Source organism: Aythya ferina (assembly GCF_964211825.1).
Source record: "Aythya ferina genome assembly, chromosome: 3".
In the NCBI taxonomy this organism is placed as follows: Eukaryota; Metazoa; Chordata; class Aves; order Anseriformes; family Anatidae; genus Aythya; species Aythya ferina.
The window spans coordinates 87,290,846-87,362,934 of record NC_140298.1 but is presented as its reverse complement, the minus strand read 5'-3'; the positions used below and the strand labels follow the sequence as shown (position 1 = coordinate 87,362,934).

The 72,089-nt window shown below is 39.0% G+C and overlaps 2 long non-coding RNA genes across 2 annotated transcripts; one reads left to right on the top strand and one right to left on the bottom strand.

Moving 5' to 3' along the window:
- Positions 1-4,753: 4,753 nt before the first annotated feature.
- Positions 4,754-8,157, bottom strand: LOC311434638. The gene is made up of 3 exons (XR_014691614.1): positions 7,952-8,157; positions 7,824-7,863; positions 4,754-5,161 (listed from the first exon to the last, which is right to left on the bottom strand). It is a non-coding gene; the product is annotated as an uncharacterized lncRNA (long non-coding RNA).
- A 7,495-nt stretch (positions 8,158-15,652) lies between these two features.
- LOC311435082 lies at positions 15,653-29,089 on the top strand. Its single transcript, XR_014691918.1, has 3 exons — positions 15,653-15,821; positions 28,555-28,648; positions 28,950-29,089. It is a non-coding gene; the product is annotated as an uncharacterized lncRNA (long non-coding RNA).
- The last annotated feature ends 43,000 nt before the right edge of the window (positions 29,090-72,089 follow it).

Here is a 72,089-nt window from a genome sequence, read left to right as displayed (position 1 = left end):
TATCCCTACTTGGTTCTAATTGCATTTTACCTCCACTCAGAATAATAAAAATATGACAATTTTTATCTTTAACATTAAATAATATTAAGACACTTGTAAGGCATAAGCTTGCCACTGTTCCATAATAAGCTTGCTCCATTTAAAATGGGATGTTACAGTGTTTAGAATTCCTTTCCCTGCCCCATCCACCATGTTTCCAATACACAGACCAACCACAGTCTAAAAGATTTTTATTATGAAATCAAGGAGAAGCAAACCAAAAAAATGGTGTGAATTCTTCATGAGGAAGCACAGTGCATGGTCTCAAAATAGTACTTCTTACTGAAGAAGTATGAGACCATTAACGGTGCAATATAAAGAAAACAAAGCCTAATGTTACCTATCCATCTGTTTCCTGATGTCTATTTTTTTCATTCTTTTTTTTCTTTCCCTTATAATGACTTTATTCCTCTACCCTTGCAATAACTAGGACCATGATAATGCTGTGCCATCTACACTTCATCTTTTGTCTGTCACCCAAATGCTTTCAGCTTTCTTTTTTGCATTTGGCAGCATCAGTGAGGTCTAAATTTCCTAGCAACACTGACTGATGTGATTCAGCCTTAAAAAAAAAATCATACATTATATTCTCTGTATTCATTTTGAGTATATATTTGTTTATCTTCTCCAGATTAATTTTCAGTATATATTTGTTGAAGATCTGAAGTCAAGAACTATATGGATGTAAATGATCAGCTTGATTTTTTCCTTATCTTCCTGAACTGCTCACCTTGCCTGATGCAAATCACTTGCCTCCTCCTGCTTCCTACTTTTCTACACAGGGCATTGCAATCTGCTAATGTCTACCTCCCTCATGGTGTGAATGCAAATAAAGTTTAAACTGCTTGATACTTTATTTAGGCATTGACATGAAGCAGGTTTATCTTATTAAGATCAATATGGCAAACTACTGGTGGCTGAGATCTCACAGTGTCCAGATGCAGTTAGTCCCAGTTCTCAGGTGGGTACCATTTCCTACATCCTTGAAAGAGTAAGGCTTTGAGGAAAGTGAGGGTTTTACAATGGGTGTGTTGAGTCCCTTTACTCAGTGTAAAGATGGGGCAGAACTGGTTGCAATAACAATCTAGATGGAGAAAAGGATGAGTGGGGTTGCAAATTGCTCCTATATTACATGAGCAAGATGATCATGTATAGGAGAAAGGAATAACAGCATGGGAGAACTGGAAGCATGAGGAAGTAAGATGGCTTTCACAACATAAAGTGTATATACTCTCTCAAACTCAAAAAGAAATGAAGACTTCTAGATTAGCAGCCTTCTGACAGATGGTGGGACAGGTCTGGCTTGCAGGAGGTTTGTGGTGGCCCTTTTCCCCAGAGGCAGTGGAAAACAAGTTGTGTGAACTGCAAACAAAGCCAAATGCCACCTTGTGCTCCCCAAGCAGTGCAGGGTGACAAGAAGAGGGGCTAGATCAATGTGTAGGTCAGTACTGACTCCGTGCTGCTGGCAGCAAAACCGCCTCTTCAAGCTGATGTGGCATGACCTGTTTTACAGGTTGGAAAACATATTCCATGTATTCAAGATGCATTTAATTGGCCTGAACGTGAATCTCTTGCTCTGCATCACGTGCAGTCTACGTGCAATGTGGATCACTCCGTGAAGGATGTCAAGGAACAGGACACACGAGCATAAACAAGCCCAGCAAGAGTCAACAAAGTCAAGCTGCAGTGGAAAAAGGCAAACAACAGACTCTGATGTATAAACAAGAGTACATCTTGGGAGAAGCATGACGCCCTTCCACTTCTTAGCTACTGGGAACGCCATGGCCTCGTTTTGTTTAGGTCTGTAAGAGGAGATCAGTGGTCTGGCTGGTGAGCTCCCAGGGCAGACAACAAGGACTGTCTGGAACATGGGGAGGTTAAATGAATTAGGGTTGCTTGGAGCCCTTGGAGGCAGGGCTGTGGGATAAGATGTTTCTTGATCAGCTATGTCTAACTATGTCAAGAACTCTTGAAGTGTTGAGGGGAATGATTTTTGTGCTGTTGTCATGAGAGGTAAGATTAGAAGCAGACAAGTCAACTACAGCAAATAAGTTTCAGTGTAAATGTCAGGGAGAACATCCCGAACAGGACAGACCGTGGGACAGGCTGCTGTGGGAGGCAAGATGGCTGAAAAACTGCTTGGAAATCATGGGAGTTACAGTGAGGTTATGTGGTGTAAATGAGAACTGAGCCTCTGATTCCCTCCATAAGTCAATGCTGGTCCTAAAAATCATAGCAGGACCACTGTGACAACAGACTTCTGCTTTACAAAAGTACTCACAGAATTTGCAGGGTGATATGCTTGTTTTTGGAAAATGCCTCATTGGAAAGTATAGGATCTGACTTCCTATGAGAAAGGGCATCAGATACAATGATCTGAACTTCTGAGTTTTTGAGTGGGTGCCTACACCTGGTAGATGTGAGCAGGCACCCTAACTGCAGATCTAAGCATAGATGAGGTACCATTTTCTCAGGTTGCTCCTATGGTGAAGCCAAATCATATAATAGATTTTATATGTTCCAAAGCTCATTATCATTAAAAGGTTTAAATGATGTCTTTGTGACTGTGCTGCTTACAGCTGTGCTGTTGGACTACCTCATGCAGATTCAGCTTTACAGAGTACGAGCAAGCTACCCAGGGAGTGTTTTCATTAGTAGCTACAACTCTGTGCCAAGCTTTGTCTTTCATATCAGATTTCTGCTGAGCTTTCCTGCTTCTCCACCATTTTCTTCCCCAAGGATATAATCAGAGGTTACAAAACCAGAAAAATGATACTGAATGTGCAGCAGGCACATAATAATGCACAGAGAAAGCAAGATTGTGATAACCGAGATAACCAGGACACTTTTGATTTCTAGTTATGTGTTTCTATGAAAGCAGAGCTCATTTTTGCTTGTCCAAACAGATGTTGAACAAATGAACTATTTATCACTGAGTAAATTGTTTGCTGAAGGCGGGCTGTTAGGCAGAAGTACAGCTCTACACCCAGTACCTTTACAATCTATCTATAGATTAAGCTGGTATCGTCCCAATACCTCCAATACTTGCTGTACTTATAGCTTTGTCATGTTTTGACTACTATACCTGGCTCTACAAGGGCATTGGGCGTGCAGGACTAGGAGAGTGCACAACACCCCAAGAGGTTGTGCTGAAGATTAAACTTTGATGGGGCCAACTGCAACAGACTACTGCAAAGCATCCAACAATAACACCTCCCAAACAGGTGATGTGGTGTCTACTTAATCTATAATCTAGGTAGGGGACACTCGCTGCAGGCTGTGACTGTTACCAGTGATAGCTGACAACTGTTGGCCTGATTATTTGGAACAGAAACACCCACTGTTCTTTGGGAAGCTGACATAGCTGCAAGATGGAGGTTGATGACATGGATAATAAATAGGGGATTTCTGTAGTCCTTGGTAAGAAGACTTGTTACCTCCACACAGGCATCTTGGAGAGAGAAAGAGCAAGGATATATGGATGTCTCCACATCTTTAAACTTTCAGCTCTTGAAATTTTTTTGGCTCTGCTACATCTCTTCAAATAACCCATTAACAGTTATAGAAGGAGGTCTATTTGGGATGTTCAGAAACACCGCATGCTGCTAGTCACTGCTTTAAGTGACTGTGAGAATGACAGAGACTATACCTGGTACTCCACGTGTTTGTTGAGCAGAAATACAACCCAGCCTTCCCTGCAGGATTACGTGGAAACAGTGGTAAGTGTAGGGAGAGTTACCAGTTTTGCATACCCACATCTGTATGTCTTGAATGAAAGCACAGCAGTTTGTTATTTTGTGTTCTACAGCTTGCAGCTGCGTGTATAAACACTTTACATTTGAAATCCTCCCAGATCTGTGCGGGTGATGTGAAATCCCCAATGATGTAGGTCATATATCCTGGCAGGGGTTCAACTCAGCATCTCCAAATGAGTGTTGATGAGGTATGCAGACTCATCAGATGCTGTCTGTATTTCCATTCTTCTGGGGTGCAGATGCCCATGAAAGAAGACATGGTGCTGGGCCAGAGCAAGTACTAGAACTGCTGCCCTTGAGCCATTTTAGCTTTACCATCTGGGAAACAATCGATTGCATCCATTTAAAAAAAAAACAAGTCCTGCATTATTAGTTTCTTATTTATTTATTTATTTATTTACCCCTTGGCAAAAACAGTGATTTAAAAATTAGCAAAAACTGGTGCATGCCATGCTGTGCTTAGAGCCAGGTGTGGAATTTTCTCTGGGGGCCACCGATGGCTTTTGGCTGAGGCACCTTCCCAATGTGAGGATGCAATGCTCAGCTGCCAACTGCACATACTTTGACTAGTTAGGCCATCTTCAAGCACTCATGAGGAATACTTTAGAATCAGAAATGGAGATGAATTTCCATTCTTGCTTTCTGAAAATCCCAGAGTCCTAGAGAGCTGTAAATAATCTGTTCCTTTCAAAATGCACTCACTGCTTTCTGGTGAGCTAATTGTGATTGTAATAGCTTACTGGTAGGTTCAAACTGGAAAAAACATTACCAATAGTCAAAATGAAAAAAAAATCTACAGATACAGTATGGATGTAACTTGGGTAATGCCTAGAGAGCCTGGCAGGTCTGAGAACCAGATTACACTTTTTTTTTTTTTTTTATATCCTCTTTTTCCTTGTGCCAAAAAAACAAGAGTGTAACTCTAGTCCTACTCTTCAGCAAGCTGTATTGGACTTTATCTGTTTTTATTAGAGTGGTCAGTTTTTGTGCAAGTCTTTCCATACATAAAATTAAGTGCAGAAAATAAAGGAGGTAGAAAGATCAAATGACTGTGCTGTTACATTATTTTTTCTTTTATTACTTCCAGCAGAGTATATAAAGCCTATGTACTATCATGTTTTATGAGGGAGGCAGATGCTCAAATGGAGAGGTTCATATATAATTTGTGATCGAAAATCCCACTTTTTTAGTTTTCTTGGGAAATGCCACTAGTTTAGAGAAAACTCACATTCAGTCACAATTCGTTTTCACTGATGGTTCCCAAACAGAGTTCCTATTGCAGAGTCCCAAAGCCACAGGAATGTATCAAGTTTCCTTTCAAGCTTCCAGATGATCTACAAGCATTTCAGTAAGCCCTGGGTAGACTCCTGATACAAAAGTAGATAAATTAAATCCCTTTATAAATGAAAGAACTTGCAGTCCCGTACCCAAAGATCTTTTTAATGGGATTTTATTTAAATATAATTATAGAAAGAATTTATTGCTTTTATAAAAGTTTATCAGGTAAAGCAATACAGATACACTTGCTAAAAGGTTTTGCAAACAAAGATTTTCAGAAGTTCAAAAAGCAGTTTAGTCCCCAGCTGCCATGAGCAGCAAATTCCCATTTTGAAAAATCTCCTGTAACTGATTGTAACTGATGCACTGATTTTCTAAACAGATTTTCTGAAACTAGATTCTGCTTCACATCAACCCTCTAGACAGCCTCTCAGGTGCTAAACTAAGGGGATATGGTGTGCAGCTTCAGCTGAGTGTAATGTAACTGAAAACTTGTCAACTGAAAATGTTCTGGTTAGATCATTAAACTGCTTCATGTTGTGTTTTCCTTAGGGTATGTGAAACTTCACGCATACACACAATATCCAATTTTAAATGGTTAATGGAGAAGCAGCTGTCAATTCAGCATGCTCAGGTAAGTCAGGACTTGGTGTACACTGAACCACTACTGCTAAATGGGACAACTGCAGTGTCCTTCTCAGTGGCCACAGCTCATCTGTGCCAGGCATTATACCAATATGGAGCAAAAAGTTCCTACTACAGAAGGCTCACATGAAACAAGGAGGGCACAAAAAAGTGCAGAGAGATGAAGGAGCATAAGAAAACAGTGAGACAACAACAAAGCAGCAGGAACGTGAATCTCAATTGATAGCATGTGTCTGTTAGAGTCCAGGTGTAGATGAGAACATGGGACCAGGTGTTCTCATCTCCTCTTTGTATCTCTTTAATGCTACCAAATATTAACAGGCATTAGCTTACTATAACTGTGTATTAAAATTGTGATTATGCTACTTTGCATGATTTGTACATTAAAGACATATAAAGATCATTAAGATTGCTTTGAGTAGGACCCTTAGTGTCATAATGTGTTTTAAGGTTCAGAGGAAGAACGATGATGACTTGAGTCAGATAGAAACTTTAGGATAATTGCAAATTTGAGGGTGACAGATTGCTACTTGGTTAAAAATATGAAAAAAATAATAAAAAACAACAAACAACCAAAAAAAACCACACACACACACAAAAACAAAAAACAAAACAAAACAAACAAACAAAAAAAAAAAAACGAAAAACAAACACACACACACAAAAACCCAGCCTTTCTTTGTTTTTATTACTCCCCCATGTAATTAGCTATTCTGGAAATATCATTAAAATGGCTTAAAAAGAAATGTTAGCCATAAGAGAAGTTTAATCATTGCATTCAGTTTTCTCTGTGGAAAATCATAGGTTTTAAATGTAATTGAATGTAAGAGTTCTGCAGATGTAATTGTTGTGCCTTTTAAAAGAAAAAATTAAATAGATGTGACACTCTCCTAATTAGCTCATCTTCCTCTTGCACACCGACTCACCTCTGTGTACAGAACTGGTGAGTGAAAAAATCACACAAGAAAATGAGAAATGAAAGAAATTTAAAATAATAATAAAAAATCTGTCTTCGTTTTATGTTCAGCAAATACTGCGTTTATAAATAGAATGGCTGACCACTGTATTCTGGCACTGCCTTGCCATGCAGAAGGTAATTCAGAAACTGAGGAGGTCCAGAAGAACGATGAGGGTGGTGAGATTATATAGAGAGGATTCCAGACCCAGCAACTTTGGAAAATTTGAATCAAACTTGAACTTCATTAAAGTTTCTGAGTTTCTTTCCTGAATTTTGGAAATATCAATGCTGTACAATTTCTCCCACGGCTTAATGCTTTATTTTTTGCAGCCTTGGGGAGAGATGCTAAATCAGTTTGATTCAGAGTTAGCTCTAGAGAGCAACTTCATCTCAGGCACAGATGCTGCTGAGTACTGTAATAAAGCCAACAGTTTTGCGCCTCTGAGAGACTGACCTCATTGCAAAGGCTTAAGATGCAAGGCATTTTAAGTGCTGGGAAAATCGTTGTCAGCCAACTGTATTGGGAAATATTTGTGTCTGAGTGAAGGGTAGCACACATTCTTGTGTAGATGAAGAAAGATGTATGTTCATCTGGCTGTACTTCAGAGCACTGTATGTACTTCTCTGTATCTAGTATATGATATGGACAAATGTCTGGAACTGGCAGATACTATTTTTTGTTAAACATTTGGTGCTACCTACAATCATTTCATGTGTTATTACAAACCCAGGGATGTAATAGAAGGTCTGATAAAAGCTGGACATCTGTTTGCAAGGGTCAAATTTTGAAACAACAGGAAAACAAACAAGAAGTAGATGCAAGTTTCCTGATGTAAATACTCAGAAGACATGTTTTACCTGCGAAACTGAGGCAGAAGCACAAAGGTCTTCTGAGAGCTCTGTTTTGAGGGTTCAAGATGGCTCAAGTTGCTAATTTGGCCCAAGGTTTGTTATTGTGTATTGGGATAAAAGAAGGAATATTGATCATCTTGGTGTAATTCCAGAAGATTCCTGCAGAAATTTATTAGAATTTCCTGTTTTTCTCTTTCTCTTCCTTTCAGTTTTGATGCTGAATGTGAACTTTCAAACCAAAATATTCTTGAAAGATTTCTATTCTGAGAATGTTTCACAAAAAGTGTATTACATACCTTTGCAGTGTCATCATCTATTTATGGCAATGATTTCATTCTGTAAAAATTGTAATTCACTATAAAGTTAGAGAAAATACCATAAAACATTGCTGGAATTGCAGAAAAAAATGCTAAGTCTAACTCACCTACCAGAAGCTTGAGCATTTCAGTAAGTTGACATTCAAATTTGATTAACATATTCCGGATTCACTGAATTGTGATAGTTTTCCTCAAATGATCTTCCTGACTTCATTTAATAAAATTAAATTCAAGAATTATTTAATCTTTGATGTTTCAGAGACTTGATGGGAGGTGGGTGGGACACTTGCATTTCTCCAAACGCTTTTGTTAATATTGGAAAAAATAATATTTGAAGATTTTGTCACGGTATAGTGTAGGGCAGTCCAGTTATGGTAGTGTCTATTGCTTAACAACCTCAAAGAAATCAAGTGCAATAGTGTATCAAAGTCATAAAAAGACTGGAGAATGTGGCATTAAAATTCAAACACAGCTTTGGATTCTAATGAGAGGCAATATGAAGATAGTTGCTTCAGAAAAACAAACAAACAAACAAAAAACAAACAAACAAAAAAACCTCCCAAGGAGAAACAGCTGGTTTTGACCTACTATGTGTTTATCAGTTCATGACATTCCATTTTCATGGCCCCAAACTCATAAAACAATGAATAATATCTTTAATACTAACACATTAAAGCATTTTTTTCAATAGGCAACTCCAGTTAGACTACTGATGAACTGTATGTTAGACATTGGTTTCAATTCCTTTGTTGTATCAACACCACATAATACCATGATCTGCTTTCCCAAGAGTGTGAATGAGGTAGTGTTAAATTAGTTTGTAGCCCAAGTTAGTTGCCAGTCCCTGAACAACAAAACGTTTCCATTCATGTTACGAATCATATGGATCACATTTCGGGAAAAAACCCTATGGATTAAGCTAAAGAATTAGAGCTCCAAACTGTATTTCTTTGGGCAAAGAAGATTTTCTCACCAATTCCTGCAATATGAACATACTTAATATGTGCTGAAACTGTGCTTGGCACTGTGTATACTGTCTTGTAAAACAGTCCCTCCCTTCAGCTGTCTATAGACTGAAAAACAGACCAGGAAAAGGCTAATTATTGAGAAAGCAGACAGCAAAAGAAATTCAAATACATTAGAAAAAACTTAGCTGCAAGTCTTGAAATGAATGACAAGTACTTCATTTCAAGAGTTTCTATATCTATTGAGTCGTTACATAGAACTGAAAAAGTGAGTTTGTAGACTGGTGTTATGGCATTTCTTTCTTCCTTTCTGAACTCATCTGAAGTCTCAACCCTCACCTTGAAAAAGCGTCTTTACCTCAGAAGATATTGAATGACTGTGCCTATTATTTTTTTTTTCTCAAATTTTTAAAGAATGCCTGGCAATAAAACTTGTTTAACACATTTAGTGGTCCCAGGGAGCCAAGTATCAGACCTCCTGCCTTTGCCATTCAATGTGAAGAATGATGTGTTCTCCAGATGACAGTAGATCAAATTGTCATGGTACTTAGAGATTCACCCAGAGGTGCTGAGCAGCCTTAAATCCCAGGCATATCAAAAGAGTTTAGGAGCACTCAGGAACTTTGGAGGCTTCTAGATGTGTCACTGGCATAGTGCGTGCTTGGACTGATGAGCTCTGTTCACAGGTTTAGTTCTGTTCTGGGGCAGTAAGACCTGACATCTAGCTCATGAATCATAGCTTTTCCTTGCCTCCTGGGCAAAGTGCTGACATTTAAAATTCCAGAACAATAAAAAAATTGGTCTTTTAGTAAAATAAAATAAAAATTAGTGTTTTCAGCTTGCAGGGTCAACGATGTGTTCTTCACTGAATTGGTCATGTTCCAATGCAACCTGAGGCTGCCAGGAGAAAACACTGGCCTGGAAGTCTGTTAAGGAACCAAAAGGGGTGACTTTTTTGTCTCCCTCATTGCCCTTAATTGATTAAGTGTTGGTAGACATACCCTGAAATATTTTCAAAACTGAAAGTTTACAAAGTTTGCATTGTGAGCCAGAGGGTGGGTGACAGTATTTTGGCCTACCACCTATCCCCATGAAAATCTCATACAGATCAAGTTAAGTAGCCTGAACTGCAGGAGAGCAGTCAACCTCTGCATGTCACCATAATGAAGCTGCTACTGCCATCTAACCTGGACTAACCTCTAGAAAACATGGATGTAAGTAAGGTAGAAGGAACAGAATACCTAATTTATTTTCTGTGGAAATAACAAAATTTAGGACATTGGAACAGACCCTGAGGTGAGAACCTACTACATACACAGTGGTACACAGTTTTATGAAACCTACAAGCCCTCTGATGGAAAGTTCATGGCTATTGGTGCTTCTGAGCATCAATTCTATGAGCAGTCAATAAGGAGTAAGTAGTTTGGAGTTGTTTCACATCAGTTAAGCATGATTGAGTGAGTTCTTTAATACTTTATGATGCTTCATGACATTAGTTATGTCAATTTCTTTGTAAAAGCCAAACACTTCCTGAAACCAGTTGGGTAGTATGGTAGCAGTTCAATTGATTTTCTTCTTCTAGTAGTTGATTTCTTTGGTTTTTAACCCTTCTTCATCTTACATTCAGATACTACACTTAAATTAGAAATTTTATCCTGAAATTATGGTAGTGGTAGTCTGTGACGTGGCTTAAACACTAATCAACTATTTTTTGAAATAATTTTATTCAGAAAAATGTGAATATGCTTTAAAAGGAAGATAATTTTTTTTTTTTTTATTATTGCAAAGAAAATTGCAAGCAATTTCAGTTATCTCTGCTATAAAATTTTTAAAGACACTTGAAATTATTTTAGAAATGTTCATGGGACATAGATCTTACTATTTCCTGATGAACTTTTTATAAAAACAAAGCTTTCCATCTATCTTTTTCCAGTAATTCCCATCACAGAATTAGAGTGTGTTGTGCGTGTGTGTGTGTTCAGCTACGGATAAGATTTTTTTATATTTGACTAAATACTTTTAGAATATAACTATAAAATAAGATTTGTCTGCTTGAAAAATTAGAACGGGTCATGCTACTTGTTATTATAAGAAGGATACAAAACTATTAGAGAGTGTCCAGGAGGGCTACGAAGATTGTGAAGGGTTTGGAGAGCAAGACCTGAGTAGCAGCTGAGGTCCCTTGGTTTGCTCAGCCCCGAGCAGAGCAGGCTGAGGGGAGGCCTCATGGCGGCCTGCAGCTCCCTCACGAGGGGAGCGGAGGGGCAGGCGCTGAGCTCTGCTCTCTGGGGACAGCGACAGGACCCGAGGGAAAGGCATGGAGCTGGGACAGGGGAGGGTCAGGCTGGGGGTTAGGGAAAGGTTCTGCACCCAGAGGGTGGTTGGGCACTGGGACAGGCTCCCTAGGGCAGCGGTCACAGCACTGAGCCTGGCAGAGTTCAAGAGGCATTTACACAATGTTCTCAGACATATGGTCTGATTATTGGGTGGTCCTGTGAAGAGCCAGGAGTTGGACTTGATGATCCTTGTGGGTCCCTTCCAACTCTGGATATTCTATGATTCTTTCCTTATAGACATTTTCCCACCCAGATCTTTGCCTACTCAACAGCTGTTCTCTGCCAGGCTTTTCCATATCTCGTCCCATCTTGTAGCAGCTTCCTCTTGGGGTTGCCCTGAGGACACCTGTGCAGATTTCCTTCTCCTTTTCCTCTGCCTAATTTTTATTGCCTTCAGTGTTGAGGCTTCTGCTTCCTAATCTCTATAACCATCTAGAAATTACCTCTGCTAGGAAATTTTTTTTTTTCCTTAAAGGAATGTGTTCTTAAAAATAAAACTAAACTTTCAGGGTAGACTCAAGAAATGAGTAATATTTTGGCGCACCACCAGAGGTTCATATTCTCTCCTTCTCTTCTTTCTGTTCAGTTCCATTAGGTAGATTTTCAACTCATTTTAAAACATAATTGGAAATCATATCTTTATTTGCCTTTTTCACTCCCCCCCGCAAACAAACTAACAAAAACCAAAACAACAACAAAAAAACACCAACAATTCATCTTGCTACTCTGGAAATATGAAGTACTCCAAACAAATTATTATGGGTAACCAGTGCTTTGACCATTGCCCTTATTTTCACTATATTCTCTCAGCCATAGCTTTTGACTTCCTCAGTTTATGCCTCCTGTGGTAAAGACAACAGAATCCTTGCATTATGCAGTAGACACCTGAAATAATCCTGTGTTTTCCTTCCCTTCTTCTATGTACAGCAACTGAGCTCAGTTTATCCTATTCATATTTAAAGGTTTTGGAAACTATAGACAATAAAGTTATTTTTCCATTGTCTGGCTGGTTTTCATTGTTTTTGTTTGCTTGTTTGTTTTGTTTTTTCTCTCCCCCCCCCCACCCCTTTTTATTTTTCTTAAGAAAAGGACCAAATGGTTACTGTGCTGTCACCAGCATCTGCTGCTCAGTTGCTTAATCACCAACTTGAAAAGCCTCCTGGATTCTTCTCTTTCCCAGCACTTGCTTGTCAGCTATACATAGCTTTTTTCTCCAAGCTAATCAGCTTGGAGAACCCATGAGGATGACAAGTGTTAGTCCATTTCCAAGGAAGAAATAATAAGAACAATTAAACCTTCTCACCTGGTGGCTTCCGGGGCTAGTTGAAGTCACAAAGGAGACTTCTAGGCAGGTTTCTAGCAGTGCAGTTGAACCTGCAGTTGAACCTGCAGCTTCGGCTGCTCTTGGTTGGAGGGAGGAGGAGGTGACAGCCTGGTGCATGTCTGGCTGGGAAGGGGCACATGGAGCTTTGTGCCAGTGTGAAGGCTCACTGAGATCCTGCTGAAGCCAAGAAAATGCTGGCGACACAGCCGCAGAGGATTTCCAGATCATGACCTGAGGCCTGAATTAACCCAGGCAGATGCATCAGATGATCCCATCTGGTTGTTGATTAGCGCCCTCCAAGAACAGTCTGGGAGTCTGCTTTATTTGCCCTCCTTTAGTCTCTGTTGGAAAATTCCACTGCATCCACGTTTTTCTGATTATTAGAAACCTTCTCCTAATATATAGCCTAAAATTATCATTCATGCTTCCAGACTGGAACACTAATGTGTTGTTGGGCTGCAAAAAACAGCCAGAAGAGACACTTCCCAAGAGGAGGTTATCACTAACTGAACCGTGTATTTCACTAGCTTTTAAAATGCGTCTTGGATGCTTATTTTTTTCTAAACAGTTAAATAACGCTGTATGTTGTGACCACTTTTCTTCTTTTGATATGCAACCCAAAATGAATCTTCTCAGGATGCCACTTTATCCCATCTCTTTATCTCAATACTATTACTGGATGAACGAATTTCAATGCACTTTCTGTGGGACAGCTACTTTTGCGGCCATGGGAGCATGCTGACTACTGAAAGTGTCTCAGAGACAAAGACACACGTGTTACACGGAGACTCTATCAGTTGCATTTTAGCTTTAGAGAAAACTGGGGTAATAAGTGAGCTGCAGCATAGTTCAGGTAGCTTGGAGAGATTCAGTGAGCCTACCTGAATTATGATTGTCTCATTTGTTGCCATGCTGGTGGAGGTATAAGCAATGAAGGCAGTTTGATAGGAACCCCATGGAATTAAAAGGAAGGACTTTTTCCACAAGGATCCTTCAGCAGTGTCATTCCCCACTGTAGCCCAGGATGAGTAAGGAGGAACTTCAGGGCAGTCAGTGTGTCCTGCAACTGTTAAAAAGGATCTGAAGTAAGTTGTCCTGTTTGCTCTTCACCTGTTGTGCATGCCTTTCTGTTTGACTCATTTTCCTTTTCCTCAGTCTGATGTAATTTTTACAGATGAGACATAAATGGAAAGATTCCAGCAGAACTCTAGTAGCTTTTTCCATTGACATAATGCTTTATGCTTTTAGAACTATTTCAAGTAAATATGATAGTTAATAGAGATAGTCAACAAATTAGTAACATAAGGCACTTTTGGAGGATGAGCAAAGACCACCCAGCATATCACATATTTCTTCTACACACATATATTCCCTGCCTTATTCTAGCCAGTTGCTACACAAACAGCTCTAATATTACAGTCCTGTTTTATCAATTATGTCTAGATTTGCCACAATCATAATTAAAAAGCGCACTATATGCTTGACCAAAGAATCACAGAGCATCCCAGAAAGAATAGAAAAGAGGGCTCATAGTAGCTGATTATTATTTCTATTTCTTCCATGACCACTTGTCATACCTGACGTATTTTTCTAACCAGTTCTTAAAAGTTTCACAGTAGCCATTGTGCTTCTTCAGTCTCATAGCTAAAGCAACATCAGAATTAAATAACCAATCCTTACCACTCATATTCCCTAACAGATAGAGTTCTTATTCCTTGAGATTCCCATCCTGTGCCCCTCTTGAAACCAATGAAGGGATGACAGTTCAAACTGGGGATAGGTTTTAACGTTCCTGGGTAAAAATTTCTCATTCCTGGGTAAAAATATCTCTGGAATGTTTAATTCCACAAATTCTGCGGGCACAAATGAGAGCTGAAAATTCTTACCTGGGCATTAAACATCATTGCAATGTATTTTTTTTTTTTTTCTTTCTAACTACAATAGCAGCCAGAGAAGAAACCTTTCTTTTCAAAAGTCTTGAGAATCTACTCCTCCTTTTCTTTCATGCATGACTTTTCATTTATGTAGATGCTCATAAAACATAGCCCTTCCAATGCTCTGGCACCTTTGGCAGACTTTGAAGTATAGAAAGGCGATCATTTTGCATTTCCTTGAGCTTAGCCGCAAAACACAGCAAGACCAGAAGGAAGGAAATGAGTTCAACCCTCTGCCATCCGCAGGGCTTATGTCCTTCTGTCGCCCACCCACCTCCTCGCAGGAGGGGAACATGATTCCCTCTCAGAGACAAATGACTGCATGTGGCTCCGGGTGAAAATAATTTCCAAGACATTGAGCCCTAATAAAGAATTTCCAGCTCTGCCTCTGCTCTTAGGACAGTGAGGCTCAGCAGCAGCACATTGCTAAGACAGCCTGGTGGGCTGCCTCGGGGAAAGGAGGACATCTCTTAGGGAAGACCTGACTTTCTGAGACTGGTTTTAAAAACTGGGCCTGACAGACAGCCTGTTGGCAGTGCAAATCCACAGAGAGCCCACATTTGGTGTGTTAGTGGAGGGAAATGCCTTGTCAGACGTGGGGGGCCGAGTTGATTAGCTGCAGTCTCCAAACAGATCTTAACTACAGCCCTGTGTCAGCACAGCTCAGTCACCTAATCTCCAGCTGATGCAGGCTCAAGAGGTGGTTGCAAAATTCATATCCAAAAGAAATGGGCACAATCCTTCAGCAATCCAGTAAGTGGAAAAAAAGCAACCTTTGCTATAGTGCTTGCTAATCTTCGTCTGGGAGCTGGGATGCTAACCAGACACCCCGATTACAAAACCAAACAGGAAAGGCCGGCACACACCTGTCAGGAAACAAGCAGAAAGCCTGGCTCTTCCCATTGCTGGATGCCACCAGCCAGTACTGCCCGACTGGAGCCAGCTCTGCTGTGACCCAAAATGCTACATAATGCAACTGACAGCTTTGGGCAAGCTGAGACAGCAAATATAACAGTCTGTGCTAGGGTATTGTTCTCTCAACATCCCACTGCCCACACTGCTGCAGCCTGGAGGCCTTCAGAGTTGTGGATATTCCACACACCTGAAACTAATGATGAAAAGACAACATCTAAGGCCCTTTTATGAGAATCCCACCTTCATCAAGAGGACAGTGCAGTGGGAGGGGGAGGTAAATGGTTTTCCTTTCTCCCATATCTGCAGAGGAGTAGAGATGAGGAGCAGAAGTAAAAGGAACAAATGAGGGACCCCTTGTTCCTTCTTAAGAAAGAAATATTTAGGCTCCTATCTTCAGAGATCTGGGTTATGATTCCTGTGTGGATGGATAAGAATGGCAAAAATCAAGGCATAATACCAGAGGAGATGGAAAAGGAACAGAAGGCCCTGTCCTGGAAGCACTGGTGAGATTTGTTGTTTTCCCACTCAGTGCTGTTTGTTTTTTTGTTTTTGATGCTCCTGTGCTGAGGTACCTAGCTTGCATCACGCATTGTGTAGTGATGTCTAGTACCTAGACCTGGTGAGACGCAGAGCGTCCAAGACCCTTTCTGGACTTGGTCTTAAAGTGTATCAAGTTCATGTCTGATGTGTATGGGTACACTGCCTTGCTTGGGACCCAATGCCATCTGCAGTCCATGCCATCAATAAGAAATCAATGCTAGGCTGGTTCCAGTCAATGGAACCCACAGCCCAGGCCATCCTCAGTCCTCCGAGTGACAGGTCTGCCTTCAGGCAGGGCTGGCAGATGTGAGTTCTGAGCTCTCCGTGTCTTTGCCACTCAGGGTACAACTCAAAATGATAGCTGAACCTGATGAAGCCCCCTGAGGCTGGGTCTAAGCCTGCTGCAGCCTTCAGAGCCCATGGGACTGGAGCTGGCTGTTCCACAACCACGTGCCAGGGGCTGGTGCTGGCCTGTGTCCCTCCAAGCTTCATCCTCTGGAATATTGGCCCAGGGAAGTGCTGTGCAGAAGATGAAGCACATCTGCTTAGCCTGCATTTTTAATCAGGAGGGATTGTTTTCCATGGTGAGGGCTGTGTGCGTGCAGGCAAAGGAGATGTCCGTCTGGGTTGGAAGAAGTAGGTGCCTGATTTCACAGCTTGGAGATACATATATATATATATATATATATATATATATATATATATATATATATATTAAATCAGTATTTAGGTGCACTTCAGGCAAAAAAAAAAAAACAAACAATGCAAATCCTGTAATTTCTTTTTCTGCTTTTTTTTTTTTTTTTTTTTTTTTATATATATAAATATCTCCGGACAGGGACCCTATCTGTAGCATTTTACAGTTATGGAGGACGGAGCAACCGTTCAAAAACTGGCATTATGTTCCCTTGATTTCCCATCTATTCCCATGTGGATTTAGAGAGGAACTGCACCAGACACAGCATTTGGCAGACTTTGGTCATTATTTTTTTTTCCTTCTGTTTTTCTTTCTGTTTGATCCTGGTGAGGCCGGTGTTGAGGAATTTGCCACCAGTGAAAGGGCCGCTGAGCTTTCAGGGAAGATGAGACCGTGAATGTTTTGTGTTTCTCCTGGATGAGAAAGCAAACAGCATCCACAGTAGCCTTATTTAACCTATGCACTACCCCTCAGACAGCCTGAAATCAGGCCTGCCGAGATGGCAAAACAGTGCTGCTCTGAGTCTGCAAAAATAATTAGGATATTCCGCTGCTGCAGGGACTGGGTCCAAGCGAAGACAATCTGCCTTTGAACGCAATCAAACATGAGCTTCTGCTCCAGAGGCTGGGGGGAAATGCCAGGAGGACAATTTGAGTGCTAGTGGGATGTCTGGTGACCCTGGGGCCAGGCAGTGTGCCAGGCTGCACTGACCCACTCAGTCACCACCACCGCCTCCGTCCCTGAAAATGCCAGGGCATTTTGAGGTTTCTCACTGGGACTTTTGGTTTTCTAGTATTTAAAACATGCCTAAACTGTTATCTTGGCTACTGTTACCAATGTTAATAACAATTTCTAAGGAATATAATCATTTACCTTGAATTATTACAACAAATTAGCAATGGGAAAATGGTAATGTTCCAGTATCATCATATTTGTTTATTGTTTAAAACACATTAGGACAGATCCTGTCAGTTTCTTTCTTGGGTTGAAGAAAAGAAAGTTTACAAATACTGTGGCTGAGCAGCTGCTAGACCTCTTGTCAGTATCTGTCCAAGCTTGGATCTAACAGCTTTTCACTGTCAAGGTGAAATTCTCAGCTGCAACAGTGCTGGAAATTTGCTCCTCGTTCATTTTTTTCTCTAGGTCCAGGAATGAAATAACATTATAAAAAATGCATCTAAACAAGCCTGGAAAAATATTTGCTGTCGTACAGAAAGAAGGAGACAAGAACGCTTGCAAACCACAACAATTTCTGTGCATATGTAATCAAATCATATTTGATTGGCAATGTATGTATTTCCTCCAGGCTCATTCCTCTACAGCAGCTGAAGTACCGCATCGTTACAGTATAATGCTTGTGTGCTTTTTTTCCTGACACAGGTCTTGTTTGTTCTCTTCTCTAAATCAGGGAGCAGGGACTCTTACTCATGATTTATTGTCCCAGCTACTCTTAAAAAACGCAGGCTTACAGTCAGATCACTTTGCTGAGTTAAATTATTGGTTGAATAAATCTGAAGAATGAAAGAAACTTGAGTGAAAAATCTTACCAATATTTCAGTGTCCTATCTGAATAAAGCTCAGACTTTGTGAATAGCTGAGTCCATAGAGCACATATTTCACAACCCTGGCATTAAATATATTATTTCCTTGAAGCAGAGATTCTGATGAAGCAGAAGCAATTGGATTGCTTATAAACAAGTTAGGAGCCACCACCACAGCTGGGTATCATTGCCGGTTGCATTTCCATGGTGTCTAAGGTATTTGCTACCTTGCCAGTCATTTAGGAATGAGTATTTTTACTTTGTTCTTCTGTCAAGCCCCAAGCACCAGCCCAGTAGATTGAGCTAAAAGATATCTGGCAGTCAGCTACCTATAGTTCCCATTTTATTGCTGAGGATGGAGACAAGAAGGGCTTTCCTGCCATCCCTTGATGAATACTCTCCCATGGCTTCTTGCAGACCTCCTGGCCCCTTACCTTGCTGCCCTGGTGACTCCTCTCTTGATCCCTCATGTTATAACATAGCAACATACTTGCAAGAAAGCAACAAACCCCAAACCACTCCTGTTTGCAGATGTCAGGGAAGCCGGGCCAGCATCCAGCAGGCAATGACCAAGTGTTAACAAGCTTATAATTTGCAGAAGCCCTCTGATGTCTCTGAGAGGGAGGCCGGTGCTTCCCACCCCCACGCCCCACTGGGAGGGTTTCTGGATTAGTTTTTGGATTAGTCACATTGGAGGTGTCAGAAGAGCAGAACAAAGGGAAGAGCTCACTTTGATTATGAAAGGATGGTGCCTAAAGACATCACTTGGAAAGAAACCCATCACCTTGAGAGGCAGAGAGCACCAGAGACTTTAATCTCCATGTGTTTCGCTTGGGCCACAATGCAGACATCACAGAGAGGGTTACTGCAGGAAGGGCCAGCTGCTGATAAATGAGCTTCATAGCAAGGGCTTCTTCCTGGGGATAAAGCTTGACCCTGTTCTAGTGCCTGGGCTGGCAGTTGTGCCCTTGGCCCAAGACTAGAAGTCATTATCCATGACTAGCTGTGGGTGTAAACAACTTGTAGAATGGTGATTCCTCTGTACTCTGTTTTCCTGACCTGTCAGAGCAGCAAGGAGGATTTACACAGAACAACAATGGATGTTTCACAGGGATAGAAATCAGGGACGTGGCTTCTTGGAAAATTTCAGCATGAAACTGAAAAAAGAAAATTAAAATTTCCTCCAAAGAAAAAAGAGGAAAAGTGCAGATTATGTTTCAGCCAGCAATGTCAAATGGTGGGGGGAATTGCTTCAAGAAGGCAAGTGATGAAAGAATTGTGGTTTTCTATGAAAAAGGAAAGAGAAAAATTTCCAAGAAAAATTTTTCCCAGTAAAAAATGTACTTTTCCATTAAAAATGAGGAAAAAGATTAGATCAGACAATTCCTCCCTAGTCTTGGTTAGGCCTAGTATTCCTGAGAGGACCTTATCCACTAGGTGTCAGTCTATTGCCATACAATAAAAACAAATGAACCAGAAAAGTCATCAGGAGTTTTTTCAGGATGAGAATATTTCCACTGAACTGTCTCCTGTTAAAAATGTTGCCAATAACTCCTTAATTTCTATAAAATTCCTCAGCTTTAGATTTCCAGAGTTTTTCAAAGTGATTGCAACACATTCCATGTACTATGCCAGCCAGATATTTTTCCACTACCACATCTAACCCCCAACTGACCTTTGGTTCACCAGATCTTTAAACAGTTTTAAGCATGTCTGAAGCATACAAGAAGGTTATAGAAGCCCCTCCAGCCCCCCAGTTCAGTTCACGTTCTTATTGCTTTTCTAGTGACAGAGGAACAAACCCTTATTTTATTGAGCTATGAGTGCACAGCAAAAATTTCTTTCTCAATATTTTATACAGCCAAAGTAAACATCTTTCTCCCTCAGAACTACACATAAAGACAAATGGGTTGTATTCCATGAGGTATGGCATTTAAAAATTATCTATGATTCTCCTGCTCTCAGCAATCATTCTTTTTGCAGCACCTGCAGGTGTTGCAGGCAAATGCCAAAAATAAGACATTGTAGATAATGCCTACTGAAAAGGGTGTTCTTCCCATTGCACTTGTGGCAAATGCTGTGATGTTGTAAATTGCTTACATTGACTTTCATTCCTGGATTGACTTCTGTGGAATTTATGGCATTTATATCACAAGAAAATGTGGCCAATGATTTCTAAACTTTGTGGTCTGGGTGGTAGGCTATTTAAGCATATAATGCTGCTCATGTCTGCATCAGCATTGTTTGTGCCTGCTTCACTGTTGCTTGTCTTCCGAGAAAAATTAGTAAGATTTACCTCTGACAGTAAATGCAATGGGAATAATTACTTAGACCCCAGCTCAGAATGGTACTCTCTTTCCTAACTGCAAAACCAAATTTTTTTGGGAGACTTGTTCACATATTTCTCGTACTGAATTAGAAGCTGAATTTTCAAAAGATAAAAACTCTCTTCCACATGCATATATGGTAATAGAAACATGGACAGTTCAGATTTTCTGTGTTTGGCAAGTCAACTTTTCTTAATAGCACACAGAAGCAACTGGCTAATATTTGAATTACAAAATCTGCTTGAACATCCAGGTTCAAGCCTTTTCCTGATGTCTTGATGCTCAGTTGAGACTCCTCCATGGACAGAAGAAATTTTTTGTGTTAAGAAATATTATAAAATGTTTCTGGAAAAGTCTTTTTTTTTTTTTTTTTTAAACAAACAAACAAACAAACAATTAATATGTACCCAATATTTGCAGCTGAATTTCATAGGCTTGCATAACTCTAGTATGCTTTTATAATGGATTATGAGGAAAAAGATTCTTCCCTTTGAATTTTCAAAAGTAACAATATGCTTATCAGATTTGTGTTTGCAGACTGAACAAACCAAGATAGAAATAAACAGACCAGTCCATCATAAAACTTCAAAGCCTCACCTTCCTTATAGAAAACATGAGTGAAAAATGAGAAATGTACCTATTTGTATTAAATAACTATTTGTATTAAATATCTTCCTGTTTGCTGGGTGGTGGATGTCAAGCCATGCTTCACACTAATGGTCTCTGAAGAGACCAAAGGACAGTTTTGGGTGGCTATTGGACTTATGCTGGTAATGAATAGAATGTATTTGATTACAAATATCTTCCTTATTTATAAATATCTTCACCTTATCTTCCCCCAACAGGTCTCTATGACTCAGCTGTAGAAATTAAGCTTTTTGATTGCCAAGAGAAGTGGTTGGCATAACAAAGAGATGTAAAAAGGTAGATAGTAAATTGAGTATCTTGGTGTTAACTGGAGTTCAGTGCCAAGAAAATTGTCAGTAACGTGTCCTAAGAAGCTGTACACACATAACTTGCTCAAAAGAAGCCTAAAAAAATGAGGAACAAAAGTCTGTGAGAAAGCACTAGCAAAATACATGTTCTGACTTACGAGCAATATTTCCAGCCACATTTGGCTTTCATTTACAAGTCGTGCTTTCCACATGGGGTCTGTCTCACAGGTGTAGTGTGTTCCAGACAGCAGAGATCAAACAAAATTGAATAAATCTGCCTATTGAGACTTAACATATGATGTATGCTGGAAGATATGAGACAACACCTTTGGTCCTCTGTAGTTATTCATACATTGGAACATACTGGTATTTAAAGAGGTTCACTGGAAAACAGTTGTTTAATTTGCTTTAACCTAACACCTACCTTCAAACCATTGGTGGCATTTTCTGTGCAATTGCTCCAGTTTATACGACCCCTCAGGTGGGGCTTTGTTTTGCAGCTTGTCCAGGGCCATTAGACTGGCTGTTGGTGACAGTAATTTCTCCCAGGCCTTTGGGAACACGCAATAAACAAGCAGTTAAAACAACAGGAGAGGCAACCCAACCCTGCTCCTTTCCTGCACTGTTTCACTCTTGCATGAGCCCTGGCTTAGAGGGTCAACAAAACTCCTCTCACAAAATTGTCAAGGTCCCTCTAGTACTGGGAAATTAATGGTGCTTTTGGCTTCAACGTTTGTTGAACATGCTGCAAAACCCTTTTTTTAGCTAGCCAACGGGGTTAGACTTTGCTTGTGAAATCATCTGGGAGCAGACTTTTTCAATACAAATACTTTGAACTCTTCCATTGACAAAAAATGGATTGGCCAAATGCATTCTTCTAAGTAACTTTCTTTTAGATTTGGCTTCGGGGCTAAGCAGTACTAAAAAGATTACTTCCAGAGGTGCTTGACAGACTAATGCTGCAAACGGCTCCTGTCCGAGGTTAGAGAAATCCCATGTACCTGTAAGCAGACACTGTGATACTGCGGGCAGTAAAGACAGAAAAGAGAGGCGGGGGAGTGGAGTGGAACATTTTATGCAAAAGCTGTAATGCTCTGCTAAGATATTAATTACAAAACAACAACAACAAAACAAACAAACAAACAAACAAACAAAACAAAAAAAACCCACAACCCTTTGAATCAATTTACTGACAAAAGGAAGTAAAAGTATCAGGATAGATATTTAAGAATGAAACAAGTTTATCTGCCAGTATGATCTGCCTTTAGATAGTTGGAAAGGAACATGAAAGGGTCTGACTAGCAGTAACCTTTTGTTGAAATCAGGCTGAGAGGGAAAGCTATTGTGTCTGAACATCAAAGATATGTAAGAGATGCAAGACAAAGTAGAGATATTTTACAAACATTGTTCTTGCCCTAAGCAATATTTGGCAGACTAAATGAGATTCTTCTTGAAGATGTGAATTTAAGCTATCTTTCAGATCCAAAATATGGCCTGAAATGAGATTATATTACTGATTCCTCATATTAATTATATTCAATAAGGATATATTATCATTTGATAATAGTCTGGTGCAACAAAGAGTTTGAGGATGAGTTTTCTGCTGCCAGGGCAATGTTTAGCAAGGTTGTTTTTTATGAACAATAACCCAGGAAACAGTATTCCTCCTGAGATTTTTCAGAATGGGAGACTGTGACACAAATTCTAAGAATGTCACAAAAAATAAATGAGTAGGTTTTCTTGGCAATCCTCTGTTGCTCTTATATGGGCCAAAATTCCTCATTATTGGCAGCCTCAGGGCAAACTGGTGCAAGTCAGGGTTGCTGGGACAGTGCAAGGAAGTTTCGATAATGACTACTTGCACTGTGTCAAGTTCTCATCATTGCTTATTCATTTCTCACTTTCCAAAATATTAAAGACAACATTTTTTCCTATTTGGATGGCAAAGTCTATTTGAGTTAATTAAATCAGAGGTGAACGGGACACCAAGTGATATCACAGACTGTGTCAGTTGTGTCTTTTATGCAGGGGACTTTCCCAGTACAGTCTGCTTGGAACATGGAAGAGAATTGAAAATGCTGGCGCTTCCCCCCTCATTTTTGGCACGTGGGATGAGTAAGGCCTTTCCAAATGTGCCATCTTTGTCAGGACAGGTGTGGCAGCTGCTCGCAAGCCTGACTAGGTAGGTCAGAGAAAAGCAGCCTTAGGGTTCAGACAAACAACAAAATTGGTGGAGTTTGACAAGTTATTGCATGTCAGCTGAGCCACAATAATTCTGTGGGTGTGCTTGAAGTATGTCCCAGATCTAAGTTATTACAGTTCAGCTTAACCCTATTTCACTACAGGCTAAGATAACTGCAGCATCTGAATTAATACTTCTTCAGCACTTCAGAACAAGTTTGAAGTTCTTCAATACTTTGCAGGGAGAGTTATAATACAAAGTCAATGGGAATTTTGCATTATGATTATAACTATGATATCATATGGTTATGAAACATACCTTCCACTGTTCAAGACTAAATAGAATGTCAAATTTCACCATCAGAATATTTCTACCTTAATTTGCCCAGAGAATTTAGCAACCCAGTTTTCACCCCTAAGCAGTCCTCTCCAATTCTGCTTGGTGTAGTTGCTTTCCTCTCTCATACCTGCATATAACATTGCTTATCCAACCTTCAGATTTGATTATTTGAGGAAGGACAACAGCTGGTAAATAACTGAGATAAAGGTTTTTGTAGCAGGGATGTTATCTGATGCAAAGGTTTGTTTCACAAAGGCTATTAAGAAGGATGAGTTTGATTGCTTTGTACAAGGATAGCAGGGTATGATCCCTTTAAACTTAAATTTGCTCTGCTTTTGTTGGTTTGTATTTAGTAACAGCTTTTTCTTGTCAGGTGCTTACATTTCAAAGTCACATTATTTAGTACATCTTATTGTATAAGAATTGAAAACTACATCACATAGGGAGATGCACAGTTTTGCAAAACTGAAATTTGATTTTCTTGCTGTTAAGGCACATAATGCAGTTATTTCAACCATCTGTGATCACATTTTTTTTTTTTTCATATAGTTATTCATCAGCAAGTGGATAGCACTTGCTATGCTATGCTAAGCCATTTTCATTAAGAATAGCAAAGTTAAAGTTTTAGGCTTTCATAGCATGACTTCATGAGAATCCAGTGAGGTCAAAACATAGTAAGCAGCTAGCTGATTCCCTGAGGTAACATTGATGGAGAGGAAACTGAACTGCCCACATGCATAAGACAGCTTTCTGCAGATTTTCCATTAAATGTTCTGTCAATTTGCTGAAGTTTTCTTTACTTGTTGAAAGCAGCCAAACTAATGTTACAGCAAAGAAGAATTAGTTAGGGGTGAGAGAGTAATACCCTAGGAGTTTCCTTTGGATTTAGGAGTTTCTCCTTGACTTTTTTTTTTTTTTTTTTTTTTTTCCAATTTCCCAGCCAACCACGAGATAAACTGATACCTGCTTTAGTGCTATATGCAGTGTTGTAATGTCCTGCAATACCAAGAGATTTTATTATTACTACTGTTATTTTTTAAATGCTGAAGAACTCTTCTGATGTTCTATCTTTTTGTTTTTAATCTGTATTCTAAATATTGCTGGAGGAATGAAGCTAGCTTAGAGGATGGTTGCTACTGGTGTAAATACAAAACATGAAAAAAAGAGAGAGAATGGGTAGGTATGTCTGAAAACACAGAAAGGAAATATTGGAATATGCGCAGCAGTTATTTATAAAGTATACTTTAAATTCTAGTCACTTGGGGATGCTCTTGAGTTGTATTTCAGCTTTGGAACAGATAACTGGCAGAAGGGAATATATTACTTAATTGTTCTTCCAGTTTCACTCCTCTCTCAGCTGAATTCTGAATTTCAGATAGTGTCCCATCATACATCTCTCCTGGGTCTCTCCTGCATAGACTCAGTGAACAAAGATAGACTCACTGTGAGTTCTTCTGTGCCAGAAATGATCAACTCTGGAGGTGGGATTCATCTCACTGTTTCCAGCCATCTAAAAATATCCACTGAAAATTAGTTGTTCAGACTCTCTTCATTGTTGCTAGACAGAGGCCCTTTCAGAGAGTATTTTATCTCAACCCACTCTAAACCAGGTAGCCTTCTATTCTTTGACCACTAGAGTATTTTATACTGAATTCACAGTTTTTTTTTTTTTTTTTTTTTTTTTTTTTTTTTTTTTTTTTGTGCCCCTAAGTCCCTTTTCAGTTTTCTGGCCATGTGGGCTAATCCAGCTCCATGTTGCATGTATGGTACAACAAAGCCAGGATCTACCTAAGATACTGGTAGAGAGGATATCTCCTCACCTGGAGTACTGTGTCCAGTTCTGGGCTCCCCAATACAAAAAAGACAAGGATTTTCTGGAAAGAGTTCAGTGGAGGGCCATAAAGATGATACGGGGCCTGGAGCCTCTTTCTTCTGAGGAAAGGCTGAGAGACCTGGGTCTGTTCAGCCTGGAGAAAAGAAGACTGAGAGGGGATCTTATCAAAGTTTATAAATACCTCAAGTGTGGGAGACAGAGGGATTTGGCGAACCTCTTTTCAGTGGTTGGTGGGGACAGGACAAGGGGCAATGGCCATGAAAATGGAGCACAGGAAGTTCCGCACCAACATGTGAAAGAACTTCTTCACTGTGAGGGTGACGGAGCACTGGAACAGGCTGCCCAGGGAGGTTGTGGAGTCTCCTTCTCTGGAGATATTTAAGGCCCATCTGGACGCCTACCTGGGCAACCTCCTCTAGTGAACCTGCTTTGGCAGGGGGGTTGGACCCTATGATCTCTGGAGGTCCCTTCCAACCCCTACAATGATGTGATTCTGTGATCCTTTCAAAACAAGAATGAAGAATATGACCAAATGTTCAGAGATTTATGCAGTATCTCAGCTGTAACAGGAATCTAAGGAGCTAAGCCATATCTTGAAACTATGATAAAAATGGCTCTGTCAGATCTGCCCTCAGGCTTCCAAGGCTTCACTTCACACTAGGCATCCGTGGCTGTTCCAAGTAAATACATTTTCTGAAATGATAACTGCTAAGATCTGTTCCAACACATTGCTGCTCACCTGAAATGGTTAAAAATAAATTATTGTATTGATTAAAAAATCTAGTCATTTCTATGTAGTATGCAAGGTTAGGGAATCCAGTCACATTTTATTTTTCAGCATATAGACCCAGCATATTTCAGCATATTTTTTTTTTTTTTTTTTTTTTTTCCGGATGGGTATGATCTTCAGTACCTTGACTCTTTGGATGAAGCAAATATATTTGTGAAGAATAAACACTTACATGTGCTATTTATGTTACATGTTTTAACAGTGTGTAACAGAGGAAGCTACCTTTGTGATGCCAGAAAATATGCCTTCAATAAATTGTGTTTATAAGAAAATAGCTACAAGTTACACAACTGATGATTTTGTATTTATGGGAACTCAGTGGGAGGCTAGTGACTTTTAAACCAGACTCAAATATGGAGGTCTTTTTGTTGGCAGTGTCCTGTCCTTGCAAAATGTATGCTTGAAAGATGCAATTTGGACCTTACTTGTTTTTTGGCCTCATGGTCTGACTAATCAGACAGCCCTAGGATTGGCAGAAGTTGAATCAGCACCAGTTTTCCTTAAATTCTGAGTATGTTCATGCACCTTTTGTCTAGGCATGATTTCTCAGAGTTTGTTCTTGTTCAACAACAATTTGAATGTGAGTCAGCAGACCCTGTCTGAACCAATTGCTGCAGTTATACTGCTGTAAGATTCTCAAGTAAATGGCTTTGAAAAATTTTATTATCTGCTGGGAGCAGTGTAAATATTGTTAAGCAAAGTCAATTAATGTCAAACATTATTTTCACACTGTCTTATCCTGAGGGCTTGTTAAACTTGGTGGATTGCATGGGGTTGTAAGGGAAACAGAGGGCAGTAATGAAGTCAAAAACGTTGAAAATGTTGTTTTTTGACCTCTTCAACTGCTTCTGAGGAATTTTGATCTTACAGGCAAAAAAGGTAGTCTGAGGGCAACTTGTGAACTTGCCAAATCCTGTGTCTCAGTGTTGATGGCTGAGCCACTCCTGTCATTGAACTGTCACTGAGGCTAATCTGAGCCCTTTTTAAAAAATTATTTTTTATTTTTTATTTGCAGTCTGCTGTGTGTTGATTAGTATCACTGGCACATAATGCCACTCTGATATTTTCCGTTCCTAGGGCCTGCAGGCTCCTCTATGGCTTATGTCGAATAGGTTGTCCTGTCATTGAAATGAAAGGGCCATGGCAGTTTTATCCCTCATTTTAGGCAAAGAAAGGAAAATGATGAATCCAGCTAGAAATGTTCCTAAGCTTTCAAAAACAAAATGCGTATGGGTCTGAGTCTTCAGTCTGTGTACTCCTTGTATGGAAAGAAATAATTAATTGCTGAATCAGTGAATTCCTCTCCAGCATATTTCTCAAGCTCTATAAAAGATTCTGATGCATTGAATGAGACGTCTGTGTCAGAGTTGAAGAAATGCTTACTCCTATGTTGTCTCAATCTTTTTTTTTTTTTTTCTTCTTTATTTTTCAAGAACAAAACATTATTGGTAGACATCTCCCTAATATCTATAAAACATTCTATTGCTTTTTCTGAATGACCACAGAAAAATGTCTAAATTTGTGTGTTTACTGAATGTTGTATGAAATATATGAATGTGAAATGTTAGTCATATGAAAAATATTATTTTTATAAAACAAGGAAGAACATATGTTTCCTATTTGATGCAAAATGCAGTTTCTGTCTCAAAGAGACAGAAAACATTGAATTCCATACAACAGAAGAAACTATAATCCAGTAGAGTTTTAAGAATCAAAATCTATGCCAGTCACTGAAGGTGTTTTCCACTCTTTCCTCCACCTGTTTTTTTTTTTTTTCATTCACTTTGGAAGAAGAGCTTTATGTCAAGACTTGATTAGTAACTGAATGTGAGTGGAGTTTTATAACTAACACATTTGAATATTCAGTATTAGCCATGTCTGATGGAATGTATGTCTTTCAAAATTAAATGTCTGTTTTTGCAATAGTTACTCCATTTATTCAGAGGATTCTCCATTTTAAATTTAGTTTATGATGCTAATGACAGTGCAAGTGATGATTTTAGTAAACTCAGAATGCAAGATTATTTGTAGATCTTATGTTTTTTTTCTAGGCTAAATGCTACAAATACACATCTTTTTAACTGTGTTCAAAACTACAGTGTGGATTGATGTGAAGTCGCAATTTTATTTAACTGATGTATCCAGGTAGGACAGACCCTGATGAAAGATCATTGAAAAGCTGGACTTTCCTAAACTCGAATGATTACCAATGAATGTCATGGGAAGTTCTGAAAATTCGTATTGCAGAAAACTTTTTTTTTTTTTTTTTTTTTTTTTGAGTCAAATTTGGGATAGGTATAGTGGGAATTAATTGGTAAAATAATTTTTTACAACTTCCAGCTTATCATTATCTTCTGGAGAACCATATAGCACATAGAAGTATTGAATGCCTAATGAGCTGGAGAGTATCTAAGTGAGCTTTGGTACTCTTACCTTTCTTTTACAGACTTCTCCAGTGATCTGGGAATCAGACTGCCTGGATTTGAATCTGTTTGCTTATTGAATCTGGGCATAATCCCCATGTGCAAAAATGGAGGGTCACTGGGGCTATGGCTAAACTGGGGAGCTCAGGGTACTTCATAGCTACCAGAGGTAGGCAAATATCACTCATAGTTCAACCCCGTCTTAGGACAAGATATACAAGAAGGCTATCACTTCTTCACTGTTTTTCATTGGAATTGGTGGCTTGGTAGGTAGCTGTGGATGATTGGGGACCAGAATTGTAAGACATTGAGAAGGGCTAAATATGCTAGGACTGGAGCCCAGAAAACCCAGTTCTATACTCAAATAAATGAATAAAATTGCATTATTTGTTTGAACTGTTACTTATAGTTGTTAGTAACAGATCTGTTAATTAGTGTGAAATAAAATGTGTAATTCTGTGGCAAGTCAAGAGTTACTGGTGCTTCTGCTAGAAACTATTGCTGCAGGAATAGAAACCAGATAAAGTTTGTAGTTGCCTATGCTTCAATTTCCATCTCCTTCTTTCATACACTGTGATGTCTTAGAGCCAGCTGGGTCCAGTGAAACTACAAAGCTGCTGTACAAGGAGGATTGCCTGGGAAAGCAGCATGAAATACTGGCTCAAAAACAGATGTTTCAAAGGTATCGAGGGCAGGCAGTAAGGAAATAAAGGCCTTGAAAAGCTAACTGTCAAGAACAAAGGTGTTTCTGGGTGTTTCTACCCAGCTGAGGGAGATCTGATCTGAGAGCTTCAGCCAACTTGGCCATGCAACCCCACACTGCATTGGGTCACTTTGCCCCACGGCCCCCACACTGGAGCATCAGGACACAGTGCCCCAGCTGCAGTGCTGTGGGCTCAGATATTTCAGTGAGACCAACCGTGTCTTCACAGTCACTGTGTGGATGATGTTGAATGTAAACTCGCATAATTAGTGGGTCATTTTAACCTTTTTTTTTTTTTTTTTTTTTTTTTTTTTTTTTTTCTGTAGATCTTCTGCCTAACTGAGCTTCTCTGCAGTGGAATATGCCTACACAAGTGCACAACAGTATTCTTACTGAGTCGCATCATATTTTTTTAAAGTCGGTTCTTCATTTTGTGCAGATAAATCAGAATTTCCATTCAACCTACCCCATCCTTGACTTCAGTTTTCTTGTGCCTTCCCAATTCTTTCCCACTCCAGCACCACTTTGAGTTACAGAGGCATTGCTCACTTTGTCATTGAGATCATACAGGGAACATCTGTATTTCCAGCAGAGAGAGATTTCTCTGAAATGCCCCCTGAGATTTCCAACTAGGCAATTAATCATTGATAATTAAGCAGATTTACATGAAAAAATTAAGCATGCCAATGAATGATCGTAGTATCATGAGTCTACCACTTGTGCTGTTTATAGCCTGTCAAAACTATGACAGTCGTGATTTTGGTCCAAGCCAACTAACACTTTAAATGTTTGAGCATGGGTGAGGTTGATGTGGACCAGGAACCACTTACGCTAGGCAATAAGCACCTTAGATGTGGCCAGAATGTTATGAAGGGGAAGGAAGTCAAGCAATGTGGACATAGAATGGCCTCTGCCAAACAGTGGGTCTAAGCATAGCTGAGTTCACATGTAGATCTGAATTGTCTGGGTACAGATTTTGCATAGCAGTTGCAGTACTTATTTACAGTATGTTCTTTCTGTATTTATTTTTAGGTTATTTATGAAAATATGATGTAGAACAGTGCCATGAAGTGTGTGAATGTTAAGATACACACCATTGACTGCATTCTGTCTATCTATAAGGCCCAAATTCCTTTTGTAGGAGAAAATTAAGTAGATTTGCAGAACACTATTGACTGTGATTCATCTCCTAGCTATTTTCTTAATATTTTCAAATAACATGTTTTACTCTGCTAATACTGAACCGAGGTTAGGCTGACTGACCTCTAATCCTCTGACTCCCATTTGATGAAGGCAACCATTGATTTGTCCTTTGCAAGCCTTCTGGCACCTCAGCTATCCTCCATGACCTCTTCAAAATGACAGCTTTGAAATGACATCAGAGTAAATGTCACCAAACCAAATGTTATCTCTGCTCCTTCATCTGCTATTTTCCTGTCCTAGACTGGATTCTTGTTCTCCTCTCACTAACAGTAGCAATGTCATTCCTTTGATCTTCTCAGTGTTTCTGTAAGCTTTCTTTTTCCACCAAGCAGGGAACCATTTCTTGAAAGGTCTCCAGATACCACCTTGAAATGATACACAGTTTTTTAAGTATTCTGTTGAGCAGCAGAAAAATTAAGGCATTCATAGGTTTATGATCTCAGAATAAAATCTGCATTTTAGTAGTTGCTATGTGTGATACATACAAGAAAAAGTGGGAATGAGTAATGTCAAAATGTTAAAGCCTGTTTTGTTTGCCACAGTGATTCTTTTACCTTTAGGAGCAGTTACACTGTTTTATTTAGATAGAAAAGAATGGACTATGCATGCACACATGGTAAAGTGTACAGAAGACCACTTTATCATTTGTCAAAACCTGTGCTGAATAATTTGAGACAGTGTTATCCAGATTTTGTTTTTTTTGAGGAGTGATATGAGTGACTAACTTGGTAATGGAATTGGCAGAGACTATGTTGGCTAAGTGCTTGGACTAAGAGCTTTGATGTAATAAAGCTGCGCTTTCAAGGCCTTTTCTGCAGGGTTTTGGACAGCCAGGAGATCTAGCGATTACTGTTCCATTATATCAGTCCCAGTGGGTATTGCATGCTGATCCCCACCAAGTCAGTCAAGTGAGTTAACTTCCAAGAACTTATAATTTAGCTAAAACTTTATTTTTATTTTTTTTTTCTTTCCCCTTTTTCACTCTAGATTAGATTTTTTAATTAGTCTTGCATGGATTTAAAAATTCCATGTATTTCATGTTTATTTCTGGCAGGAATGTGAATGTGCATCTGAGTCTTAATGGAAGTGGAAAAGCCACTTTAATCTCATCTGTATCAATTTCCTTATGATTGAAACCTTTTGTTTTTTATATGGACTCTAGCTAAGAGCATTCTTAATAATATGGTTACTGGTAGAATCATTACAGAATTTTATCTGTCAGAAGCATAGCTTGCCCACTGAGACATGATGTATTCATCATCTGTTCTCATGTGTAGAACATTTTTAATTATAGTCTGACATTTCCTAAGTGTTCTGACCCAATATTCTGAAATGGCACATTTTTGGTAGAATTAGAATACTATCATTACAAAATAACTAACCAAATTTTCTAACAAAATCCAGTGGTTTCTCTTGGACATTGAATATCTAAAAATTGTTGTTATGATACTGATGCTTCCACTCTACCAGTATAGCATTTAGGAATTTACTGACTTCTGTTTTTAAAATATAATCTTTAAAAAAAAAAAAAAAGTAAAAGATTTTATCAAAAGCTTTGTCAGTATTGTAGAAGATTGATCTCTCAGAGTAGGATTTGTTTGAGTTACAGATACCTAAATCCATAAATTTATGTGCCTCTACGTGTACTAGGAGTTTCTGTTATGGAGTCAATGGAGCTTGGAGACTAAGCACTAAGACCTTATTTTGATTGCATAAATATCAAGTGTCCACTGCTGCATGAGGTGCCTTGTGGTATATGAGAAACCCACATAGCAAGTCCATGGGACAACACGGCTATGGAAGACTTGGGTCCTTGTAGAGTGGCAGATTAATGCAAAGCAGGATGCTCTCCCTGACATTATACAAAAGGCAGTAAGTGCCTAAATAAAGGCAAATTAATTAGGACCTTGATATTTATTTTGGAGCATGATGAAGAGCTCTGCAGGCTCCACTGTCTGAGCTGACCAGAACACTGCTGTCTGTGGAAAGCTTACACAGCTGGCTCACATGTGGATGCATATATGTAGACATCTGAATTTAGGTATTTGAATCTGGAGCCAAATTCCACTGTGGTGCAGGAACTAAGAGCCTGAGAACAACTTTGGATATTATACATTTGAAATCCTTGTAGATGTAACAAAGAAAAACAATTACATGTTTAGAAAAAATAATTTCTATGAATTTCATGGAATGCTCTTAGGTAAGTGTTTTTTTAAAAAATGGTCTTACATCTTCTATACTACTCTTATTTTCTTCAGTTGCTAGAAATATTTTCTCTTACCTAACAGAACCACTTTTGACTTTTATAAATTGATGTTTTGCTGTAGATAACATTTGGGCTCCCACATATTAGCCAAAACTGTGGTTAATAGAAATGGGTTAAATATTTCTTGGGATGCACTCTTGAGAGGGATTTCATTCTTCTCTTTGCGTGGAAAGGCACATATCCTTTAGCCTTTGTATTACTAAAACAGCCCTGTCAAAGGTGTCTAAAAATTTCTTTGTCAGTTTTACATTCTCAGCTTTCTTTGTTGACAAAGTTCCAGAAAAGACAGCTAAGGACAGAATTATGGAATAATTGTATGGTAGGGAAGGCTAAGAGTTTTCCAGTCCAGTTGCGTAAAAGCTTTGGAGGGCACATAAATGGTTTCAGATGCATTAAGAAACCAATGTAGATTTTTTCAAGACTGTCAACAAAATTGTCTGGAAGTAATGCTGTTCCATTCCTCATCATGCACAAGATAGGAAAATGAGCCTGCTATTGAGGCCTAATTCTCAAATCTACCCAAGGCAAGTTTTATGAGCGAGCAGCAAAGAGTATCTAACTGCATTGTGGGTGAATATTTCTCCTTATGCAGGGGACTTTGCTGTTAGAAAGACTGCTGGATCACTCTCCTGTTTCCAGTGCCAGCTCCCTTGTTACTCAAGGAAATGGAAAGTAGCAGTCCTCACTTGTGCTGGCGCCCAGGGGATGTCATCACAAAACTGCTGCAGGCTATTCTCTGACTGCTCTTCTGCTTGAGGAGGGTTTGACCAGCATGAGCTAAAGACGTATAAACATGAAGGCTAAGGCAATCTGTTTGTTACTAGTGGGACAACACCGAATGAAACACTTGAAGAAAGTTCAGCACGGGGGTTCTTTATACTATGACCTGCATTCACATTATACATTTCTATATTGATGGCTCAACATTGCTACATATTAGTCATCTAAACTGATTACAAATCTTATCTAGCTTGGCTTTAGCCTCAGAATGGTAATTCTGTTTTAGCTTTGCAGCTGATGTCATGACACATAGCTGGACTGAAGAAAGTTAAAAAACAAACAAACAAACAACAACAACAACAACAACAACAACAAAAACAAAAACAGAAAAACAGAAAATCAGTAATGCTGGACTTATTTTCTGATGTAGGCTTGGTTCAAACAGCTTTCAAGATTTTTCACGTTTCAGTAAAGTGAAAGTTGGGAAAACTTTCAAAAAAGTGAAGTTTGATAGCATTAGTGTCAATAAAACAGTATTGCCAAAAGAAGGAACTTTTAACAGGGATTCTGTTCTTCATTGTGAAACCTGCTCTAGTGGAAGCAGGTTGGAACTAGATGATTTTTAAGTTTCCTTCCAATCCAAACCATTCTATGAAACCATTCTATAAAACTGCAGCTTTATATTACAGATTTTTCTTTCTTGTGCCTTAAGCTGTTCACTTGTTTTCTGTCTCCACTTAAATCTTGCAAATTTGCTGTGTAAGTGGTCTGTTTTTCTACCTCATAGTATTTAGAGACACTTTTTTTTCAGATACTCTCCTATGTTACATCATGCTGTCACTTTCAAGTTATCTTTTGTTACAGGTATATCACTTCACTTCTACTTTCATGTACTTCTATTACATTACCACAGACAACCTTGGAAAAGCTACGCTGTTGAGAGGTTAGACCATCCAGTTGTGAGATGTCCTGATTGCACCATGTAATTTTTAAGGATATGTACTGGAGATTGTCCATGTCCATGGTACTTTGTGAAAAATTTACAAAATTTTGTTGAGGGTAACCCTGACCCATTGTGTCACATCATGTTAGTGAACCTTGATTTCTTAATGAAAAGATTCTTCTGTCTTCATTGACAGGTAAAATCCAATAGCACTGGCTTCATGCACATGGCCAAAGTCATGCTGCTATAGGACAAAACAACTTTTCATTTTGAGTACTAGTGTCAGATTGCTTAGCTTACATTCTTAGTCAAACTGATACAGTTTCAGTAGGCTGGCAGTACCTTAGCAAATTAACTGAAGAGCGAACTTGATCAGTACTGGAATTTAAATGTTCTACATGAAGATGTTCAACAACATTCAGTGTTGACCCAATCCCATTACCACTGTGAAGAATGGTAATGCTTCAAAGACTTAGGTTAGAAAGGAATACAGCATATTTTGCAAAATGTGAAAGAGTTCCAATATTTATTAGCATTTCTCTACTTTACTATCTTTGACTTTTTTTTTTTTTTTTTTTTTTTTAGTATCATAAGCTAGAAAATATTGATTTTGACATGTGATGTCATTTATAGGAGAATCAGCATTTCTGAATTACAACTGAAACTGCAGTTGCGGAAGGAATCTGGTGTCCTGTCTCTGATGGACACAAAATCCAGATTTAAAGTTCATAAAAGATCCGTAAAGTGTCTGGTATAAAATTATTTAAAAGTAATTTTATAGAACTGTTGTTTAAGCATTAAAAGGTTGTTAAATTTGTTGTTGAAAGACAGAGGGATGTAAACTGTTCTCTGTGTATTTAATGGTAATTCCAGGACAATTAAAATGCACTAAGCTTAATTCCCGTACTTTAAAACTGTTTGCATGAAATTGCTGTCTGTGTACGTGTGTGAGTTCAGAATATGCAAGTGATAGCTTGGGGAGAATAAGTACGCCTGGGTTAGCTTGGACACCATTTCCACTCCAAAGTTTTAATCAAATGAAAATAAGTAGAAGTTTAATCAAAAACCCACATATTAAGCAGTAAAACATAGTAGTTCTAGGCCTGTGTAACAAACCACATGCGAAAGCGATGATTACAATCTTGCTGTTCTTCTTTTGGGCTCTCTTGGATTTATACTATGTGTGCTACCAAAGTAAGTCTGTTTTCCATTTTTTTCCTCAGCAGAACAAAAGTCTTATAATTGCTGCTTGCCTCCACATGAGCCATAGTGTTTTATTTTGCTCTGTGGGCATACTTTCTGTGCTGCAGTCTAGCTCTGTTTCAGTGCAATGTTTAGGTTCATAAATACTCAGGGCTGTCTCTGTCAGGACAATGCAGGACTCTCCTCCAGCCCCTGCTGTGCAGCATGCTGGCTCACAAAGGTGACACAGCAAATCTCAATGAGTTCATTATGTGTGATAGCTAAAAACACTTCTGTACATGATTTATTTATAGATTATAACTGATAGAGGCTGGACTGTGTAATGGAGTAGATTACTTGGTCTCTTGTAAACAATTTCCTAATTCTTAAGGCATTAAAGAATTACTGGTTGTAACCCCACAGATTGGCACCATTTCAGCCATGTTGGTCAACTCATAAAGTTGACAGTTTCCAGGGACAGTGAAAGCAGCACCTTCAATTTTTCAGCATTTCCCCCAGAAAGGCTATGAATCGCTTCATTATGAATCACTGAGCTGATGCCAAGTAAAGATAGACCAGAGCTCTCTTCTACCAAAGATCCTAAAGGCTTGCTTGGGACCCTGTAATTCTGTCCCCTCACAGACTTGGCAGCATTCAGATTGATCTGTCTCAGTTGTACAGGGTGGGATAGTGAGATAACTCACCACACAATTCACTCATCCGACAAATTGAATTTAGCTCTTTCAGAGGTTATCTAACATCTGTGTTAGAGAAGTTCACAGCAGTTCTCCTTTGAAGAAAAGAGAAACTTCCCAGCTCCAGAGTGAGTTGAGGGGCCACGTCTAAATCTCGAATGGCAGAGATGGGAGCTGAGGGCAGGGAAGTCCTGCAGTGTTGGTGGGAGCTTGAGCATGAGGAGCATGCCTCCAGCTAGGCTTTGTTAATAGGGTCACTAATGTGCTAGAAAGAAGAGGCCACCTCTTGGTTGGCAAAAGATAGAGCTCTGACAACTTGGTTGTGGGATACATGCATGAGGGGCAGGAGGGCTGCCCGCATTTCTCTTGCTACCAACTAAGTGTCCTAGCTATTTTGGGATAGTCTTCCATACAGAACTCCCTCCTACACATGAGTGTTGGGAGGGGTTCACTTGTTCCTGGGCTCCACTCCACCTCCACTAAAGCCTGGCTCATTAATCCCTCTTGGGGAAGCTTATCAACCTGTGGTGCATCAAAAGGTATTTTTATGCTATCCCTTTCTCTGTTGGTAACATAAACATATGCACTATAATTTAGATTTCTGATTAGAAACATTACCCTGTGATGCATATAGCCATCATGTTGATTACACTGTAGTTGCACCGTGTAGCTATTAGTTGTGTCTCAGTAGGATATGTTTTGGCATGGTAAAGTCTACACATATGCACACACAAAAACCCCCAAAACCTCTGAATTTTCTAATTTTCAAGATTATTATTCAATTTCTTCAGGAACCTAAAAATTTCGAGTGTGTTAAACAGGAAAGCAATAACATATGAAAATTTCCAACTGATTTTTTGTCTGAAAAACTGACCCTTCTGTTGTTGGGCAACAACAGAAGACTTAAACATTTGTCTTTAACTGAAGGACTGCATTTCACTCGGTTAGACAGATGTAAATCCATAGTAGCCTCAAATCCAGGAACTCATTTTCAGCATGTATAAATGTAAAGTCTAGAGAATTTGGTTTTGTCTCTTGAACAGAAATATTATATTAATTAAAAAAAAAAAAAAACACACTAATTTTTTTATCATGATTAAAATTTCTATCCACTGGAAAAAATAATAATTAGAACAAGACTCACATGACTTTTATTTCATGATTAATAATAGGGAAGAAGGCAAAAGCAGTTTGCACTTGGTCAAAAGAAAACATGAACTTTCCACAGCTTTTATACTGTACTCTAGTTACTTGTTTTCATAGCTGTGCACATACCGATCTTACCTACAGCAAACTAGTGAAACGAAAACTGATTTTCACACTCTATCATGATTAAAAAAACAAAAAATGAACAAACCAAAACCCACAACCCAAGCTCTATTGTTTGCTTTATTTAAACATTGCATCTGCCATGTTAAGTGACTATGATAAAATTGCTATTGAAATAAATTTCCCAGTAGGTCTTATAGAAATAGATGCTTTATTTATTCACAAGGAGAAGTTAAAAGCTTGGGGGAATCACTATTATCATTGTTTGAAAAAAATGTGTTTATTTCTATTCCTGAACAAGGAAGGGAATAAATCTCTCTAATATGTTTTAAATGTAGAAAAATCTCTTCAGCTGTGTTTTGCTTATGCCATCTCTTCTAGACTTGCTCTGTACAGAACAGGTGGTTTGAAAGACAGGAGTTCATAAACTGGCACATAAAAGATGCTGTATCACAGGCAAGATCTCCATTTAGCAGTTCTTTGTTTTTATATTTATCAGATTATTCTGGAAGAGACTTTAAGAGGTTATTTAATCTCTCTTCTTGGCTAACCTCATGCTCACGGAGATCAGTGTCATTCTTGACTCAGGTGAATTTCACCTGTTCTTACATCTTCAGAGACAGAGCTTCCCTGACTGTAGAGGTAATCCAGTTCAACACTTTTAAACTCCTAGATTGATTTCATAATTTATATCTCTTTTCTGCAGTTTCCTAGAAATGACATCTTTTCCTGTTCACAGCAGAGAGCAGTTTGTTTCTTTATTGTCTGCAGCAGACTTATGTATATGAAGACTGTTACCATGTCTCCCCTCCAGACTAAATATCTTCAAGTTCTTTAGTTTGGTGGTGTGTCTTCTGAAAAAAAAAATAATATAAAAATAAATATATATATATATATTTCACTTCATAGTGTTTTGCAGATCTTCTCTGGAATCTATCAATTTGTTTGAATGAAATGCCCCAAATTGCACTAGACTGTGACTAGAACAAAATGCATTTAGGTATAGTCAATTTTAGCTGGCAACAAAATGGGAGAAAAACATATATATATATTTTGTATTTTCAATGAGGATTTCCCTAATACATGGTTTAACAAGATTCTTTTTCTCTGTTTCATATTAAATTCTCCCTTTCAGACAATAAAAATCAGTTCACATCTTGGAGACTATAGTTGAGTAATCAAAAAAAAATAATTGCATGATTTCAAGATTAAGATAAACAAGCTGGAGGCGATCTGGCAATATGATAAAAGACTGGTTTAATTGGGAGAAATGGCCAAAAAGATAACAAGGGAAACCCAAATAAGAGTAAATACAGATGAAAACTATAGTAATGGAGTTTTTGTTAACTCTTTTGCTAGAATTGTCCTTAGATACAATATAGATATATTTGAAAATGTTTTCCAGAAAACATAATAGAAAAGTCTTTATAAATAGCTGACCACTTTAGAATTCTAATTTCACAGTTACTCCATATTATTTTTATCTAAGAATGAGGTTATATTGCATAATTAACTTTTTACTGTCACATGTTTCTGAGGAAATCATTAAACACTACAGAGTCTAGAGGAAAATATGCATAATACTAAGCTTTACTTATTCCAGTTACCAAATTGAGAAATACCTATCCATTCCTAGACAGTTCTTGGGCAATCAGCCTTCCCCTTAATTTTCATGGATGATAGATCTATTCCAAAAATCCATGTGGGTGAGGGCACTCCATAGTCTGGAAGAGCAGGCTGACGCCATCCTGCTCTTTTACTTTCATATCTGATACCTGTTCCTTTGTATTCATCATCTGGAGATCACTTCTACTTGATCAGAGATCCCTCCTCCCACCATTTTTAAGAGCTTCCATGTGCCACTCTGCTGTGTCTTATGTCAGGGTGGACTCTCCTCTGCCAAGCACTGACTTGTTGTTGTGTTAGAGGACATTTTTGCAGTCATATGGGAACACGAGAATCAATAAAGAAAGGGAATTCTCTGGCTGCTGAGGCTGATCACCTGCATATCATAGACAGACTGTCCCGGTGTGTCTGTAGAAAGTCTATTCACCACACTGCAAGCTAACAAAACCCACCTTCCAACATCCTCCAGTATTGTCAATATTGGATAGTTGAAGCCAAAAGTGAGATGAGCCATAAATGAGTCTTTAAACTCTTCTAGCCAGGAGTGTTGGCACATCCAAACTCACATCAGTGTACCCTCCCCAAACTTTTATTTTGCACAGAGAGGCAGCCTGGCTGTGTAGGCTGAAAGAGAGCTGTGAAAGACTGCGACTACTTTCCCTGTTTGGAGGCTTGGAAGATCTGGACCTCAGAGTGTGATCACACTCATTATAAATGTAGCCTGTACTATAGGATTATATAGAATGTGATTTATTTTATGAACCCTTCAGTCAGTATGTTTGCTGTAATTCTTGAGAACAGCAGTGGTCAGAAATCGCAAGAATTACTTCACTAAGGGGTTCTGTTGAGATCAGGGATTACAGTAAAAGAAGATCTGTACTCTATTTTGATTTTGCCGTTGCATCAGATAAATGACTGCTGTAACTGCTCTGGTGGTTGTTTACTCAGCAAATGAACTTCATTCCGATTCACTTTATTGTACTTCATGATTTATTTGCTTAGCGTTGTTTACAGTGTGACTAAGCTGACCAAAGCTTTACCAAGCTTGCATTGAGAATGCTGTGAAGAAAGCCAAAGTGGTCGGTCTGTCTCCCATGGACAGGGAATATTCCACTGTGGCAAGCCACTAGCAACTTGATACATACACAGGGGGAAAAAAAGAGATACTCAAAACTGATGACCTTATAAAACCACAGTGTTTAACCTGCACTTTTTATTTTCTCAAAATAAACCTGGTATTCACAGACTACAATCTGTTCTTTTTAGAGCTTCCTCCCACCCCCACATTGTATTTATATTGTCTGAGCATGCTCCCAGGTCCAGGATGCCTCCATATCTTTTACAACTCTGAACTTCTCTATGCCATTATGTTTTTGTCCTGTCTAAGCACAGGCCTTGATCATACAAGCCTTCCAGTCAGCTGTATGCAGCAAGCAATGCAGGACTGAATTCTTTAGGCTCTTCTATTTTCCAAGTTCATGCCCTAATGCAATTGACTTTTCCAGCCTACTCTAATATGTGAGCAGAGCCAGTCTGTACCAATCAGGAAGGGATGTGTGCACTCTTAAAGCCAGTTACAGCAATACGCAGTGCCACATTTCACTCCAGTCATCTGGAAAAGTAGCCACCTCTCTCCCACCAAGCCATCACTGTCTAAAGTGACCAGAATAAATGCTTGGAGATGGCATTTTCAAGTTTTAAGCAGAATTTTGTGCTGCTGTTGGCTTAATTACGGCCATAGGTGCTTCTGTTAGGCTGGAGAATGTTTGTCACATAATTTGCTTTGAGTATGGGCGTGTCTGTGCTCTTTTGACTTTTCACTCATTAAAGTTTCATTTTGCTGTCCTGATAAACACAGAGCAACTTGGAGCTGATGAGGGAACATGACCTGCAAGAGAAAACACAACAAGTTTACTGGCAAGGCATTTTTATGTGGAACAGTCTGGATGAATTTGGTGGCTGTTTAGAGAGCTGAGCCAGTGTTGGAACCAGAGGACAGGGGCATGTATGCATCCAGCATTGACCTTGAATCAAAACAAGTGAGGAAGAATGAAGAATGGATGGGATGTACATGCTGTGGAGCTGCATTCTTATGGGTCTCATTCGTCTGGACAGCCTGGTTGACCGAATGCTGACCTATGGCCACCTTTGTGATGATCAATGCTGTTGTTTGCACACATTGTGTGCAAATTGTGTTTTTAAAGCTCTGTATGCTCTATCTTTATTTAACATTATGCTTTCACCTGGTACTATTTATCTGTGTATAATACACTTGTATTGTATTTAGTCTGTTTATTTATTTAATTATTTTAAAGAATGGTTGCTGTATGAGAACCTGGCCAGGCAAATCTGGTTTATTTTATAAATACAACCTTTCCTTTAATTCACTATTCATTCACATTGTTGATTTAATATGGTTTGCTTTCCAAATCAAACGGCAGAAACTGAATTAAAAATAACAGAAATCTTGACAGGTTTCCCCTCATCTTATGACCCTTTGATACATTAGCATTATACTCCCCAGAGGGGTGTTATGTTTTCCATGTTTGTCTTCAACAATGCAAGTTACTCACTGTCTTGTCTTACTTATGGACTAAATGGCACTAGGTAGCACTATGATCAGAATTATTTTAATGGTAAATGAAATCAGAGCAGGCTCTAGAAAATATGTGAATAATTTTGCTGTTAGGATTGATGGTAATCAAAAATTTTCTGATTTTTCTGTTATTCTGTCCATTATTTCATATGTTTCTGATGCTGTTTTTAGAATTTCAATGACCACAGCTCTAACTGCACTGGATAAATTATACACATAAAGTTTCCACATTGTGCATATGGCAGATGTGAAAAAACTTTGATTTTGGAGAGGGCAAAATGAATGCTATGAATTTGTAGAAATTTTATTATTGAATCATTGTGTTAAGCTTAAGAAATGTGCTAATAAATTGCTCAAAAAAGGAAGTGTTCACATCAGTACCTGGGACTCATTGGAACAAATTTGCTAAATTGCATCTCTTGCTGTTGTTAACATGTTCTTAGTTTGTCATGTGTACAGAACAATCCCACATCGAATTTGGCCTGTAACTTATTTATCCACATTAATGTTAATGTGTGTATATGTAGAGCTACATAGTCTTTGTCTACAGCTATTTCTGGAAGGAGATAACTGTCCCCTGTGCTAAAACTGAAAGAACAATGTATGTATGTCTTTCTACAGCAGAAGATTGTTAGTGCTGTATTTCAGCTTCCTTGCTTTTTTCAGTATGGTATGATATTGTAATACTCAAAAATATTCCTGTATATTTTACATTCTAGCTCATAAATCACCTTTGATTGTTACCCAAACATTTCCTAATAAGGATGCATAATTTTGGATTAAAATTGTCCAATGATGTTTTGGGCTTGTATCAGCAATGCTAAACTGTTACAACAGAAACTGCATTTCAGATATCATTCTCAGTAAGGCAAAGGTAATTTCTATTACTTGCATGTAGACCTTCTACTAATGTGATTCATGTATAGAAAATAAACAGCTGGATGTGCTCAATATTATAAACCTGTTTCTCTGAGAGCTACTTATTTTTCTCCTAGTGTGTGCTGTTTTGTGTAGCCCAAGTAACTGAAAAGATAGTGGAAAGTTTGTGAACAGAAGCACCTGTTCCCTGAGACTCAGGTGTTACTCATTTGCATGGACAATCTGTGAATCCTTGAAAGAAATACAGCAGTGAAATGCTGCACTTCTTTTAACTAAGAAAGCTATATAAAATTCAGGGACTGTATAAAAATGTTCTGGTCATCTCCAGCTCGCTGTACAATACCTCATTTAATATGGGAAGCCTCTAAACACAAAAAAAGGGGATTGGTATGCTTTTGTATCCAGGAACAAGAACCAGCAGAAAGGAACCAGACATTGCAACCTGGACCCTTAGTGTCTGGCACCTTAGTAGAGATGGCCTGATGTTGTTGGTTATGCTGGTGTTTGTGATGGCAGAGCATCCTCCAATGCTGACAGCAACCCAGCCCCTCTCAGGCTACTCCTGTGTGAGCTTTTCTGGCCAAGCAGGCACTAGCTCTGCTTCAGTCTCAGTGAATGGGAGGTGGCTGTTGTGTCTGGTCAACCTGGAGCACAGGCAGGTCCAGACCACAGGCACTTGTGGTGCAGATAAACCATTCATTTCACTGTCCTTAAAAAATCACACATATGATTATGCTAAGTGGAAGGGGAGACTTCAGGCTGAAGGAACTGGGAAGTTGAAGCTCACTGTCTGTACCCAGTGTGGATTTAGCATATGATGGACAACTGAACTGCCAACTGCCAACACTCTCAAGACCAGTTTTATCTTCCATTCCAAGTGTAAACATTTGAACATGTACTAAAAGGTCCAGCTGAAACACTTGGCACTTTGAGAAGGAGAGTTCAAGGATGCCTGATAAACATGTTGGCAGCCCAAGCTCTTGCTCAGGCAGTTTGGATGCACCATGTTCAATGCAAAATTACTGCAGTCCAGTATATCAGTAAGTGCTCTGTGGGTCAGTCTTCCTGGTAGGTGTGCCTGGTAGATGTTTCTGATGCTGGAGCCAGAATACGGATGAGTTTCAGGCATCACTGAGGTTGGTAGATATAAGCCTTAGCTTCACAAGACAGACATGACCTCAGGATGCTCAAGTATCAGGGATTCTAAAAAAATTTGGGGTGTGGGAAAAAAAAGAAATACAGAAGAAATCCAAGTTACTTCTGAGAAGCTACTATGAAATGTAAATCCATGTCTTTCTTGTCTCCTTATTGATCATTAGTAAATTTGTATTTTGGAGATGAAAGATGAATAGAAATGTACTTAATTTTCCAGTGTCTAAATGTCTGTTTGTCTGTACTTCAAATTCAGCACAAAAATGAGTAGCTATGGCAATTTCTATTACAAAGCACATGAGTTTTGTGTCATAATAACATTCCCTTTCATTCAGTATCCAGTCTTTGCCAGAGGCCAATGATAGGTGCTAGAGAGAATAAATACATGAAGTGGACGATGACATTTCTCAGAATAATCTGGTCTCCAAAAGTGTACAACTTCTCCAATTAAGGCAATTTAATAGTCCCTGAAATAGTTCTCTTATGAATGTGTGCAATTGCTTTTAGGTTTTCAACGTTCTGTTGAAATGAGTTCTAGAGGTTAAGTGGATATTGTGTAAAGAATACCTCTTTTTGTTCACTCAAAACTTGTTATTTGCTGATTTCCTATGACAGCCCTCATTTCCCGTATTGTGGGAGAGTTCAGAGGCCAAGTGCTGGAACAGCAAAGAAGTTTTAGACTCAGGACCCCTTATGCAGTCTAAATAAAAGCCTAGTTATATGCCTTTGCCAAATGTGAGAACATGTAAACATAAAGATTTTTGAATCCAGGACCTAGTTTTTGCATTTTCTATCAATTTCTAAGTAAAACAATCCCCAAAGCACATCTTGGGATGGCTCCCATGAGCTGCTCTGAGGAGCTGTGTTGGGTGGTCATCCTTGTCCTGATCTCCCACCACCATCAGAGGAACTTCAGAGTGCAGAACTCATGCAGGATAGCCAATGCAAACCTGTCCTATGGGTTGGAGATAATTTCCCTCAAAGCATTTGAAATAACAGACACAGCTGGTGATCATTTTCTTTTCCAAACAAACATTACAACCCGATCTGGCTCTTCTGATACTTTACAAATGCATTTTCTTCAAAAATTCATCCAAAGTAATGTGTTAGAGAAGATCTTAAAAGCACTATGACTAAAAGGGCTGTAGGGAAACAAAATGAACTGATTAGACATTTTTTTGTAGTTTGATAATTTGGCAACTCTTATTCTCATATTTTTGGTACATCTAAAGCTAAAGTATTCATTACTCTATAAATAGCTCGTCAGCTAAAGAAGCAGAGTGACAGACATACATTATTTGGTTGCCCTGATAAGATGTGCTCTATTCTTACTCCTACAGGGTATTGTTCCGTACACATAGCTTTTGAGGGACGGTCTAATGACTGCCTCTGTTTATTTATTCATCTCAGGATCCTTCAGACATCAACAACTACAAGCAGCAGTTGCACGTATTGAGCGCTGCTCTGTACAAATGCAGTTGATCAAAGAATCACACAGAATAACAGCATGGCTGAGGTTGGAAGGGACCTCTGAAGATCATCTAGTCCAATGCCCCTGCTGATCAGGATCACCTACAGCATGTTGCACAGGATGGTATCCAGGTGGGTTTTGAACATCTCCAGAGAAGAAGACTCCACAGCCTCTCTGGGCAACCTGTCCCAGTGCTCTGTCACACTCACAGTAAAAGAATTGCCCCCTCATATTGAGCCGGAACCTCCTGTGCTTCAGTTTGTGCCTGTTGCCTCTCATCCTGTCGCTGGGCACAACTGAAGAGACCGGCTCCATCCTCTTGACAGCCTCCCCTCAGATATTTATACACATTGATAAGGTGTCCCCTCAGTCTCCTCTTTTCCAAGCGAAACAGGCCCAGCTCTCTCAGACTGTCCATGTATGACAGGTGCGCCTCTAGTGTCACCGATCACTTTGCCTAGGCCTGCACTCCAAATGCTGCAACTGTAATGCCACTAGCACTAGTTTGCTGTAATCTTTTCTCACATTTCCCTTCAAATTTGCTACACAAATTCATATTCTGCACTCTGTACAGGTATATTATTACCTAGTAATAGCAAGACTTCCACAGCTTAAAAAATCATACATGCTGTCACGGCATTCTCCCAATGAAGAAATGCTGTTCTAGTAGTTTGTATACTGCTTCTGCTACAAAGTTTAAAGATGTAAAATAAAACAAAAAACTGAATTTTAGGGCAATACCCATGCCAAAATATTGTCTTTTTGACAGAATATGTGCTTGGCTACAAACATTGTTTTAGGTTCTAGGGACATATCTAGTCACCTGCTCTGTAAGCCAACTTCTTCAAATGGTACATACAATTTTAGAACGAGAGATTTGTATGAATGCAGGGCCTCTGAAAGTGAATGTGGTTTGTATTAGGATACTTCATCTCGTTTTGTACAAGTGTACATGCATGTGCAGTGTGTGGTACCCCCAGTAGCTGGCTTAGCTGCTGGGGCTGTGTGCTGTCTTGGGATGGATTGGGAAGAGATGGGGCTGAGTGTTACTCAAATTCCCCACCTGCCATTGTTTCTCTTCGTTACTTTCCATGTCTACAATGAGTTGTTGTATCACATAAACTGACATCTGTAGTACAGAATTAAAAATTAATCTGCTTTGGAATGCTGGGTAGCAATGGAGTGAGCATGCTTTTGAAGAAGTTAATAGAAATCCAAGGACAACAGCTGCTGTGATATATTTATAGTCAATCATAAGCAAATGTTAAATGCTCCAGATAGCACATAGGCTACAAGGGTAGTGTTCCCCCTTCATGATGAAATAAAAGTACCTCCTTTTCACCTTAGCAAGCCTGATGTTTCCTTTGATATTTTTTTTCTTCTTATGATTGAAATTATGTGTGTTCTGAATGTCCATTTGTCATCTTGCATCACAACACTTCTGTTTAAAAGGCACTGCGGGATTCAACATACTGAGCTGAAAATTGTCATAAAATGGAATAAATTGTGAGCTTTTACACAGAGAATCTATAAAAAATCAAAGTCTGGCAAAATTACCTCTGCATATTGATATTTATATCTCCCTGTTTCTATATTCTACATGAATGATACAGATATGATTATAAATAATAATAACAACAGCAGCAATAACATAGTGTGCAGTGTCTGATGAAATATCAGAATGGTCAGGCAGAATGATGGCTGCCTGAATGCTTTTCCAGCAGAGTGAATCCGTGGGTAATGCTTGGCAGTGCTTTTCCACTGGTTCCCCACGTAGGGATTTGCTGTTTCTTATGGAGGTGAGGGACTTGGAGTAATTTGGAGACAGAAAAGTAAAAGGAATTCAGCTAATTTTCACAGATTATTTTACTTACCTCCAACAGATGAGCGAGACATGAAAGTTTAATGCATACAGCTGATATTTGCTAAACCCAAGAATGATGACTTTCCAGGACCTCTGTGCTTTTGGGCTCAGGAATATGTTCATGACCAATGGAAGGTCACAGCTGACACTGAGCAGCTGGGCCTGTTTTGAAAGCTTGTGGGCTGGGAGCAGTAAGATAAACAGCAGCTCAGCAGAGTCCTACTAAAAAATAAATAGAGCATGTTATCCCCAATTTTTGAACAATTAGGAAAAAGTACCATCATATTTAGCAAGGACTTTATTAGTTATAGTTTTAAAAAATGTCCAGAAGGCCCTGATTTGTGGGAACTTGCTTTTGTTCTGGAAGAAAAGAACACTGTAGCAGTTAGGTTAAGTACCTCACAATCTTTGTGAAAATACAAGATTGGTTTGTACTTGAATCAATGATGCTCACAGTTCAGTTCATGGAGACTGTGAATTCCAGACAATTATGTTTAGAAATTCATTATTACTATGTTCAAAGGCTCATTCTGCATTTTTTTCCCTTTTGTTTATAGCTGACTATAAAAATGGCATCCACAGAGTGCTGGTCTCAGAGCTGAATGTGAAACTAGTGGTTCTGAACAGGGCTCATCTAATTTACAGCAAATTTGGCCCATCTTCTCTTTTTTAAAAACAAATGATGATAACATCTTTAGTTTTCATTTTAATGCAGTAGAATTAGCTGCAATATGTTTCTCAAAGTGTTTTAAGCAGAAATATGTAAAGTAGTGCCAAAGAGACAATGAATAATAGACGTGAAGAAAATCCTGGAAGTGCATGGGTTCCACTATCTGGGTTCCACTATGAGACTACATTAGGCAGAACTCATTTGGCAAATGTACTACTTTTTTGGGGGGGAGTATTTATTTTTAATGTTCTTTGTTCCAATTTTTTCTCTGTGGAACCAGAACTCCACACACTCTATATCTGCCACTGGACGGGAAATAAATAGAAGAAAACAGATTAAATGTACAAGATATATATATATATATATAATATGAACTTATCAATTGCTTTGTTGAATGTAGAAATAAAAAGCTGGAGAAATGTGGAGAGCCTGGTTGGTTTCTTCTACACACACCCTATAAATGAGTATATATTCAGACCTCCACACATACCTCCAAATCCTCCGAGAATTTCAGAACTGTGTTACTGCCTTCAGGGGAGCTATTAAATCTTATTTTGTTCTATGTTTCTTATCTTAAGTGATTTGGCAAATGAGGATCAAAGAGATGAAAATAATAAAAAATTGAAGCAATTCCCTGCCCCTTCCCAATCCAGGTGCCTGCTTATATTTCTATTTAAGGTTTGCCTAGACAATGAAGAGTCACTAGTATTTGTCTCAGTAGGTAAAATGAAGTGTATTTGTTAGGCTGGACTTAAATGAAGTACCTCTTCAAAAAAGCCCTGGAGTTTTTGCAGACATTCTTTCTCTTTTTTCAGCTGCAAGTCAGCTTACACACTTTTGGTTTTAATGTTGTTGAGTGCTCCCGTGTTTTCTTTCACTTCCTTAATGTATGCTGGCCTAGAGTTATTAAAGTTGTAAAGTGCTAATGTTTTAAATATCACAACTGTGATATAATAGAAGTGACCTAAACCAAACAACAATTTACAAGCTGTAACTAAACATGGCCTTATCTCACAGAGGGCTCCAAGGGTAGAGTTTTTCAATTAGGCAACTTTTATCACAGGTTGCTTGAGGTATTTAAAAGTTTTGTTTGTTTTCTGCTGTAACTTAGGCTTATGCAAGTACAAGGAATACTCATATTAAGAGAGGAAGGATATTTTTGGAGGCAGGAGAGGTATAAAGATCTAATACAGATGCAGTAGGAACATACAAATATACAGACCGAGTTCTCTGGCTCGTGGTGGGACAAAAGAAATGTGTTTGCAGGCAAGGAAAGTTAAATAAAAAATGTTCCAAGTTTTTGGTTCATTGCTGGTTCATTGCTGTGGCCAGATCTGTGGTTGAAGAAGAGATAACAAGCTTTTTACTGTAAACTTGTTACTTTCTAATAGCTGAAGCAGATAGGTAGCTTTGGAGTTTGTCAGCATCTGAAGTAAAAGATACCATAAATGGTTGAGACTGGAAAGCACCTTGGGAGACCATCTAGTCCACTGCCCTGCTCAGGCAGGCCCGTCTACTGCCCTTTGCTCAGGGCAGTGTCCTGTTGTTTTTTGCATATCTCAAGTCCTGAGCCTCCACAACTTTCCTGAGCAACCTGTTCCAACTTTTTAACCACTCTAATTATTAACAAAAATCTACTTCAATGGAATTTCCTTTATTATATTTTGTGTCCTTTGCCTCTCATTCTGTCTTTGGGTACCACTGAGTAGAGTCTGGATCCATCCTCTTTACTGCCTCCTGTGGGGTATTTATACACATTGATAAGATCCCCCTGAGTCTTCCCTTCTCCATTCTGAACAGTCCCAGCTCTGAACAGTCCCAGCTCTCTCAGCCTCTCCCAATATTACAGATACTCCAAAACCTTCATGACCTTTCTGGTTGTGGGCTGGACTTGTTCTTGTATGCCATCTCTATTTCAACGGGGAGCCCAGAACTGAACCTAGCACTCCAGCTGTGTCTCACCTGTTCTGAGTAGAAGAGTCACAGTCTTGAACTGCTGGCAACAGTTTTTCAAGGATGCTGTTGGCTTTTTATTTTTATTTATTTATTTATTTATTTTTTCTGACAAGAACACATTAGTGGCTCACTTTCAAATCATTGTCCATCAGTAAGTGGAAAAACACTACCACTAGCTGTTCCTGCCAAGCTGTTTTTCTACCACTTGGAACCCAGTCTGTACTGGTGTGTGGGGTTATTACTCCCCTATGGCAGGACTTGTCATTTCCCTTGGCTGAATGTCATGAGGTTCCCCTCTGCCCCTTTCTCCAGCCTGCCCAGGTCTCTCTGAATGGCAGCACACCCATCTGGTCTTATCAACCACTCATCCCAGTTTTGTATTATCTGCAGCCTTGCTGAGGGTGCAATCTGTTCCATCACCCAGGTCATTAATGAATAATGTACTGCTAAACAGTACTGGTCCCTGCCTTGACCCCTGGGATACCACACTAGGAACTGGCCTCCAGTTGGGCTTTGTACTGCTAATCACAACCCTTTGAGCCTGGCAGTTCAGCCGTTTTTCCATCTGTCTTAGCTAGATTCAACTCTAAGGTGGCTTTGGCTTTCCTAGCCCCATCCTGACACACTTGGACAATGTGTTTATATCCCTGGGGTCACCTGTCCCTGCTTCCACCTCTTGTGCAATTCCTGTTTAGGTTTGAGTTCAGGTAGGATCTCCTTTTTCATTCCAGCCTTCCCTGCCTCTTCCCCTCTCAGTGTAGTTGGGGGAGTTTGGGTTCTGTTGCCTGCAGGGTTTTGGAAAATTTCCAGTCTTCCTGTCCACCAGCCCAGGTGCTGCGCAGCCTGCTGACCCCATCCTGCAGCTCTGTTACTTGTCGTGGGCCCACCCTAGGCTCATTTGCCCTGGCCCAGCCTTGGCAAGAGGCTGCAGGCACCCCGCAGGCCGCAGATGCAGAGCTGCATCTGCCCTTGGGAGGTCTTGCTGGGCTGGGGTCTCTGATGTGCTGGGGACAGACGACCCTAGAGGGCTGGGGACCATGCCCTGCCATGCATCACCACCACAGCCTACCACTCAAACACCACCTCCAGCAGAGTTTATGGCCTGCTTTTGCACTAAACCCAGCAGTTGTATGCCTCCTTGCACCTGCCAACAAGGTGCTTGGCCTTTGACATTGAGGAGCCAGCTGGAAACAAAAAGCTCAAAGCTCCCTTTGAGTAGGAACTGCTGACAGAGCCGATGAGAGGCTGCTATATCTTGCTAGCAGGCAATGTCGGCTGCAGAAATGCTTCCCCAGCAGCAGCAGCAGCAGCAGCCACACTAAGGCCCCCAAGCAGCTCCCAGGAGAAGTTCCTAGAAGATCTTGAAGCAAAGCCCAGAAACTGCTGTGCAAACTGCTGTGTGTTGGCTGCCTCTGCTAGCTGTGCTCTCCTCTGGGCCTCTGCAGCGCTCAGGGTTTTAGACTGTGCTTCAGTGCAGAAAAACGGCCCAGAAAAGTGGGATTTCTTGTAGATGCAGATTCAGTATGAAGGATGAAACTGGATTCAGGTTAGTAACAAGTGAATGGAAATTGCACTATTGCAAGATGGGTGAGTAGAATCATTTAGGGTGAGAGAAACCTAGCAGAAGAAACTTTAAGTGCCAACATGAACTGGATAAATGCAAAACACTGGTGTGCAAAGACTTCTTAAAGACTTGGTAAATCCTGATAACTAAGATACATATGGGCTTGAGTTTTTGCTGCCTCCGAAACAAGAAGTGGCCACTGTCTGAGAAAGTGTTTTAGAGTATTTCTATTTTGGTCTGTTAAGATGATATTAAAATTTGATGATGTTAAAGCACTAAAATTCTTGGATTTTTCTCCATGTTCATAAAGCCTTGTTCAATCAGTAAAGCTTATAAAAACATCTCTATTGAAATGAAGAGACTTTGCAGGAAGCTCTGCACATTCAAATTGTTCATATCAAACATATTTCTATTCACAGTGCCTTCCTGAATCCTCACAAATGTTACTGGGAAAGAATTATGTAAACACCAAAAGGATCTGTTGGGCTTTTAAAATTCTAAAAATTTAGAGAATTTTAAATTTTAGAATTCTAAAAATTTAGAGAATAAACCATACCCACTGACATAGATGGAATTTAGTGATTTTGGTGCTGTTTTTTATGTACAACATACAACAAACATCTCTGGACTAAAATATATATGTTCTGTGTTTAACTCAGGAAAGTTTCCAGTTTGTCTACTAGGTTAAATGGCTCTCTGTTACCAAACCATTTATCTTCAGAGAGGAAAGTATGATAACCAAGCCATAGCAAGTCTTGTTACTTTTCTAACTGAGAAATACACTTCCCAGAGCTTGAGTCACAACTGTAGTCATTTTTTTTGAGCCCTTTCCAGTTAGTCAGCATCCTTTTCAGTGTATTGACATCAGAGTCAGTTGCAATACTCAAGTAATGGCCTATTTATAATTTTCTTACTGCCTCTAAATGCCACATTAACTTCTTTTTTTTTTTTTTTTTTTTTATTTTATTTTTTCCAGAATTACACTGATGATTTCAGTCAGTTTTATATATTTTAAAAATCAGCTTAATGCCCTAGACCATGTAAAGAATTTGTCCTTTAGCTACAAAGGAAGATTTGGAAATTGACTGTCCAACTACAGAAAATGTATGCAAAAATGAGAAGAAAAGCTACTTGAAATGTTAGTGATCATATTTTAAAAGTATTTGTGAAACATCCAGAGATCATACAAGGCTCATACACTTGTATATGTGCATATATATGTTTGTTAATATATGTATAATTTTGTTACTACACATTTTTGAAATTGTACTATATTTTGCCAGTTACAATGGCTTTACATAAAATTTTAAGGTTGGGATTTTTTCTGCTTTTGTGCACTCTTCAATAAGACCTAGCTCCTATAAATCAGCCTGAACTGGGCAAAACTATGTAAAAGAAGGTAAATGCAAGTTTTATACTGGTACAGCATTTTTTTTCTAAGCTTTTAAAGCCAGGTATCTTCATATACTGAAACTGATTGGATGATAAAACTAGAATAAAGAGACACATTTGAAAATTTTTTTACAATCTGCATGACCAATCACTAGCATAACATAACATTATTTGAAAACTTTTTCTTGACTCTGCTATATTTATTGGACAGAAAAATCAAAATCCAACTCATACATATAAATGAAAGCACACAATTTTACATGGTTACACATTCAAACCTACACATCATTGTATGTTGACTGGAATGTTTTATAACTACATTTTACTACGTTTGTGCCAGAGAAAAATGTTAATACCTTTTTAAAGCACCATAGACATCAAAAAGGTGCCTATAAACACTATGGCATTTTGCAATGATAGAGTAGATGCTCTTTCAGAATTCATCTTTGCAAGCAGCTTTAAGCAGAGACTTCAGGTAACAGAGATATATTCAGAGTTGCTCTTGTTGCTTCTGTGTGGTCATGCTAACTTTCAAGCTGGGCAATGGTAAGTGTATGAAAAACTGAGATAAAGAGTACACTTCTTGTAGTTTCACTCTTAACTTTGAGGCTGTGATTTAGTGATCACCTTAAACTAGTGTAAGCTGCCATGGCTGCCAAAAAAGTGACATTCAGGAATGTGTTTGAAGGTGAGTGAAGGAGGAGGGTGCACTGCTCCTTCCATTGGCAGCATGATTTCAGGTGTTCTTAAACCAACAGTGAAACCATCCACTGTGGGTGCATAGGAAAGGTTGTGGCAGTCCATTGTTTAAAATCCCATCACAGAACTGATTGCTGCTAATGCAGACACAACGTCATCTTCAGAACAGGAATGTTTTGTGTAGGTGTTGTAATTTTCATCTTCCCTCTTGCAATTCAAAACTAGTAGAGATTATTAGATTGATTCCAGATGATCGGGAGATAGAACTGATTTACAGTTCTGTTCCACAACATACTGAGTGGAAAAGAGTTACATCAGGTTCATTCAAAGTTGTACTCCATTTTTATTCATCCTTGTAAAAGTACACTTGTTTTACTTTCAATATGTTGAACAATATATTTGCTCATTGACTAGATATTTCTGATATGAAATAGTTTCTGGGAAAGTATACGGGTTAATCCATAATACATTTTGTATTACTCTTCTCTTGAAGTACTCTTGAAGTAGTTCTCAGAAGGGAAACCATCACTTAAGTCATTTGTCCAATCTGGCTATAAATCAGTGAGGACTGTACTGCATAAAATATTCCTTTATTGGCAGGCACTTGGATGGGATGACCTAATTGCTTTTCCCATCTTCAGTATGGAGGTGTCTAAGATTTATTGCAATCTTAATATAAATTCAAGGCTATGGATATTTTTTTTATGACTTATTGTCAAGTCAATGACAAAAAGAGGCCAACATCAGTACAAGATAGCTTTATTAAGTCAGGATATTAAAATATGTCAGTCCAAGTTTATGGTAAAATTTAAGTAGGAAGCATTTGAAAATGAAATATTTTCTCATCACTGCTCTTTTCTAATATATTAAACTAATTAATTCTATTACAGAGAAGCAATATTTTTCCTATCAATTCAAAAGATGTCTTAAAAAGAAAATTTTAATTTCAGGATGATTTTAAAGCAACACCATTGCTAATCTTTCTGGATCATATTGCAGATAATCACACTCCCCTTGTGACAAAAGATTAAGAGTAGGAGACAGAAAGAGTACAGGCCAGAATAAGAATATATGGGTAGACTTGTTCAAAGGTGTAGTCTGACTGCTCCTATTTATGGTGGTTTTACTCAAGTGGACAGCTGAACTTCATTACACTGCTCTCTCGCTCTCTGTCCTCAAAGGGAAATGGGGAGAAAATACATTGGAAAGGGCTCAAGGGTTGAGATAAGGACAGGGAGATCACTCAAAAAATATCATGACAGGCAAAACAGACTCAGCACAGGGAGATTGGTATAATTTATTACTTACTACTAACAGGCTAGCACAGTGAGAAATAAACGAAGCAATAAAACAAACAAACAAACAAAAAAACAACAACAAAACCAAAAACAAACAACAACAACAACAAACTAAAAGCACTTTCCTCCCATCTACCCTCTTCTATGTCCTCCCCCTGAGCAGCACAGGGCTGCAGCTTAGAGATCTGCTCCATGTGGGACCCATGGGCTGCAGGGGGACAGCCTGCTCCAGCAGGGGCCTCTCCACAGGCCACAGGGGAACTTCTGCTCAGTGCCTGGAGCACCTCCTGCCCTCCTTCTGCACTGACTTTGGCTCCTGAAGGGCTGATTCTCATTCCTCATTCACCCAGCTGCTGTTGCCCAGCAGTTTTTTTTCCCCCTTTCTTAAAACTGCTCTCACAGAGCTGCAAAGAACACTTTTTGGATTGGCTCAGGTCAACGGTGGGTGCCATTGGAACCAGCTGAAACTGGCTCTTATCTGACATGGGCCAGCTTCTGGATTCTTTCCACACAGGCCATCCCTGCAGCCCCCTGCTACCAAAACTTTGCCACATAAAACCAAAAAACTAATTTAATAGTTCCCTCATCCCAAGGTTTTTAAACCTCAGTAATAACTCCTTTTTCAGCCTGAAAACTCCCAACTTTTACTCTAATGGCTCAATGCCTACCTTTCACCTAAACCTCCCTGAAATTCAAAAACAAGGCAGGCACAAATTTAATTTCCTGAAGGACTTTGATACTGTGAGGCAACGTAAGCCACATTCTTAGGTAGACAGTACATCACTGTTAAAAAGCATGAACGAAAGTGAGGGAAACATATACATAAACACATATAACCCTGAGAAGGCTTTCAGAAATGCTGGTGCTAGAATAACAGGAAATATTACTGAAGGGTTACTAAGATGCTTAAAGGACAGCTCAGGAACAATAAGGGAACAATAAAGGTGTGAGAGCAACTCCAGATAGGGCAAGGAGGGTCACTCCATAGGAGTGAGAAAGAAGACTGTGTAGGACCACGGAGTAGATTATACCAGACAATGGAGGAAAAAAATGTCTGTAATCCAGACACTAAAAATGGAAATTGCAATACCATCTATTCTCCGGATCCTGCTAAAGACATAGAAAGGGAAACATAGCACTGGAGGAACATAGTTGCCACCTATGAACCCAGCTGTAGTTTTTCAGGACTAATTGGTGGGAGAAGACACAGTCTGCAGGCACAAACAAGTGTCTGCTGTGTCCTTGGCTCAACCTTGCTCCTACTGTATGTGCAAGCTGTGCATCTAGTATGAGTCAGTACTGATGTGGCCCTTCTGGAATCCAGATCTTTTTAGTGGGTGATAGATCAGACCACTGAAATTATCCAGGCTACTGTCTACAGGACTAGATTCCTGAGGCTGTAACTTGTCACCCTTCTGACTTAATCACATTCCCTATTGTCTTTGCCATGCAACAGGAAAATATATTTAACTGCCATTTTGCTGTACCCTTCTTAAAGATGAGATCTCAAAGTGCATTCTCATCTGAATTTGTTAGCAGATGCCACAGTTACAGAATGAATGTAATGGCTGTGGTGTTTATTTGTGCTCATATTCTGCAGCTTCTGTGAAGAGCTTTCTCAGTCTTTGCCTCTGGTTGACAGTTCAGACAGTCCTTCTGAGCTTCCTTTAGCCATGCCTGTCAGATAGCCCTTCTGAGCCTCTTTTGATATCTAGTGATTAAAATACAAATAATCTACAGTAAAGTCACTGAAGCCACCCCAAAATACTGGCATCTCTTCATATTCTAACTCTCATTGGTTAGAATGGAGATTTGTGGTACTTTGTGACTTTACGTCTTTTTTTTTTTTTTTTTTTTTTTTTTTTTTTTTATACAAAGTTGATAATTTGTGTTTGTCTTGTTTGATTTACCACCTGGAACAGTCCAGGTAGTCACTGCAGTAAGTGACATTGCAAGCATGCCCACAGATTCAGGGTCACTGAATAGAACTGCCTGAAGGAAAAGAGTTCAAATATCCCTTCTCCAAAACAACCTCTGAAGGCAGTGTGTATGTGGATAGCAACAGCAGGCAGACTTGGCAGCGTATGCAGTGTCTCCATGGAGTTTAGGGTGCTTACTAGTGCCTAAAACTCCTTCCTTTATTTCTTGGGAGGGAATGGCTGATTGCTTCAAGCATAAAGACTCCCCAAGCACTCTTCAGAGAAGGACTGTTTTCAGAGGTATGCATTGACTACAGGCACTTGCCTCTACTGAGACTGTGAGTTTTTTTCTGCCAGACAGAGACAACTGGGAATAATACTGGGGAAAATCACATCCTTGGGATGAGTTGGCATAGATGTCATGTCAATATGGTTGGGAAAAAAGTATTTGGGACTAGGAGGAAACTGTTTGTAGGAATGATCTGGGAAGAAGGGTGGAATTGGATGGATAGAATCATTGTCCCTGGGCAAATTGGGAGAACAGTGGATTTGGGATGTCTGGCAATTCAAATGGCTAGTGTCATAGAGAAATAGGAACACAAAAGGCAAAAAAATACAACTTTGTTCTGTGACTTGCATTTGTAATTACTGATGTATACGGGGGTAAAAGAAACATGGTGAAGTGTGATCTCTATAAAGGCAATGATGAGGAAAAATAATCTCTTTCCCAAAGTAATGTATTTGTAGGTTAAAACATAATTATTTGTAATAAGTACCTTATATTACTAACTTTCAGATAAATATATTTAATTAAAGGCCAAATTAATATCTCAGTGAAGTCAATGGCAAAATCGTAGGTCAAATCAGTCCAAAGACACTACAAATAGAGTATAAAACACTGCTAAAGGAAAAAAATTCTCATTTTGGCTTTATATAAAGAGCCAAAAATAAGTAGATTAACTATAGGAAAAGTATTTTTCCCACCTCCATCCCTGCATTTTCCACCACTATTCAAATGCCCACATCCCTTGAAGACTTCAGAATTGGCTGCCCATCTGTGAATGCCTCATTAGCTATTCATCACAGTCACAAGTGTTGGCCAAATGTTTTTCTTGGACTACCAATGTGCAACAGTCTTTTTTAATGCAGTTGTTACTTCCATTATGTTATTTCCTCACTGTTGGCTGCTGTTCCCTGATTCAGACTTTTTACTTCTGATAATTTGTTTCAGGTCACAGTGTTCATTGGCTTTGCTTTTCCAGAAGACCAACTATTAGGGAGGTAGATACATGTAGATATGATCACTGGCGTGGAAGATGGAAGAGACACTTTCATATTTGGAAAAATGCAACTGCAGAGGAAAACATCCTACAGATTCATAGCATAGGAAGTCTGCAGAGACCAGTGTGAGCAGTTTGTTTCAGCTGATACAGCCTATATATAGGTTTCTGGTATGTTTTATAAAGAAACATCAGAACTCAACATTGTCCATGAAAATGAAGACAGTACTTGATGTTTCAATGCTTATTTTAATAACAGAAGTATCTTGAAAACTTCTGTCTAAGAACAAACCTATAATGTAGTGGTTGTGGTTCCTCAAGACAAACAAATTTACTGGAGAAGTGAAAGAGTGGTTGTTAGACATAAGATCACTCACTATTTAGGTGAGTTCTGATAGGTTTTTGACTTGTTTACAGGAGGAAGGGAATTGCTAAATTTGTGTATTTTCTAAAGCCATTTTCTTGTTTTTTCACAATAAAAAAGGAAGGACATCAGTTCCACCACCAAAAAGTTCAGTCATGGTGCACAGCTGATTGTTCCAATCAAAGCAATTGTTTTTACATGTATGTTAAGTGTTATAGTGGTGGTAGGATCTCCACTTTTAAGGTAATGGTTGAAATATAAGCCTGTGCTCATACATTATATGACTTTTGATGCCTGGCAGACTTGCTATTGCCATCTTTCAGACCAAGAAAAATCTTTTTCTTGTGTATAGTTTCCTGTTAAGGCTGGGAGAAGCTTGTTTCTCTATGACAGAAGTTGTTTCTGGTGGAAGCTGGTGGGTTGCAGAGCTGGAGACACTCACTCCAGCTTCACTCTCATATCTTGCCTCTTTTCTATGAGTTTGGCAGGGACCATTTTGCTTTCATGTTGAAGTATTTAGCTTCTCTATGTCTGCACTTGCATAATGACAGTGATGGAAAGTCTCTGGAGTCTCCACAGGCTTAGTCTTGGATTTAAAGCTTCCACATCTTTCCTCCTACCTCATACATATCCCAAGGATGAAAGTGACCATGCAGATCATTTCATTAGAGGAAAAGTTTTTGTTTCCTCTGTCTGCTGCATTTGGGGTATAGCTGGCAGTAGTGCCAACTCTAACATGGTAACTAAATCTTTAGTCTTTTATACTGTACTGTGGATAAGTATGTTTTCCTACAGTTTGTTCCCAAGCAAATAATTTTTCCAACTGTCTACTTAAGGGCTTTTTTTTTTTTTTAATTATTATTATTATTATTTTTATTTTTTTTAATCTCTTCTGATAATTTCGCTTTAACTCCTGAGGAAGACAAACATATGTGAGTTAAGTGAAAGGTAATTTGCCAATATCCTATAGTGAGATATTGAGTTGTGATGTGTTGGACATTCCCCATGTGCTCCAGCAATTTTCAGCTGGGTTTAGAGGATACTTGTTAAACCAGGAGATGGTACCGTCTAACCTGAGGTAAGCATCTTCAAAAACAGGCTAAGTGTAGTACATGAATTAGGTACCATCTGGTACCAAAGGCAGTTAAGTGATAAAAGGCTTTAAAGGTCAGATTCTTATATGAAATATATTACATATCCATGTAATATATGCATAACACAGTACTAGGGGAAAGAATCCTGTAACGCTAGAGTTCCAAGCATTGCCTGTCTTTTTTCACACATAATGGGCCTACCAACTTCCAGACTTTCCATGTAGAACACATGATGCCCCTGTGACATAAAATGAATTTGAAACCTTTCCATGCATATGCACCTTGATTGAGTATTCTGTGTATCCTATGGCCAGAGAACTGTCATAAATTAGAGGAGAACCTGTAGCCCCTTAGGACAGCAGTTCTTCTGGCCAACCTGGCTAAACATTGCAACAAGTTGAAATAAAATACTTGGAATGTACTCAGTTAATTCTGGCAGATAAATGAAAATATTTTGGGCTTTGACTTGAGATTTATGAGTAGAGTTGCAATGATTGCAGCCTTAACAGGCTTCTTAATGTAATTAACTTTACAACTATATAAATTTGCATATCATCAGTCTTGACCTTGTGAATCTGAGCGCATGAAAAAACAAAGAGAGGTGGTAAGAATCAGCTGAGGGGTTTGCTTTCTAACTTGCAAATATAAAATCTTTTAGGTCAGAAAAATGAGGGACAGAGGAAAGACTAAGCTGTTATCCAGAGAGGACATACAAGGCTCTCTGATATTAAGTATTTTTTTTGTTGTTGTTGGATGAACATAACGTTATTCTGAACTGTTACACCCTAGTAGCTGTGACAGCCATTGACTGGGCTCACGGGAGGCACAAACAACCCATCTGGATATCTTAGTTAAATACTCAGTGCAGCTGACATTTCATTCAGATGAAATTAAACTGTCAGCTAAACAACTCACTTGGACCAGCGGGTAAAGGTTATACTGGAATTTTACAATTTATGAGACAGCAAGTCAATAAGGTGAATCAGAAAATACCCTGAGCTTTGATTGGTTATTGGACAGATATCATTGCTGTAAGATAAATGGACAAATTTATTTGGAAAAATTATTTAAAGCTTCTCTATTTCGGTGGCAGTCAGCTGAAGGTTAACCCACTAAAGTGAAAATGCCTTAAGATGCAGAGGTCTTGACAAGAACTATATATGTTACGGCCTCTGATGGGCTTTTATGGAGGAAGTTGATGAAATTTGTCTGAGCACAGAGGTCTTGACAAGAACTATATATGTTGTGACATCTGATAAGCTCCTATGGAGGAAGCTGATTAAAGTTGTCTGAGCTCTTTTGAATCATAGAATCATAGAATATCCTGAGTTGGAAGGGACCCTTAAGGATCATCAAGTCCAACTCTTGACACCGCACAGGTCTACCCAAAAGTTCAGACCATGTGCCTAAGTGCACAGTCCAATCTCTTCTTAAATTCAGACAGGCTTGGTGCAGTGACCACTTCCCTGGGGAGCCTGTTCCAGTGTGCAACCACCCTCTCTGTGAAGAACCCCCTCCTGACGTCCAGCCTAAATTTCCCCTGAGGGATCCTTGTGAGGAGGGATCCTTGTGAGAACTCTGTCCTAATACAGAGGTTACTTTCAGAGGTGAGCCTTTGTGAGATCTCAGCTATGGCATGAATAAAGCTGAACTCACACACTGATTTCGTGCTAAAGTACCATGATTTTTTAAAACTGCTTCCAGTATTAAGAATGACTTCTTTTGCATTTAGCAAAATGCCAAAACCATTCGTTTCATTTTATGCATTCTGTTGTGTCTTAAACTGTTGCAAATACCATCACATGAAGTAAAGAAGTAATTACATCAATTACAGCTGAGGGAGAGAAATACATTAGATGGATCTTGGTCTGTGGAATGTGAAAATAGCACTGCTTTTCTCAGTGTAATTTAGGATCTTGATTTAAATAAGACTTCCTTTATCGGCAACAAACAGAGAGACAGACAACTTTTAAAGTGTGATGCATCCAATTCTAACACCATAAAACTACTCTTTGCAACTTTTTTTTTTTTTTTTTTTTTTTTGGGGGGGGGGGGTCAGGTTTCAAGACCGATAGGTAGGAGTTTACCTTCAACTTTTTTTTTTCTTTCTCTCATAGCATATATTTTCTTAAGTCTGTCCAACTTGTCTACAGTCAGAGATGAAAAATAAGCACAATATTTCAGTTGAGGAATTCTGAGTAGAACAGAAGATTTACTTCACATCTCTTACCATTCACTCCTGCTCAAGAATCTCATAATTTTGTTTTCCTTTTTCTGCAGCAGCATGACAACATTAAGTTATGTTTAGATTGTGCTTGTTTAGATTGCTGTTAAGCCACTTGTTTCCCATCCAGTTGCTTATTGCTACAGAAATGTTGAAACTTGCACTTGTTTTTATTAAATTGCATCTAACTTTTTAAAGACCCCTTCTCCAATGTGTCAGAATTTTGAGTTCTAACCCTATTATTCAAAGCTCTTTTAGCTGCTTATTTACATATTGACCCATCATTAAGATGAAGATATTGACCAGTATTGGAACCATACCATAATTCCGCTGAATACATACTCTCACTTTGATACTTCATGTTTCAGACCTTCAGTCTGAATACCATTTTCAAATAAGTTTTGCAATAGCCTATAAAGGTATAACCTAGGCTACACTCCCCTATTTCGCTTCCAAGACTATTCCCCTATCTCACTTCAGGAAGACAATGTCAAAAGTCTTATGAAAGCTGGGATATATATATTGTGTTCTCCTATCCCCAGCATCAATTAGAGAAATGTATTGGCTGATTGAAACACAACACCCCCATGTTATTGATATAAGTAATATATGAATGTAATCTGCTAAAATGACAGACAGTGATTAATGTTACTTAAAATGTCCTCTGCATGACTTTTTTTGATCATGCTAGCATAGTGCTCTTCATCTGATTCTGCTTAAATATGGCTGTGAATTTTGCTTCTGGAAAGAGTTTTCATTTCCATACTACCTTTGGCTACTCAGTTCTCATGTGTTCTTTTTACTACCAAGAAGTATAGAGAAGCATTCCTTGTACAGAGGAAATGGTTACCTCACAGTCACTCTTCTATTTTTTTTTTTTTTTTTTTTTTTCGACATTCCCAAATTAATCTGACTTTGAGAGCTACTAAAAAAATTAATCTCTCTCTTTTTCTTTTCCTCCATTCAAAAGAGCAATGCAAATCACTAAAAAATTAGACCACCGGGATAGCCCCTGCAGACCCTTATTTTTAAAGGTCTTGTTTTTATATCAGTGAAATGCAAAGATGTATTGCACTTGGCACATGCAGAGACAATGGAAAAGACATTTCCTTAAGAATAACTTTCCTGTACTTCAGTACAATCGTCCTCTCAATTGATTGAAGGGCAATGCAGTGACAATTTAGGAAAATAAAGAAATAAATGCTCAACAATAATGATTGCTGAAATATCCCTGCAAAAAACAACCAAGAATTCATGCAAATTAACTTGAAAAGGAAAATGCTGATGTTCACACTGTATTTGACATTTATGAATTATACACAATTTGCTGCAAAAACTTGATTGCCACATTATTTTAGTTTTGTTTGCAAAGTGTTTTGGGATACCTTATATGAACATTTCTGAACAAAATTAAGCTGCTCTGAAGCGCAATGGAATCGTACATTTATTTTGAGCTTTTAAAACAGATAACGATCAAATGAACCCTGGTAATAAAACAGACAGAACTCTGAAAAAAAATTCTTGTAACATCTGCAATATCTGATTAAAACATTGTGGATGTTTGTGGTACGTCTTCTAGAAGAAGCACAGAATATTCATCCACATATGAAAAACATGATGTTGACCAAATTTATCATGCAAAACTTTCTCATCTGTTTCCCAGGACTATTGTAATAGTATAGCAAGTGGTAGCTCTGTTCAGGCTCTGTAGAAAAGGAAGTTTCCCTTAGTGCTGTAAGACATTGAAGGCATGTTGCCACAGTAAGGGGGAAGAGTATATATTTGCAAGTCTTGTGAGGTATTAGATGTGCTCTGATTTATTATAAATATATTAGGGATGCTGAAATTCCATCAACAAAAAAGAGAATCTCTTCCTGAAACATAATCGCTCCAGTGTTTTTTTTTTTTTGTTTGTTTGTTTTTTTTTTTTTTTAATATTGTATATACATACATATTTATCCATATGGAAGGATGAGTATTAGAAAAATATATATGAAAAATAATGTGCCTGATGTAAGACAGAGAAAGAAACATTTTCTTTGATTGTATCTTAGATTAAGGCTCTTTTTTTTTTTTTTTTTTTCCCTTTCTTTCTTTCTTTTTAAAGCACAGTCCTTTCCCAGTCCTTTCCTCTGTAATAATTTGTCTGTCTAAATTCCTTCTCCATCACATCATATATGGATACTTCTTTGTTAGGAAAGTTGCCTGCAAAGACTAGTGTAGACTAATTGTAATTTTTCTGTTTCCTGACAAAAAGCCAACACCTCTATTAAAATGGTCTTGCTGTATAGGTTAACTATTCATGACATTCAAGAAGCATTGGCTAAACCTGTACTAGTAAGCTATCACTAGCCAAAAACAGTCCTCTGCCACAGGGCTTTTTGACAATGTCTGGTCAAGTCCCTCCTCTTAAACTGTCTTACCCTACAGAACAGGTGGCTGTGCCCAGGTGTTTGCTGAGAAAGAACCCTGGCTCAAGCCAGCTCCCTGGCTGTGCCCAGCACTCATCTGAGCTGTGGGTTGTCTGGCCAAAACCTGCTGGGAGCCATGCAGGAGATTAAGTTCTAGTGTTTGGAAACATTCCCTGGCACTGCTCATTTCACTTGTATAAACTTTACCACAATGTCTAACTTGAGCACATGCTAAGTAGGGCCATCAGGACAGCAAAAGTTACATTTTAGAAATCAGATTCTTTTTTAAATTAATTTTTAGAGGATAGTGATTCATAAACATACAAAATTGGGATTCAAACAGTTTATTTGCATACAAAATTAAAAGGTATAGATTACTACAAGTGCTGTACATACACAGCTGTTGTAACACAGTTGCTGCCTGTAGGATTAAAAATTTTGACATGCAAAATGCTGTGAATTGTGACACCATAGTGCCTGTTCAAACTTGGACCTCTCCCTGGCCCCCGACAAAGTGCTGACTGCAGTGGGGGGCAACTCACAGGGTTGGATTGGCTGGTGTGGTTGTACTTTCTCTTCTTTGTCTTCTCTATTGCTGGCCCAGGATTAGCCCCAGAGTTGTCAGCCACTGCCCCAGTGATGTGAGAGTAGGGCTGGTCCCTAACTCCCCACAGCCTGGCCATGCCTGGCCCACCCATCCCAGGGGCTTACGTCCTGGCCTGGCCTGAGCCAGTCCCCATCCCCAGAGAGGTGCCTGGTGCCAGGGGGCTGGTGCTACCCCTATTTCTTTGGCTTCCCTGCTCCTTCCTGTTGGACCGTATCATAGCATTTCATCTCTGTACTCCATATCCTGCTCAAGAACCATATATTCCAGCTAGAATCAGTAAAACATTTCTCTTCACAGGTAAGTAAGTACATAAGCCAAGCTATCTGAAACATTTTGTTGAGTATTTTAAATATATGGAATTCTAGGTAAGGATGCTCCATCCATATTGCTGTAAGAATTAGGGAAAACAACCCCTTGATACAACTTCCTGAGTGCCCCTTCTTGACTTAATGTAAGTCATTCAGCCAGTAAGATTAATTAAAGGTATTTCCAAAGGTTTCAACCTCTCATCAAAAACACGTACTCCATCTAAATTTTGTTCCACTTACGTCACATGGCGGGACATGTATAAGCTTTTACACCGAAGGTGAGGAATGCCATTGTGATGACTTAAGAAATCTTATTTGACAAACACATATAACAAATCTTGGAAGAGAACACCTTGAACAGTTTAGTTTTCAGAAGGAATGGCAATGCCAATTTTATCTGATGTTCCAGATATATGTAAAATTATAGTTCTTCTATTGTGATTAATTACATAGGAAAAATGAACAAGCCCCAGCTGGAATTTTAAAAACAGGAAAGATTTTCAGAGTTAATGTAGAATATGAATAATGAAAAAGCATAATAGCTCCCCAAATAGTATATGGAGTTGTATTTTGAAATTATCATCAGCTACTGTTTATTTTTAATTGGCTCAAATACAGCCATAAGACAAGAAAATACAGCATGCAGTTATAAAATAGAGATGCTTTATGGTCATTGGTAAGCTCATTAGCATGTTAAGTAGTGCAATACATATGTAAAATCCAATATAGTCTCTCAGTTCCTAGTTCTCATAAAATTCAAACCTGTTTAGGTTACTCAAAGTAATAACACAATAGACACTTTACATTTCCTATGTAACAGAATTTGGTTTACTGCACATTCTTGAGTTAATTAGCACAGGGCTCAATGTTATTTTCAACTTATTTTCAAGATATTAATTTACCACCAACAAACAGTAATTGTTACAGAGAAGTTCTAATTATATTAAGAACGTAATATTATTCCAGCTCCTGAAGGATTCTTAATTTTAATGTCTGCAGATTAAAAATTGCTCATGGATTTCATATATCTTTTATGAATAAGTCTTTATATATCATAGAATCATAGAATGGCCTGTGTTGAAAAGGACCTTAACGATCATCTGGTTTCAACCTTCCTGCTCTGGGTAGGGTTGCCAACCACTAGAGCAGGCTGCCCAGAGCTGCATCCAGCCTTGAATGCCTCCAGGGATGGGGCATCCACAACCTCTCTGGGCAACCTGTTCCAGTGCCTCACTACTACCCTGAAGTGAAAAACTTCCTCTTGATAGCTAACTTAAATCTCCCCTGTCTTAGTTTAAAACCATTGCCTCTTGTTCTATCACTACCAACACATGTAAACAGGCGTTCCCCCTCCTCTTTATAAGCTCCCTTCAAGTACTGGAAGGCCGCAATAAGGTTTCCCTGGAGCCTTCTCTTCTCCAAGCTAAATAAGCCCAGTCCCCTCAACCTCTTCTCATAGGGGAGGTGCTCCAGCCCTCTGATCATCTTAGTGGCCCTCCTCTGGACCCATTCTAAGAGCTCCACATCCTTCTTGTGTTGGCGGCCCCAGGCCTGCACACAGTATTCCAGGTGGAGTCTCACAAGAGCAGAGGAGAGGGGGACAATCACCCTCCTCTCCCTGCTGGCCACACATTTTTTAAATGCAGCCCAGAACATAGTTGGCATTCTGGGCTGCAAGCGCACTGATGGCTTATGTCCAGCTTCTCGTCCATCAGGACCCCCAAGTCCTTCTCTGCAGATATATAAACATATAAATACTCCTGGTATGGTATGAATTAAAGTGCAACAAACCACAGACAAAGGGAATAGATTATGTTTTTGAAGTCTGAATACTTTAGTCCTACTTGTGGTGAGTGAAGACAGGAAATACCATGAAAAACAGTTTTTAGAGGTAATTGATATCTATCCTTCTATATGTTAGATTTTCAGTAACTGTTCATAATATTTCATAAATCAAACTAAGATTCAGTGATTTGCATAAGTTTGACTAGACATTCACAACCATCTTTGGAAAGTTTGAGGATGGTACAATTAGTTCAGGAGACATCTGAAGATTGTATAGTCCAGGACTCTGCAATGAGGGATTCTGAACAGATATACAGCAAACCTGCTAAACTTATCCAATTTTTTTCTAAAGCAGTCTAGCAGTCTACTTTATATTTTTACCAACTTGCTGGCTGGAGATTTTGTTTCATGCTCAACACCACATCTTTTTCTTTGGAAATTATACCAATTTATTCTGCACAGTTGTTGAATCTGAATAAGAACAGCTGAATTGCTGTGGAAAACAGCTGGTTACAGTCCTATTTATAGCAAGTTTAATGCTCTGGAAAAAAAGTGATCCTGTTTTCTCTCTGTCTTTTTAGAGTAATCAAACCTAATTTCTTCATTAATCATGTTCTCTAAATCTCTAAGAGTTCTTGCTACTCTCATCTGGATTGTCCCAAGTTGTCTACCTTTTTCTTCAAGGATTACCCTGGACTGGACCTAGCGGAGTCCTTCCGTCTTCTGCATACACTCAAATACTCACCTGTTGTGCCCTGAGTTGGATGCTCTGTTAATACAACCTAGGAAATGCATGTTTTTTTTCTTTTATTTGAAAAGCTTTTGTGGGTTGACCTCGGCTCACTGCCAGCTGCTCTTTCACTCCCCCTCCTCAGCAAGACAGAGGGAGTAAATATGATCATAGAATCATTCAGGTTGGAAAAGAGCTCATCTGGTCCAACCTTTAACCTAGTACTGACAAGTCCACCATTAATCCATGTCACTAAGGTCTGCATCTACACATTTTTTGAAGACCTCCAGGGGTGGTGACTCAACCATTTCCATAGGCAGCCTGTTCCAATACTTCACAACCCTTTCAGCGAAGAAATTTTTCCTAATATCTAACCTAAACCTCCTCTGGCATGACTTGAGGCCATTTTCTTTTGTCTTATCACTTGGTGCTTGGGAGAAGAGCTTGATCCCCACATCGCTACAGCCTCCTTTAAGGAAATTGTAAATGTGCGATAAGGTCTCCTCTGAACCTCTTTTTCTGCAGCTTAAACAACCCCAGTTCCCTCAGGTACTCCTCACAAGACAACATAAAGATGGGGAGATCACTCATCAGTTACCATTACAGGCAAAACAGAGTTGACTTGGGGAAGATTAATTTATTGCCAATTAATAACAGGTTAGGGTAGTGTGAAAACTAAACTCCTCTCCCCCTCTTGTTCCCAGACAGGGTTGCTTCCTTCACATTTTATCACTCCACTCTTATAGCTGCCTCACAGCATTTTTTTTTACCCTTTCTGAAAAACACTTCCCAGAAGCTCCACCATTTTGTGTGCTTGACCCAGACATGCCTTGTGGTGGGGCTATTGGAGCTGGCTGTGTCCTGCAAGGGGCAGCCCCATCTGCTCCTCACAGAAACCACATTGCAGCACCCTCCTGCCAACACCTGGCCACATAAACTCAATACAACTTCATTATTAATGCTACCTCATTTCCTTTATAAACCACTAAAGCCTCTGGATTTTGCTCTACCAGTTTTACCCTCTTTTTCCTCTTCTTGTGGCTTACAGTTAATTTTTCTTTCCTACTTTTATTGATCCTTGCAGATCTTTGCTCCATTTCAGCATTATTTTGAATTCTAATGTGGTTGCAAATCTTAGTAGTCTACTGTTCACACACTCATTTTATCATTATAATTTCTACTTCAAATCTGAGTTAAAAATTAAAATAATTGTTGGATTGGGTGCCAATAAATTTTTGTCAGATCTTACAGGAAATATTCTCCAATTTGATTACTACTTTTGAGAAAAAAAATCCATCACTCTATACCCATTTCTAGGTTATTCTAGATAGATCATATATTCTTGGTCTTGTTATGAAAATTATATACTGGGCAGTGTCAAAAGTCTTATTAAAGTTGAAATGTACTGCTTTCCCCTCTGCACCTAGTCATCTGTGCTGCCAAAGAAGATTACACTAACTTAGCAAGACATCTCTGGAGTAATTATCTTTGTCTAATTCCTCCTTTATTTCTGAGGAAGTTGCAATTTTATATTTATTTATATTTATATATATTTATTTTTAATTCCAGATTATTTCTGAAGGTAGGCTATAATTACTCTGGCTATTGTTTTTTCATTTCTTCAAACAGTTGGATACTTTAATGCTCTCTCATGGTTCTCAGGAATCTTCACTTTCCTTGGTGACTTCACAGAATCACAGAATCACAGAATTTCTAGGTTGGAAGAGACCTCAAGATCATCGAGTCCAACCTCTGACCTAACACTAACAGTCCCCACTAAACCATATCCCTAAGCTGTATGTCTAAACGTCTTTTAAAGACTTCCAGGGATGGTGACTCCACCACTTCCCTGGGCAGCCTGTTCCAATGTCTAACAACCCTTTCGGTAAAGAAGTTCTTCCTAAGATCCAACCTAAAACTCCCCTGGCGCAACTTAAGCCCATTCCCCCTCGTCCTGTCACCAGGCACGTGGGAGAACAGACCAACCCCCACCTCTCTACAGCCTCCTTTAAGGTATCTGTAGAGAGCAATAAGGTTGCCCCTGAGCCTCCTTTTCTCCAGGCTGAACAAGCCCAGCTCCCTCAGCCGCTCCTCGTAGGACTTGTTCTCCAGGCCCCTCACCAGCTTCGTCGCCCTTCTCTGCACCCGCTCAAGCACCTCGATGTCCTTCTTGTAGCGAGGGGCCCAAAACTGAACACAGTACTCGAGGTGCGGCCTCACCAGAGCCGAGTACAGGGGGACGATCACCTCCCTAGCCCTGCTGGTCACACTGTTCCTGATACAAGCCAGGATGCTGTTGGTCTTCTTGGCCACCTGAGCACACTGCTGGCTCATATTCAGCCCACTATCAACCATCACTCCCAGGTCCTTCTCTGCCTGGCAGCTCTCCAACCACTCATCTCCCAGCCTGTAGCTCTGCTTGGGGTTATTGCATCCCAGGTGGAGGACCCTGCACTTGGTCTTGTTGAACTTCATGCAGTTGACCTCAGCCCATCAGTGCAGCCTATCCAGATCCTCCTGCAGAGAACAAGAAAAATATTCATAGCACAATAAAAATATTGATGGTAATATAAAGCAAGTTGAAAAGATAGGATACTAATAATAAATTATCTTTGTGAATCTCTAATGAAAAGTAGTGAAACATTAGCATCTCTACAAATTGGAACTACCAGGTGGATTATCACTGCAAAATAACATTTGAATATTGATGGTAAATGAATCCAGGAAACAACTTGAAAGAAATACTAAAAAATTACAAGAATCCCAACAGAAGTGCAAAGAAATTGGCCCTGCTAGCCTAGGACATCTGTGCAACAAGGCTTGCTTACACTGTCTCACAAACTGAAGAAAAGAGAATAGGTGACAGCATTGTACTCTAAACCTCTTTATGTATTAGTATGCACATTTTCATTGCTTACTGATGGCATCCTGTGCTAATATAGATTAAAATCTCTTAGATAAGGCAAAATTTCCTATGAATACCCTCAATGATGATGTCTTGTTGCACAGATTGTGATAATTTCTCAATAATCTGCCCTTTCAGGCCTGCCAGATACAATGACAAATTGTGTAGCTGTTTTGTTTGCATTTGTAATCTCCAGCTTCATGGCCTTTCCGTGCCTTCTCTAACTGGATGACGGCACACATAATTTCCCTTTAATGTTGCATGTTGTACAGCTGAAAATGACGTGGTGGTGAAATATTTGCGTAATTTCTCTCATTTTTTATTAGTTCAACATTTTTTTTTTTTTTGGTGTGTGTGTGTGGACTCCAGTCAGCTGCACTACTAATTATGTACTGTAATCCTGATTGATACTACGTATTGACTAGAATAGGAAAAGTTCTGAGAAAGTATACAAGAAATATAAGCAAGTTATATATGCTCTTGAGACAGTCTATGCTGTTCGATTTTGGCTGAGAATCTGGCCGTGAGCCACTGTACAACTTTTGAGTTATATTACAATTCTATTTTAGACCCCTGGGAAATATACGGCATTTTAAGTGTATTATCCATTTGCAAGCTTACTGTTTTCCTTGAGCTGGCTGTTTGTATCTGATGTGAAGATTTTTAATCTTACAACAGCAGTGAAGATGTGAGAGTTATGTTCCCACTTTTCTATTGTATACTTTAGAAGTTACCATCTGGAAGAGAAAGAAGCTGAAGTTCACGGACAAGTCCTTTACCAGATGTGATGAGGGAGGGGGTGAGAAAAGTGGCTTGAAGTTAGTGTTCTGCTTCCAAAGCTGAAAGCCAAACCTACTCCTGTCATGTCTTAGAACAGCCTGGGGGATGCACTAAACAATTCTGGCTTTGTGACTGCTAATGACTCATGTAAGCATTCTTATCACAAAGGGACTTCAGCAGAAGCCAAAGATCAGACCTTATTTGTGTATCTGTGTGAGTGATAGCAGAAGGGAACGAAGCAATTCTTCATCTTCTTTTTCTATAGGTAAATGCTTATCTTGTTCTTCTTTAATGAAATATCTTGTATGGGAAGCAACTAGGCATCAGCTATTCTTAAAATATCTTTGGAGTTGTAAACAACTTACATATGCAAGTCTTTTGCAAATGAACCTGTGAGAGTTGAGCAGAGCATGTCATTTTGGAAAGAATGTGGACTTCTTCTAAATGGGAACTATTAAGCTTTAAGCTGTAAACCCTTAAAACTCCTTCACTTTAGAATGTGTTGGATATTGCCATTCCCAAAAGAATGGGAGTTGAAAAAAATGAGCAACATTGCTAGACATATGCAATATTTTATGTCATCTTGTTTAGTATGAAAAACCTGACAC